This window comes from Sinocyclocheilus grahami, unplaced genomic scaffold, assembly GCF_001515645.1.
Source record: "Sinocyclocheilus grahami isolate Dianchi unplaced genomic scaffold, SAMN03320097.WGS_v1.1 scaffold107.1, whole genome shotgun sequence".
Taxonomy (NCBI): domain Eukaryota; kingdom Metazoa; phylum Chordata; class Actinopteri; order Cypriniformes; family Cyprinidae; genus Sinocyclocheilus; species Sinocyclocheilus grahami.
Window position 1 is genome coordinate 958,036 of NW_015505286.1, and position 63,751 is coordinate 1,021,786.

Here is a 63,751-nt window from a genome sequence, read left to right on the forward strand (position 1 = left end):
TGATGAGTTAGTAATAATGTGCCCCCACAAGTAAAGTCATGACATAATGATACATTAACAAGTCTGGTGATACGATACCTATCACGATAAAGGGGTTGTGATACATTGCAATACTGTAAGCAAGGCGATATATTGGGATACTTCTTATTTTAGGAATAGGATATGTTTTTAGGAAAGCTGTCATAAAGAACACACCACCATATGCAAACCTTAGCAATAAATAAATCAAATAAATACAAATTATTTAACCAGAACACAATGGGATCTGCATTTGCAAGAATCAGTCCCTGTAACATTCAACGTTATTAAACCACTTTTTGTGCAGTACGAGTCAAGGGGGAAAATTAAAGTGCTTGCAGGATCCTTTAGTTAAATGTATAATATTTTATAAAAAAAAAGACCATATATATTTTTAGACCCTGCTTTAAAGGCTCATATTTTAAGTTTACAATTAAGAAACGAAGAAAACTATTTTAAAACAATAAAATAAATACATATGTTAAACATTCCCAGAACCTTTCCACTTGGATCTCACAGGTTTTTCAGTTTGTATTTATGCTCCGCGTGGAATCGCCGAGACCGCGACGCGACTGCACAAAACGCCCCCACCACGAGAGAAAGCTGCAGCCGCACGGCGACCCTACCGCCTATGGGAAGCGAAACAACCCAAATGTGGGACGAAACGGCACGGTATTCAAGTGTTCGCGCCGCGCTGACCTGTCATAGGCGCGGCTCAATGGACCGAGCGGCGCGACCGACTCGACAGCGCAGAGAGAACGTGTTTACTAGCGCCACCGAGCTGACAGCGCGGCGCGGTTCAGTTACAACAGCGCAGCGCGAACATTACTCTTCTTCTTCTTCATGTTTTAAGGCAGGTGGAATCCAACGTTAAGGTGCATTAACGCCACCTAAATAAATAATGAATGATGAGTTAGTAATAATGTGTAGTCATGTAAAGTCAAAAGTCATTATCTAAAATACCAATTAACATCCACCAAGGTGATACTTATTTAGCACCAAGACGATTACTTTAATATACATATTCACCAGCACTTAAAAAAAGCACAGAAATGAAAAGGTAAAACACTTTTATTTAACAAAGCTTTTAAATATCAGTGCATCTTAAACCAAGAGGCATAAGTTGTATATTACTTGTATATTACTTTACATAAAATTCAACATAAAATTAAAGATATTACGTAACAATGTAAAAATAAAATCAATATTTAAAACTGTGTTTGGAGAATGTTCACTAATAACCAACAGTAACATTAACAAAACATTGTTAGATATTAAAGGGATAGTTCACCCAAAATGAAAATTGTTATCATTTACTCACCCTCAAGTAGTTCCAAACCTGTATGAGTTTCTTTCCTCTGCTGTACACAAAGGAAGCTATTTGGAAGAATGTTTGCAACCAAGCAGATCTCGGCCCCCATTGACTACCATAGTATGTTTTTTCCTACTATGGCAGTCAGTTTATAATTTAGGCTGATTGGCTGAACTAACTCTACGAACACGGAAAACAGTGATAGATGGACCTCTCAACCTTACACTAAGGTTAAAATCCAATGCAAGTTTGAGGCGACCGAACGAAACATGATTATCTATTTCTGCTCAGCTAGCGACATTGGACATCAACCACACGGCAAACACTAATACTTTTTCATATACTGATTACTTTCTGATTACTTTCTTTGTATAACAGTTCTATCAAATAGCATATTAGACAGGACTGTTAAACAGATCGTAAACTAATAAATATTTAAATATTCATAGCGCTGTCAAAATAAGTCACAACAACAAGCATGGCTTGTGTCACTTCAGCGTTCCTACTGGCGGTGCGAATGCAACTAGGAAAATGGCCCTAGGGCAGTGGTTCTCAAGCCTGTCTTGGAGTACCCCCTTCCCTGCACATTTTGTATGTCTCCCTCATCTATCACACCTGATTCAACTCATCAGCTCATTAGTGGAGACTGCAAGACCTGAAGTGGGTGTGTCAGATATAGGGAGACATACAAAATGTGCAGGGAAGGGGGTACTCCAAGACAGGCTTGAGAACCACTGCCCTAGGGGAACATTTAGTTCTCTGGGAACCACCCTGGTGGCTAGTTCCTAAAACCAAATTCCTATAACTACCCAGTGCGACAGGGGCTAATGTCACCCTCAGGGTCCACAGTCCATAGTCCGCCCGCACTCGCCCACCAAGAGCACCCTGTTGCATTGGGTCCCGCGGTACTCCAGCGGGCGGCGGGAGTGCAGGTCTCTAGTCCACAGCCTTTCTTGTCTGATGAAAGTATTTCTAATTAAACATAGCAACATACTGACTGGCAGAATTGTTCTTAAAGCAAGTTCATGACCCTATTACATACCATCCTCCAATCTTAATTTGAAAAATGTTTTGTCATCTGTTAGAGAGTCAACTTTTTCCTGAAGATGAAGAATCTTCTGCTTTTGTATCTCTATTGTCTGTTTTACTGTGTCAAGAGCAATTTGTAAAGGGGTTACACCATATAAAAAAGAAAAAAAATTTTTTTAACTTGGCTGAAAGCAAAATAAAAACAAATGTGTCTCACTTGAATTTAGCCTAATTCAGTTAATTATTTATAAAGTAACATGAATTCATGACTTGCTAATGTATCATTATGTCATGACTTGTCTTGGAGGGGCACATCTTTAAAGGTTATCAATTACACATGTTCTATACATATTCAGCTCATCTAAATCAGATATTTGGTGCTTTTTGGTGGTTTGTAAAGAAGTGGAAGAGCAGAGGTCCTGTGGCTGCATTTGGATGGAAAAGGAACTGAACAGTAGGAGGATAGTTGACATTTTGAAGGGGCAATAGTGACCCAAAAGAAGAGCAAAAACACAAGACAAACGTCTGACTGCAGTGCATTATTATGATATAAATATAGTAAACCAATCCATAACATAACCAAAGCGATAACCATCATCTCTATGCTAACACTGATTTTAATTTGGAAAATTGCACCTACTTAATGAATACGTTATTGTTGGACGGCAGCAGTGGAATCACTCAAAACCGAATGAGATTAAATTGTTTTTAATTATGAATGCATCATTGCGTGTTGGATGAGTTAGGTTAAACGTAAATATTGCAAGAAATCCACTGTCGTTCACTGATGTTTGTGACAACTGCAGGTGGCAAATTTATAAACAATTTTACATTGTGCCATTTTCATACATCTTGCTTCTAGAGCATGTTTGATTTAGTTTACCCCAAAGTGTTAATTAATACATTAACTAACATGCAGGAACTAACATGTAATTAAGGTAGTGTTATTCATGCAGTAGTTCATATGACTCATGTCGTAGTTAAGTTAGTTCTTCATTAGTTCTTGATTAATACATATCTTAACTCATCATTAGTTCATAGTCAAGTAATTATTAATTCAGGTATTAGTACATGATAATTCATGTACTGTTATTGTAAAGTGTTACCAAGAAACCCTTCGTTCTCTTTATCAGTTCTGTACATTTGAGATAAAGAAATAAGCTCTCTAATCCATAAGTGATTATACTTTTTTTGTTTAGCTTTATTCCTTCCACTCCCACCTTTCTAAGTTCCTTCTTCATTGTTTATTTTTCATTAAAATACTGTTGACAAACACATAGATGTTCCACTGACTCCTCTTGTGGCAAACATAGAAATCATGATTATAACTTGTGTACCCCCCCCCCTAAAAAAAGGAAGAGATGCATGTCAGGGTTTGTTTTATTATTGTTGTATTTACTGTTATTTTATGTACAACTATTCATTTATTTTGATTCAAGGGCATTGTGAAAGACACATAGCACTATCAGGCGCAAGTGGGGCAGCTAGAAAAAGTTTTGGGGTCCTGAACATTCTGCGGTGAGCAAGAAAGAGAGATGTGCCATGTTTGTGCTCCGTTTTGTTTTAGCTTGTTTTGTTTATTAAAGATGAACCTGATCTTCATTTCATTACACTTGTCTATAGTCTCGTATTTCAAGTGTGCAACACTGCTCACATAATCCTGTTGGATGTTTATTTATTCATTTTAAAGTTTTATTCAACATGTGACCAACCCTTAAACTTGATAAAATTTTGATATCCTCACTACTCCTACTTCTCGCTGTATTTTATAAAGATGACATCCTGTGTTTCCCGTATCATCCTTTCTGTAGAGAGATCTAAATTAATACTATAGTTTATTGTATATGCAAATTATATTTTAAGTTGTTACACCAAATCAAGCAGTTTATAAGGTTTATCTCTCTATATACTTTAGGCATGTAGAACATATCTGCATTTCTGCATCAATGGATGTAATGTGTGCTGTAGGTGCTAAACTTTTAGTAATCTTAACCAAGATGTAGATGATCTTATCCCCGGTGACTAATATTTTAACTGCCTTCTCTCAACCTGCTCAAAATTTGAAACTCACAATGAGCTCACATACCACTCACACTGTGAGGATTGCAGTATGAGGATCGTGTGAACTCACAATGATTTTATTTACTACTCACACTGTGAGGATCACAGTATGAGGATCGTTTGAGTTCACAATGAACTCACCTATTACTCACACCGTGAGGATCACAGTATGAGGATCGTGTGAACTCACAATGATTTCACCTATTACTCACACCGTGAGGATCACAGTATGAGGATTGTGTGATGTCACTGTGATCATCGCATGATCTCACGTGTTGACTGGGCAGCAATCAGTCGCTGCGTCTGAAATCACATACTGTATAGTAGGAAGTACACATGGTTTGAAATTTACTTCACGACAGTTAAAAAAAAGTATGTTCTATATAGTATTAATAAAAGCAGCTGCCTCACTTTACTGCCATTCACAACTTCTCTCTCGAGGCCTCATGGGATATTAAAGTAGGTCATCCGCCTTTTTTGCCTACTATATAGTACAAAAGTAGGCATTTGTGGACACAGAGTGTGATTTGAAAGTTTTTCTCAATCACCTGAAGTCTGCTTCTGTCACACCCCTGTGGACTGTGGATTGTGGTTTCTCCCTCTGTGTCCTTATTTGGTTGTTCCTGTTCTCGTTAGTAGTTATCACCTCATTGTGCTCACCTGTCTGCCCCTGGTTATCTGCTCTATGTTAGTTCCTGTCTCTTGTATTGTAGTTGGTCGGTTATTGTGAATGTTACCCTGAATGTGGATGTCTACCCAGTCTTAATTCCCTGTTGTCAAGTCATTAAATAGCCGTTTATTTGTCATCTTCGTCTTCCTGCCTGGTCTCTGGAACACCCTGCCCGTGACACCTAAATGTTGTGGCTTTTCAAACTGAAAATTTGTGATATTAAAGAAATGCAATTGGTAGTGTGGCAAGTGTTTAGAAGCTGGAGTTTGCTAAATGAAAACACATTCTAAAAATTATTCTTATGTTTAATAGTATTTATGTATTTCATACGTGTAAAAGAGAAAATGAGACGGGTGAAAATACATCTGAACTTCTCGATGGATGATGTGAGGTACAGTTTCCTAATTAACCTGCAAGTTCCAAATAAATGAATAAATGGCTCCAAAGACAATAATAAAGGCCAAAATAAAAGTCCATTGCACACACAACCGAAAACAAATTATTGAATTCATAATTAAAATAAATAAACAAAAATAATATAAAATTGTTGCATACAAAAAATAAAATAACACATTTTAACAGTTTGTTCTTATTTATGTATGTATGTACAGTATGTATGGGGCAGGAGGGAGGGTCTCCAGTGATAACGGCCAGCAACAACATTGTTACAGGTAAGTGAATCCTTTGGGATTATTACAGCATCACAGCAGCACCTTTGGACTATGTATTTAAAGATGAGGGTTAGTAAATATTTCCTCAGAGTAGAAATGTTATACTTTTTGATTAATTAAGGTTTATATTACTTTGAACATAACTATTTTGTTCCAGAACTCCCGATATCCATGTAGCAATAAATCAATTACACTCATAATAGTGGAAAACTTATAGAGTAAATTTATATTGTTTTATTTGACTGCTACCCGTTTGTGGGATCTTTTTTGTGTGTGTGTGTGTGTTTTTTTTCTTTTTTCTGTTTTGTTTATTTAGGTCTTATGAGAACTTCTAGTAGAAATGCTATTAATGAAATATTAGATCTGGGTTTTTTTTTCTCTCCTCAGGTTTTGTGGAGAGCTGACCATGGACAACCTCACATTCAGACACAGCATTCTCCTCCTGGAGGGACTGAAAGTTTCGCCTCAATCTTCCGATCCAGTTTTCATCCTGCTTCTCTTGGCTTATGTCTTTACAATGATATCCAACATTGGACTTATAGTTCTGATCTCAACAGAGAAGAATCTACATCATCCAATGCATTTTCTGTTCTGTAACTTGCCACTGAATGATATATTAGGGACTACTGTCATTTTGCCACGTTTAATGCAAGACATTTTAAAGGAAACCTCAGAGCGCTATATCACATATGCGGAGTGTGTTACTCAAGCATATTTTGTACATGTATTCATAGCTGCATGTCACTATGTGCTGATAATCATGGCTTTTGACAGATATGTGGCTATATGTAATCCACTTAGATATTCATCTATAATGACCAATAAGATGGTGATTAAATTATCAGCATCAGCCTGGGGGCTGGCAATACTTTTGGTGACAATTATGTTAGGACTCACTGTGCGATTGTCTCACTGCAGATCTAAAATTGAAAACCCTTTCTGTGACAACGCCTCACTGTTTAAATTGTCTTGTGAAAGTGTGGTCATAAATAATGTGTATGGAATTATTTATACTGTGGCTGTACTCTGCTTTTCAGCGGTATCTATATTTTTAACATATGTCAAGATTGCTGCTGTATGCAAAAGTAGCAAAAACCAAGCACTGAACAGCAAAGCTATAAAAACCTGCAGTACACATTTAGCTGTTTATTTAATCATGTTTTTTTCTGGCGCTATCATGACATTTCTCCATCGTTTTCCTGAATACTCTGACAGCAGGAAACTATCTAGTATAATGTTTCACATTGTACCACCAGGATTAAATCCCTTAGTATATGGTTTACAAACCAAAGAGATAAGACAAAAAATGGCTAAACTTTGGTGGAGAAAAAAAGTTAATTCTTTGTAATTTTCTAATAATCTTTTGAATTGGGGGAAAAAATATTTTCATTACAATTTATTGTTTGTTTGTTTTTGTTTTTTTCTCAGAAAGAAAATACAATAACTTTGATTTTTAACTTTAGTTTTTCTATGTGTGATACTGTAAACTATTCTAAAATTATTTGTCTAATTTTACTTTCATACAATTTGTTTAATTCAAAGACTGGCATTTAGTCCGTTTTAATTTTAAATGATTTAATTGTAATTTTCAAATGTATACATTTAAGTACAGAAACATCCATGTAAGCAAAACAGAAAGCTATATATTTATTTATATCTACCTTTTTATCTATTTATGTCTTTTTTAAGCCTTTCTTCAGCCTCTCACAGCAAGGTATTGCAACATCTTTAATGTCCTGTTTCAGGGACTTTGTATGTTCTGAACTTCTCCATTGTCGCCTCATGACAAGTCTCAAAAGTCGGTGAAAAGGTTAGTGGGTGAACAATGTCGATAACAAAGTAATTCCATGAATGTTTCAAATGTAAAATGCTGGAATGATCATTGTAAACAAAAAGGTTAATATAGATTAAAACTACACTATGTAACTTTTGACCCTCTTATGGTTAAAAAATAGAACTGTATGCGTCTTGCGGATGAATGCTGTTTTGGATGTGCATGTTTTGTACTGCTGTGGGAAGAATCTTTATTAAGCAATTTATACCTTGCGTAGAGAGAAAAGTAACATGGCTAACAAGGGTGCACAAGGATAAAACCATAAAGGGAATCACACACACACTGTTAGGGAATCACTCTGTACACACATATTTGTTTGTTTTAGGCCTGTCTGACTCTTGAAGATTTTTTTTTATATTCCTCATATTCTGTGCAGTGAGCAGTTCACAGCAGTGTCAGATATACATAATGGGTCAATATTTGCCCCCCTAAATAATTATAGGTGTACTTTTACTTTTGTATGGGATTTATATATATATTATTTATAAATGTATACATCCATTTTTGTGTCAAATTCATGCATTTATTAATCAAATCATTAATTTAGAATAAGACATAGGCTGTTACCATTCAAATGAATTCAGTATCAACAAAATCCATCTTTGCACTGCACTGGGAAATCACATACTCCTGAATAGGTACTTATTTAATAAGTAATTATTTTGCAACCCCTAAAATGTATGTTCTATATAATATGAATGTGGGTGACCTACCAGTGTTAGTTGCATTGATTTACTGCCTTTCACAACAAATAAAGATATATATACATAGATGCCTCAACAGCAGCTGTTTCTATTGACCATTATACATAAGCCATCCGCTATGTTTTAAGGTTAAAAGCCAGTCTGCAAAAAAAATAAAAATATTTGGCCAAATGAGTAAGTATGAGCAGGTCAGTGACGTCTGAGCCTGTCTCGAACAAAACTCTGCAATATTTTCAAACCTGTTTGATATTATCACCACGTGATCTTGTTGTGTGTTCGATACAACTACAAGGTGGATATAATCCAGCCAATCACAATGCAGATTGTATAAATGGAAACATATTTTAATCACTTGCATGAATTTCATGTATGAATTTGTGTTTTTTTCGCTTTTTTCCACTGCCTCTTCACCAAATGTCTCGTAGTTTGTGCACCTCGTCAGCGTTTAGTTGTGTAGTATGCATGCTGCTATGACAAGATGACAACAGATAGAATATAACTATATATCAACACCTTGGAGTTAGAAGGCTCTATCTGCATTCTGAGCACTTAAACTTTAAAAAAAAAAAAGTCACATAATGTAAATAAGTTGTCACAGAATAAGAATATGTGAATAATTCAATTTTGACAAAAATGGCAGATAGACCCTTATAATCCCAATGTGACAAGACTGAGAGCCTGAAATATACAAGATACACAGCACTGTCAGGTGGGACTGCAACTTTGAGCTGCTTTGCCATGCTCATTTTTCTCATAGCTTTACTAATATAAAATAACTTGTATCCTTGTTACTCAGAAGACAGGATACAGGTTTAACTCATTCGAAATACTTCTGCTTAATGTTACACTGTCAGATATGCAAAATAAATATATAGTATATTTTGCTCTGGCTACTGTGTATAGACCACCAGGGCTGTATACAGATTTTCTAATAGAATTTGCAGATTTCCTCTCAGACCTTTTGGTTACTGTTGATAAAGCGCTAATTGTCACTAATTCATTCACAAATAATCTGCCTGATTTATCTCAACTGCTTTCTATACCCATAAATACACATGAACTAGACAAAATGACTAGCAACATGGGCGCTATCTTCTCTAATACATTAGAAGCTGTTGCCCCCATCAAATTGAAAAAGTTTAGAGAAAAACGTACTGCGCCATGGTACAACAGTAATACCCATTCTCTCAAGAAAGAAACTCGTAGTCTTCAGCACAAATGGAGAAGAAATAACTTGGAAGTTTTTAGAATTGCATGGAAAAACAGTATGTCCAGCTATAGACAGGCTCTAAAAGCTGCCAGGGCCGAGCATATCCACAAACTCATAGAAAATGACCAAAACAATCCAAGGTTTTTATTTAGCACAGTGTCACACTTCTCGGGAGGCAAGGAGCGAGGAACGAGGAAACACGGAGATAACTTCAGTTCACAGTCTTTAATGATCACACGGGGAACGTAGGAGACACTGGAACACAAGGAATGACGTTTGAGGACCGACAAACACTAACTGAAAGGACTGGGGCTTTTAAACACTGGGTGATTGGGAAAACACAGGTGCAAGGAATGACTAATTAAAGGGAACACGGCACACCTGGGGAGGGAAAACACAACACAAAGAGTCCAGGGGCGTGACATTACTCCCCCCTCCCGGAAGGTGCATCCTTGCACCATAGAAACAACATGGGGAGGGGAGTGGGTGGGAACTAGGGAGGAGGCTCAGGTGGAGGACGGACACCCGGGAGGGGGCCAGCAGACAGATTCCAGGGAGGAGACGATGGAGGGAGGAGACAGGAGGGACCCGGAGCAGGAAGAGCACAGCAGGACCCAGGCCACAGCCATAACAGCGGCCCACGGTGGAGCCGACGGAGGGAGGAGCCATGGAGGAGGAATGGCCACCGACCCCAGGGGGCCCGACCAACGGCGGTGGAGCAGGTGGTGGAGGAGCCCGAGGCAGAGACGGAGAGCCAACGAGCCAGGGGGATGCCGTGGATCCGGGGGGGCCAGGGTGGAGCCGAGGGCTCTGGTAACCAAGGCGGAGGCAGAGATCCGGAGATCCGCGGTGGAGCCGGAGCAACTGAGGACCAAGGTGGAGCTGGCGGGAGGAAGGAGCCCAATGGAGCTGGCGGGACAGAGCGACGAGGCACAGCCAGAGGAGTGGAGTCCAGAGGCGATGGCGGGTCGACGCCCGACCAAGGCGGAGCCAGAGGGACGAGGGAGCCTGGTGGAGCTGATGGATCGATGGGTGACGGTGGAGACGAGGGAGCTAGGAGCCGAGGTGGAGCCACTGGGTCTACGGGCCGAGGCGGAGTCCGGGCCTCAGAGGCTGGAGGCGGAGGTGAGGGAGACTCCAACCACGGTGACGCTGGAGGATGGCAGGTGCTCGCACCGCAATGAGGGTGGGCTGAGGGCGAGCAGAGGAGCTGCCAGCTGACAGCGGTGGAGGAGGCTGGAGCGGGTGGGAGAGCGGGCATTTTTGAGGAGCGGGCACTGGAGGGCGCTCTTGGGCTGGAGCCCTTCTTGGGCGAAACTGGGGATCAGGAGCCCTTCCTGGGCTGAATTGGAGATCAGGAGCCCTTCCTGGGCTGAATTAGGGATCAGGAGCCCTTCCTGGGCTGAACTGGGGATCAGGACCCCTTGCCCCTTTGTTCTGGTACTTATGTCCCGCCATAGTCAGCTCATCCTCAGCCATGATGCAGGGGGCGGAGCTCCTCTCCGCGCTCACACCATCCACGGCGTGCTCCCTCGTAGTGGGCACTGTCACCGGCTCTCGCACCAGGTCTGACGGGTTGTGCTCAACTTCCAAGGCGATCCTCTGCTCAGTCGCTTGGCTTTGCTCTGGCTCGCGGATCGCGGCGGGAATCGGTGGGCTCAGACTGATGCTCCATACCGTGGGGAGATGGTGGGCTGGGCTCTGTGTCTGGAGTGGATCCGGCGAGATCCTCCACGGGGCAGATGGTGAGTGGCGACCCGTTTCTCGCCAGAGTCCACTCCACGAAGGCTGCGAATTCCTCCCGAGGACCATCTTCAGATGACAACGCTCTGCACTCAGCGTTCAGGCTTGCATCATAGAAAGAGCAGAGCGCGTCGTCCGGATAGCTGGTGATGTTCGCGACCAACAGGAACAGTTTGGTATGGTCCTCGAGAGCTTTGTCTCCCTGCTCCAGCAGGAGGAGGAGGAATTCGGGGCAAGTGAAGGGATCCATGGGGACACAACAGAAAGAAAACTGCAGTGCTTTACAACTATAGGACAGGAAGAGCTAAATAAACGTATCACTGCATCTAAACCAACAACATGCCTGTTAGATCCTGCACCCACTAAATGACTGAAAGAGTTGTTACCTGTAGCAAAAGAACCGCTTCTCAATATTGTTAACTCATCATTGTCTTTAGGTCACGTCCCAAAAGCATTCAAGCTGGCGGTTATTGAGCCTCTTATTAAGAAACCACAACTAGATCCTAGTGAACTGGCAAATTACAGACCCATTTCAAATCTTCCGTTTATGTCTAAAATTTTAGAAAAAGTTGTGTCTGCTCAATTGTGCTCCTTTCTGCAAAAAAAAAAAAAGATCTCTATGAAGAATTTCAGTCAGGTTTCAGGCCCACCCATAGCACAGAAACTGCACTTGAAAAAATTACAAATGACTTGCTTCTTGCATCAGACCAAGGCTGCATCTCATTGCTAGTTTTACTTGATCTTAGTGCTGCGTTCGACACTATAGATCATGACATACTCATAGATCGATTACAAAACTATACAGGTATTCAAGGGCAGGCTTTAAGATAGTTTAGATCCTACCTGTCCGATCGCTACCACTTTGTTCATTTAAATGGGGAGTCATCTCAATTATCACCAATAAAATATGGAGTGCCACAAGGATCTGTCCTTGATCCTCTGCTATTTTCAATATGCATGTTGCCCCTTGGTAATATTATTAGAAAATACGAGATTAGTTTCCACTATTATGCTGGTGATACTAAACTATATATCTCAACAAGACCAGATGAAACTTCTTAATTATCTAAGCTAACGGAGTGTGTTAAAAATGTAAAAGATTGGATGACCAATAATTTTCTCCTATTAAATACGGATAAGACAGAGATATTACTTATTGGACCAAAAGACAATTTGCAACTAGACGGATGTACGGTTACTTCCTCTACAGTCAAAAATCTGGGTATTATATTTGATAGCAACTTGTCTTTTGAAAATCATATTTCCCATGTTACAAAAACATGACCTCTAGCCTGGACTATTGTAATGCACTGCTAGGTGGTTGTCCTGCATCTTTAATAAACAAGCTACAGGTAGTCCAAAATGCAGCGGCTAGAGTCCTTACCAGGTCAAGAAAATATGATCATATTACCCCAATTTTACAATCACTGCAGTGGCTACCAATTAACTTCCGTATCAGTTACAAAATACTCTTACTTACCTATAAGGCCCTTAATGGGTTAGCTCCTGCATAACTAGGTAACTAGGATTTACGCAAGCTTCAGTCTGGATCCAGAACACCTGAGAAGAGATGATGCCAACCCCTCAGAGGACCTCAGATGATGCCAACCCTGAAACAACATACAGAACTACCAAATTTTGTATCATGATTTGTATCATGAAAAGCGCTATACAAATAAACTTGAATTGAATTGAACTGAATATAGACATATGAATATAAGATGTGAAGGAACATATTAAGAATTGCAATGAGGGCATTTGTTAAGGACAAAATGCCATTCCTTGCAGTATCGATACAGGCAGGGCTCACTACAGAGGAGTGACCACACAACATGTGCCTAACAATATTAGGCCCACAATAAGGCCCCCCTAAAAAGGGCCTAGTAAGTCTGATATAAATCATCATTATAGCTAAACTCAACTCAATTTTATTTATAAAACACTTTCAAAACCATAAAAAGGGACAAAAGTGCTGTACACAAGAAGCATAAAATCTAAAACACAAGAAAAACATAGAACATTGAAAATTGGGATCCCTACCAAAGCACCATGGATGCTGCCCCCTCCAGTGTCCTGTGCGAGCCGCCTGCACCCCTTTGTGGTGTAGGCCAGGGCTCTCAACAAGAAGACCAGTCACTGTTGTCATAGCACTACCCACTCAGTGAGATTGGATAACACTGTGAAAATGTACCCGTTCCACTTGGAACAGGACGTTGCGGAAGCCCCATACTTCCCGAAGGAGGTTTCGGAAGCACTTACACATATGAACATCCGTTTAGGTGCATATGGAAGATTAGAGGCGATTGTAACTCTTGGAAATGGCAGAAGTCTGCCGGGGAAACACGGGCTATGAGGCTATACCGTGGACTTTAGTCAAGTCAAGTCACTTTTATTTATATAGCGCTTTTAACAATACAGATTGTGTCAAAGCAACTGTACAGCATTAATTAGGAAAATAGTGTGCCAATGATGCAAAGTGACAATAATAAACATTCATTTTTCAGTTAAAGGCAGTTCTTTATTGAATTCAGTGATGTCATCATCCAGCTCAGTTCAGTTTAAATAGTATCTGTGCAATCAAGTCAACAATATTGCTGGAAATGAAGTGTCCCCAACTAAGCAAGCCAGAGGCGACAGCGGCAAGGAACCAAAACTCCATCGGTGACACAATGGAGAAAAAACCTTGGGAGAAACCAGACTCAGTCGGGGGGCCAGTTCTCCTCTGGCCAGACAAAACCAGCAGTTCAATTCCAGGCTGCAGCAAAGTCACATTGTGCAGAGGACTCAACTGGCTCCTGTGGCCGTCTGAGACAAGGTCTTTACTGGGGATCTGTATCTGGGGCTCATCTAGTTGTCCTGGTCTCTGCTGACTTTCAGGGCTGTAGAGGTCCTCTCTAGGTGCTGATCCACCATCTGGTCTGGATACGTACTGGATCCGGGTGACTGCAGTGACCATCTGATCTGGATACAGACTGGATCTGGTGGCTACGGTGACCTCGGAATAAGAGAGAAACAGACTAATATTAGCGTAGATGCCATTCTTCTAGCGATGTAGCAAGTACATCGGGTGTTATGGAAAGTGTTCCCGGTTCCGGTTGACCTAATTAATGCAGCCTAAAAATCCTTTAACGATTTGAATATTAGAAATGTGTTAGTGTGTTACGTATGCCAGGTTAAAGAGATGGGTCTTTAATCTAGATTTAAACTGCAAGAGTGTGTCTGCCTACCGAACAATGTTAGGTAGGTTATTCCAAGTTTGGGCGCTAAATAGGAAATTTACACATATGGGAACCACTTAGGCCTCTACATATGGAACCCAGCCCTCTACCGGTTCTCACGGATTCATCGAGTGAGGGCCTGGTGCCGGACTTTCCACCACGTCTGGCTGCCGAGGGGATGGAGGAGCTCAACAGGGTCTACAGTACGGACACTCTGGAGCAGCTTTAGCAAGCCGACACTAAACCGGGGCTTCTCAGTGCCTCTGGATTGAGGTGAGAACACAGGAGGATACTGGCTCCACACGAAGGCTATAGAATCTAGCGAACGTGTCGGGGGTCGCCCAGCCCGCAGCTCTACAAATATCTGTCAGCGAGGCGCCACGAGCCAGCGCCCAGGAGGATGCAACACTCCTAGTAGAGTGAGCTCACAACCTGAGCGGGCAGGGCACACCCTGTGCCTGATAAGCCAGGGTGATGGCATCCACTATCCAGTGGGCCATCCTCTGCTTAGAGATGGCATTCCCCTTCTGCCGGCCTCCGTAGCAAACAAAGAGCTGGTCTGAGGTCCTAAAGCTTTGTGTCTGATCTACGTAGCACCTCAATGCTCAGACGGGACAAAGAAAAGCTAGGGCTTGGTCTGTCTCCTCCAGGGGCAGCGCTTGCAGGTTCACTACCTGATCCCTGAAGGGGATAGTAGGAACCTTGGGCACGTAGCCGGGCCGGGGCCTCAGGATTACCTGGGAGTCAGCCGGCCCAAACTCTAAGCACGAATTGTCGACCGAAAATGCGTGCAGGTCCCCTACCCTCTTGATGGAGGCCAGTGCAAGCAGGAGCAGAATTTTCATTGAAAGAAACCTTAGCTCGACTGACTGCAAAGGTTCAAATGGGCCCTGCTGTAGTGCTTTAAGCACTAGAGACAGGTCCCAAGAGGGTATAGAGGAGGGCCGGGCAGGATTTAACCTTCCCGCCCCCCTAAGGAACCTGATGACCAGATCATGCTTCCCTACCGACTTCCATTCTACAGGGTCATGGTTAGCAGCAATCGCAGCGACATAGACCTTAAAGGTGGAGGGAGACAGCCTTCACTCCAACCCTTGCTGCAAAAAGGAAAGCACGACCCTGATTGGGCATCTCCGGGGGTCTTCTCGGTGAGAAGAACACCACTCAATGAACAGGTTCCACTTCAAGGCATAAGCGTTTCTCGTAGACGGTGCTCTCGTCGAAATGATGGTGTCAACTACCTCTTGGGGTAGGTCACCTAGAACCTCCGCGTCCCGTCCAGGGACCAGACATGAAGTTTCCAGAGGTCTGGATGCGGGTGCCACAGTGTCCCCCGTTTTTAAGTCAGTGGATCCTTCCTCAGAGGGGCTGTCGCAAGGATCATTAGTTCAGGGAACCAGGTCAGAGTGGGCCAATACGGCACCACAAGCAGGACCTGCTCCTCGTCCTCCCTGACCTTGCACAGCATCTGTGCGAGAAGGCTCACCGGGGGAAATGCATACTTGTGCAGGCCCCGCACTGGCCAGCTGTGTGCCAATGCATCCGTGCCGAGTGTTCCCTCAGTCAGGAAGTAGAACAACTGGCAGTGAAAGGTTTCTGGAGAGGCAAGCAGCTCCAATACGTCTCCAAATCAGCTGGACCATCTGGGGATGGAGTCTCCATTCTCCCGGGAGCGCAGCTCGTGACAGCTCGTCGGCCTACAGTTGAGCAGACCCGGAATGCGAATGGCACGAAGTGACCTCAGACCCTTCCGACTCCAAAGGAGGAGGTGGCAGGCGAGTTGCGACATGCTACGAGAGCGCAGACCACCTTGCCGGTTGACATACGCAACGGTCACCGTGTTGTCCGTTCGGAACAGCACGTGCTTGCCTCGAAAGCACCCTTTGAGACGGTTCAAGGCAAGGCGCACCGCTAACAACTCCAGTCAATTCATCTGCCTGTGCAGTTGAGGGCCCGTCCACACCCCCGACACTGCATGCCCGTTGTACGTGGCCCCCTAGCCAGTGGTGGAGGCATCCGTGTGACCTGTTCTATGGGCACTCCTGCCCGGAGGAACGCAAGATCTGACCATGGGGTGAAGGTTTGGAGACAGGCCGGTGTAACTTGAACCTGGTGAGTGCCGCATTGCCATGCCCACCTCTGGACTCAGCCATGAAGCCAGTGCTGAAGTGGTCTCATATGAAGGAGCCTCTGAAATAGTTTCAGTGGGACCGCTGTCCTGTCCTTGAATTAATTCAAGCAGTTCAGCACCGACCGCGCACGTTCCTCTGTGAGGCGTGCTGTCTGTTTGACCGAATCCAACTCCATACCGTACCGAGAAGAGAGATCCTCTCCCAGGAGAGTTTGCCCTTTTCCCAGTTGACCTGAAGGCCCAACCGGCTGAGGTGCAAAAACACCAAGTCCCTGTGTGCACACAACTGATGCTGAAACTGAGCTAGTATGAGCCAGGTAGTTGGGAATGCGAACGCGCTGTTCTCTCAGGGGAACAAGGGCTGCCTCCGCAACTTAGGTGAAGACCCGGGGCGACAGGGACAGCTCGGAGGGCAGGACCTCGTACTGATATGCTCGTCCTTTGAACGCGAACTGCAGAAATGGTCTGTGGCGCGGAATGATCGACACATGAAAGTACGCATCCTTCAGGTCGATCGCTGCAAACCAATCTCAGGGATGGATGCACCCGAAGATTTCGAGTGTTTCTGCGTCAACATCTTGAACGGTAACCGGCGAAGGGCCCGGTTCAAGACACGCAGATCCAAGATTGGTCGTAAGTAACCCATCGCCTTTCTTGGTGACAATGAAGTAAGGGCTGTAAAACCCTGTATTCATATCGGCTGGAGGGACCAGCTCTATCGCATCCTTCGCCAGTAGGATTGCGACCTCCGCACGCAAGACAGGAGCATCGGCCGCCTTCACAGTCATGAAGCGGATGCTACTGAACTTGGGGGGATGCTGGGTGAACTGAATCGCATAGCCGAGGCTGATTGTCCACAGAAGCCAATGAGACGGGTTGGGCAGCGCTAGCCAGGCACCCAGATACCGTGCAAGCAGGACCAGCGGAACCACTGCCATATCCGCAGTGGGGCAGCGAGGTGGAATGCAGGGACCCAACTCGGGCGGCTTGTGAGCGGACCGAAGAGGGGTCTGAGTGTGCGGTGCAATGCTTACCTGGTTCAACAGTTTGGCAGAAGGTGCGTGAGTAGGGCCTTTGTTGACGCTCTCGAACTGCTGCCTGCAGTTTTTTCTTAATGTGAATAACCATTTAATAATCTAAAGAACCTTCTTCCTGTATATATATACATATACATATATAAACATATATACATATATAAAACTATTATATATTTGAAAGATTCTTTGGATGTTAAATGTTCTTCATAGAAGTGTCAATGCCAATAAAGAGCCTTTATAATGAAGAGTTTACATTGCATATTATTATGTTATAAATAGCTAATAATAAGTAATATTAAGCTTTAGATGTTCCAGAAGTTCAGATTCTTCACTGCATTAAAAAAGTGAAAAAGTATTTAAATATAAACATTTTCTGACAGTTTTTAGGTATGTTGAGAAATGCAACTAACCTTGCAATAAAATATGAAGTGAAATGAAGTCAGTACTACACATAATTATCATTCATAACACAATTAAATTCTGCAGTTTAGTTGAGTCAGAAGCACCTGAGAGTCAGAAGGTCAGTGTTGTCAATCTGGTGTCTTCCTGTTGCAAACATTAAACAGAAGGGGCTTTAAATGCAGTCAGTTTCAAGAAGGAAAAATTGATGTTTTTTTAATTATTATAATTATTATTATTTTAATTAGCCACTTTCAATGCCTAGATGATGTTGTGCATTCTATATCCTTGGCATCTCTCATGGTGCATCATTAAGAGTAGCACCTAACAGTTAGATTTGTTTTGTTGGATTCATGACTATATATTCAGATTATCTGTTATCTGTTAGAAAAATCTTTTCATATTTTTGGATATATTTATTTATATATTTATTTATTTATTTATGAATTGTTATAAACATAATGTTTTTTTTTTCAGAGTATATTTACATATAAATGAAGATTATCCTACACATAAGCAAAGAATATTTTGTGTAATATATTCAATGGGGGATTCAGTTTCAGGCCTAATTTATATCTTGATCTAGTCCTTTTATTTTCTGTGTATCTGGCCGATGTAAATGATAATGGCAAGTAGGACATTTACTATGACTCTAGCTCCATCTAGTGTTAAAGAAGGAAAGTAACTTAACTGGAAACACTACATTAACAAGACTTTCAATTTATTCAATACACTAAATGAATGTGTGCAGGTTGTTGTAAAGTACTTCACACATGATTACAAACTGAGGACCATTCTGATTAAAAGCCATTTTAATTAGCATGATTAAACATCATGAGGTAATTAGCTGTAATTAATTACTTGTATCAGTTGAATAATAAAATGTAAATCCATCCACTGCCATGTAAATAAAGTTAATTTGGTGGCACTGCTACCACAGCATTTGGAGAATGGCATACTGCTGAACCTGAAAGAAAGTGCTTTTGAACAATAGATGTGAGCAGTGATTTATACTTCACCCCAGGTTTGGCCTTTTGAGTGGCATATTGTAAATACACCTGTCAGTTTGACTGCCTGTTTGAGAAGGATCCTCTATCTGACCTTCCTCCAAACTATCCTGCCATGACATGCATGAGCACTCTTGATTACTGGAATCAAAGCTTCTCCTGCGTCAGCATGAAATGTGGCACCGCAATCAAGTCAAAACTGCAAGGCCAGAAACCACCTCCCTTAGCAAAGTGCAGTCTTGGTGACGAGGAAACTCTCAAGCTGAACTTTTAGTATTAGCATTTAAATTAGAATTTAAGCTTGAAAGCACAGCTAGCATACCTGCATAACTATTAGATTAATATTCTTCATGAGAAAACATCTTTCAGTTCAAGGAATGTCATTATATACATTACCTTTCAAAAGCTTTGGGTCAGTAGGATTTTGTAATATTTGTCTCTCTCTCTCTCTCTCTCTCTCTCTCTCTCTCTAAGTCTCTTATGCTCACCAATGCTGCATTTATTTAATTAAAAATAAAGTAAAAATAGTAATATTGTGAAATATTATAACAATTTAAAATAACTTTTTTCTATTTCATCATTTACTCATCCTCCACTTGTTCTAAACCTGTATGAGTTTTGAAGAATGTTTGTAGCAAATAGTTGATGTCAATGGCTACCATCAACTGTCTGATTAACAAAATCCTTCAAAATATTTTATTTTTTGTTCAACAAAATATAGAAACTCATACAGGTTTGGAGCAACATGAGGGCAAGTAAATGATGAAAGAATTTTCACTTTTGGGTGAACTATAGCCTACCTTTAATATAAATTATTAAGGCATAATTAGAAAGTTTCAGGAAGACTCTGTTATCTGAGAAGTTGTTCGATAAGCCTCAATTTGTGTGATTAATGTAATTTTTATAGCTCTACCATCCCTCCTGAGGTCTCTATTAAAGTCATGAGCTAATTAACCTTACCATTGCTATGAAAGCACACAGAGCAAAAGGTTAAATGGGGTGTAAGAAATAATGAATATTTAATATTATGATTTGATCATTTATGGTAAACTTGGCCCCTATCCTCCTTATTCCTGACGAGCCTACTGCGTTTTGAATCATGGCTGGCACCTCCGGTTTGGGTAACTTCCATTCAAAAAGACTGAAATTAATCATTTAAAATCATAAGGTTGCCCTACAAATAAAGCTTATCTGTCTGTTTGACTGAATGAGCTGTCAATTTCCTTCATGTTTTATTTTCAGACATCATGAGAATAACGTAACGCTTGGTATTTTAACGTGACATGTTTTAACAAGAATATCTATGGCAAGAGCTCTCAGTCGTTGCATTCTCCTTATTTTCTTTTTCCCTTTGCATTCCGCTGTAATAGTATGAAAAGGGACAGCATGTACTGCACATTTGTGGTCTGTTCTCCCGACTTAATTTACAGTATATTTAGTATATATATATAGTAAATACAATTTATTATCTGTCTAAATCACTTTGAAATTGTATCACGCAATGCTGAAGTTAATGAACATTTTTGATTAAGGCAACGTATATATAATACAGATATATATTACAGTGATATTTCACCCGTCCATTATTGAAGAAGACCATGATGAAGAATATCCACATAAAAAAGCGATCCATGACTTTGGCAACTTTCCGCCACTCCTCATTTCGTCTCTGTGCGGCCTTCTGTTCTTGATAAAAGTTAGTGATGTACTCAATATTTCTCAGGATGTTTTGCTGATGGAATAAACACTGACTTTCAACAAGTATCTCCCTCTTCTTTGCTGATTCTTTCCCAGTTGCTCCACTCTCAATCACTGTCTCTGCTGTAGCTCCTGCAACCTCTCCATGGTCAATATCCACACAGGTACCATCTATCCAGCCAGAATGGCTCTCTTTTCCTTGTCATGGTGATAAGGTTGGACTGATATCTTCATTTAATTTATCTTTTATCTTCTGTGAACACCCTTCACCAGCTGAAATGCCTCGTACCCTCAGAGCGAAGTCGTGTAAAATTGCCCGTTGTGGTAAGATAAACTCAAAAAAGCTCTTCCAAAAATTTAAGAACCAAAAAAGTAAAGGGTTTAAATTCAGAATTAACTGTAGGCTGTCATGGTGCATGTAAATGGTTGTTGTTAACTGTTACTAAATATTGTAGAAACTTAATTTTCTGTAAAGGTGCTTTGCAACGATTTGAATCGTGAAAAGCGCTATACAAATAAACTTGAATTGAATTAACTGCATCTGAAGATTGAAATAGTTGCAGTACAGTTTTGTAGTAGGATATGACAGCAAGGAACTAAAAACCTTGGAAGATGGTTTTAGTTTAGTAGCTTTGGTAAAAACCTGGAAGATAGTTTTAGTTTAGTAGCTTTGGTAAAAACCTGGAAGATGGTTTTATATTAGTAGCTTTGGTAAAAACCTGGAAGATGGTTTTAGATTAGTAGTTTTAGTAAAAACCTGGAAGATGGTTTTATATTAGTAGCTTTGGTAAAAACCTGGAAGATGGTTTTAGATTAGTAGTTTTGGTAAAAACCTGGAAGATGGTTTTAGATTAGTAGTTTTGGTAAAAACCTGGAAGATGGTTTTAGATTAGTAGTTTTAGTAAAAACCTGGAAGATGGTTTAGTTTTATTTTATAATAGTTGTGTTTGTGTTTAGAGAAAAAAGTAAACAGAGACTGAAGCAGAAGATTGACAGGTGTTGATATTTCACACCAGAGAGCGAGACTAGATAGATATATGTTGTTTGTGTGTGCGCAATTGTTTGAGTGATCTGGTAGAGGAGACACCTTGAGATCGTAAACTCTTTCTGTCTGGCATACTGAAGTGGTGTCGTCTGACTCTTTGCTTAGACATATCTTAATAAGGACACATTGCTGGTATGCTTGAGAGAAAGTTAATGATATATTTATTGATAGACTATTAGATTTGAGAAAAAATAGGAATAATATATGTTATTTATTAATTTGATATTTAAAATATATATAAGTAATATAGTAATATATAATTTAGAAAAAAAACAATATATTAATAAAAATTAGTAATAAAGTATAATCATTAAGATTAATCTCTTTTGAAAATGTATATTGATTAATCATAAATCTAAAAGTCCAAAGAAAGAAAGAAAGAATAAAAATCAAGACCAATTATGGCGACTACTCCAGTAGAAATATTAAGGTTAAAATATCCATTGTGTAAAGAATTGATAGAAGAAATTGCAAACAAATGGCAAAATAGAACTAAGGAATTGATGACTAAATGGCCAAAGGAAGGAACATTTGATGTATCATTGTGTGAGGAAATGGAAACCTTGATAAAAAAAAAATCATAAGAGAAAAGCACTAAGTACGAAACGAAAAAAAGAGAAATAAAAAGAGAAAGAGAAAACGAAGTACTGGCACTATTTAAAAAAGAAGGAGAAGATATGCTAAAAAATATCAAACAGGCAAGGAAAATATTGAAAGAAGCAGATGTTAGTTAAAATACCACCACCACCTTACAGATCCACTGAAGGTCAGTTACCCATGCTAAAAGGGACTGTAGAAGTAATAGGAGAAATGCAAATGGAGGGCAAATTACTGAAGGTGATGAGCATTTAGTTCAGTCCTTTTTGTGGGAAGTATGAGATTATATTTTCCACATTTTTACCTGGTGGTGTCTTCTGTTGTCACTTTAATAAGAATTTTGATGGATTTACACTCTATGAAGGTTCTTTTTTGCAGATTTATTACAGATTCATAAAAAACCCAACATTTGATTCATTCAAATATCTCAGTAATCACCCTCTGCCTGACACAAAGACACTGGCTAAGCGTAACTAAACAATTAAATACTGTAAGCATTTAATAATATTGTGCATAGAGTAGTGCATACAGTAGGCCTATACTATTTAAATATTATTTATATATTATAGATTACATTTAGATATTATACGATATAATATGCTTATATACATTATATTTAGATATTATATGATATAATATGCTTATATACATTATATTTATATATTTACACAAATCAGGTAGTAGTATATGATTCACATGCACTAACAGACAAAACCATATAGGATAGGCCAATATCTGAAACAGTCAGTGTTGTTGTGTATTTGGCTCCATTTGTCATACTGATCTGAATTCAACAGCTTTCCATTCATCTTTTCCCCATATACTGCAGGTATCACCTCTCTACTGTCTTTTTTTACATTGCAAACATCATGTTTAATACTGAAATATTCCTGTTTTAAACTATTGACAGCAGTAACGACATTAGTAAGGACTTTTAACAAAATCTGAGCGTATCCATGTCATAAAATCCTGGTTGGCTGTTTGCTTGGCTTAGGTCTATTTTTCCTACAGTCAGTAGGCTAAACACAATGTGGTACATTAGTTTGATGCTATTGATACTTTGAAAAATCATTTACCTAACATTAATGTAAATACATACATACATACATACATACAGAAAAGTTTTATTTTTGTGACCTTGTGACCTGACTGATCAGTCCAGGGGCCTCATGAACAAATGTCCTGCACAGGCCTAAAAGAGTCTTCAAATGCAAATAAATAAATACTGTAGCGAGCTAGTCTGTAAAGACTTTAAACTTTTACCATTATGCTTTAGAATTTTTCCAGTTTGGCATACAATGTGTCTGATGCCCTAACTAAACTTCAATTTATTCTAGATTTAGGATAAAAAGAAAAAAAAACATTTCTAGTGGCCTTATAAAGCTAAAATAAGCTAATATACAGTATTAAGATAAAATCATTATTTATATACATTAATTATTAGTAGTAATTGGATTGACCTTACAATACATCTCACTTGCAGAGTAGCAAAAATGTTGTGTATTATAGACTCTGCATTCAGCTGATCATGCAGGCCTATATAAAAGCTTAATATTGCATTCAGCTGGGTTTGAGAATGACAGAGATGTATTAATATTAATTGCAAATTACTGTCCCACACTCCCTCATTTAGAATAATCTGGATTCATGAACAATACAATAATAAAAGAATGGATGAGACACAGTATGTATGTCTGGCCTGTGTCATCACCATCAGTGTCAATGACGTATTATGCCTATTTATTTCCATTTTTTCTTATGTAAATCATTAGTATGAGAACTGCACAGACGTTTATGCACAAGGGCCCTGGTGTCTTTCATATCAAATATTCAGACAGCTTTCCCTATAATAAGCAAACTCATGAAGAAGACCATGATGAAGAATATCCACATAAAAAAGCGATCCATGACTTTGGCAACTTTCCGCCACTCCCCATTTCGTCTCTGTGTGGCCTTCTGTTCTTGATAAAAGTTAGTGATGTACTCAATATTTCTCAGGATGTTTTGCTGATGGAATAAACACTGACTTTCAACAAGTATCTCCCTCTTCTTTGCTGATTCTTTCCCAGTTGCTCCGCTCTCACTCACTGTCTCTGCTGTAGCTCCTGCAACCTCTCCATGGTCAATATCCACACAGGTACCATCTATCCAGCCAGAATGGCTCTCTTTTCCTTGCCATGGTGATAAGGTTGGACTGACATCTTCATTTAATTGATCTTTTATCTTCTGTGAACACCCTTCACCAGCTGAAACGCCTCGTACCCTCAGAGTGAAGTCTTCGCCCTCAGCCTGGCCATTTAAAGTGTAGTTGCTTCCCTTCTGCGCAGGTTTGTCTGTGTGCACAGACAGGCAGCTCTCACCCATGTCATAGACAAAGCAAATTCGAGCCAAGTACTGCAGGATAAAGCGACGTGCCCATGCAGGAACAGGTTGAGCCTCTGGTCCACAGTGGTGGATGTTCATAATGAAGATGGTCAGGGCTGTAGAAGCTGTAATCATGGTCATTGTAGCGATGTAATATTTCCCTGTGGAAACATTGGGATTGATGAACACAGACAGCAGAATTAATTCCCAAAGCTATCAGCAATAATTAGATATTTAAAACTGCATGTAACTTGAGAATCATTGATTATTTGACCTCAAGATCAAAGTTTCTGTAAAGTATTCCAGTGTTAAACACTGGCTGGGCTACAACTTCAATAGTGAGTTTGCTAATAAACAGCACAGTTGCAGGCGGCCCCAGTTTCATTAGGAAGGCTCATTAAAACTCATGGCAGGTGCATTGTTTATTCCTTTTTCTACAAAAGCTCCAGCAGCTTGTTTGCATCTCATACAATTTAATAATTATTTATTTCAGGCCTTGTGGGTGGGGGTGTTTTTTTTTTGGTGAACCACTTAATTGCACACCAAAGGAATCCAAGGGGGTGTTGTGCTGAATAAAGATTAAACATTTATACAACATGTGTCCAATTTTATGGGTAGGAAATAAAAGTACCAGAACTGATTTAGTCAGATTTAGAAAAATATGGTTATAATTGTCTATTATATGATGTTAATTGAGATCAAATTGGCTTTAGTTTATGTTCCTGCAGCACAATTTGTAGAGCATGGTGCTAGCAACACCAAGGTAATGGGTTCCATTAATCCACATAGCGTTGGCATCTGTGTTCTGTTGCTATGACTCGTCATTATTGTTGACCGTTCGCATTGGTTTGTTGGCCTGTGGGTGATTTCATGTGCATAGAAAGCTGTCCGAGAATCACTCGCCCAAGCGGAAAAATTTTATGTTGCTCCCAGATCTCGATAACCAAAAATCACATTTTATATGATGCAAAACTTACTTAACTAATCTGAAAATTTGTTGGTGTTTTTTTAAGACTCTCAGTCTTTTTGACATGGACAAAGTATGTTGAAGGTACACATTATTTGGCAACGAGCTTGAGTAAATTAATTAAAAGGAAACTTTTGGAGGATTTTTGTTGTTCCAAATCTTGCGTGTGATGTGTGTATATGTGTGTGTAAGCATGTGGAAAGACACTGGCACCTAATGGCTATTCCTGATAACAGCCCTACTTAAATTGACACCTGCAATTGTGTTTCTTATTTAAATAAATCATGGTCAAAACCATGGTCTTATTGTACTAATTTGTTCCATCGTTTTAGTAATAATACATTGTGGGAGTAATGAAAAGAGTGAACAAATTCTTAATTCATGGCCAAAATATCTAATTCCCCAGAGGCATGTCATCTTCAGGTCTCCATATTTTAATAACAAACCTTGTTAGATTTTGTTAGATTGTGCTTACTTCAACTTAGTTCAAGAAATAAACAATTATGTTACTATCCACAGCTGTCATTATAAAATGCTTAATGATCATAAATAGAATAAAATATAAGTATATAATTGTACGTAGAATAAAAGCTACTGATCTCACCAATGAGTGGCACATTCTCTGAAGGAGGCATGCTCTCAGCAACCAGAAGCTGGAAGACAGTAAGGGCTAGCAACACTGTGACCCCTAAAGATACTTTCTCTCCAGAGTCGGCTGGAAGGTAGAAGCCTAGCGGAGCCAAGAAGGAGATCATCATACAGGGAATGAGCAGATTAAATATGTAAAAGGAAGCTCTTCTCTTCAGGTGAAGTGTGTAAGTGATATCTGGATAGGGGTCCGAGCAGCATCCATAGAGAATAATGTTCTTCTTTGCAGGCATTCCCTGAACCTCCCACTCTACGTTCTCCACAAAGTCAGCCAGATCAGCACTGTCCAGAGCATTATGAAGATCCATTTGGTTGCCATTGTGGGTCCAAGAGCCAAAGGTGAGGCGGCACTGCTGTGCATCAAAAGGGAAGTAAGACACATCTACTTTGCAGGAGCTCTTGGTTATTGCCGGCTTGTCCCACATAATCTGGCCATCATGGCGGATCACCACATTGGTCTCCATAGAGCTGGAGAAATGGTCATCTGCACTGGAGGACAGAAGGTAAAAAAATCAATAAAATCACTGACATAGTCATCAATATTCTGCATTTCATAACCTGGTTTACCAAACGTTAAAGCATTAATAATATTTGATAATCATATTCTTAATCAGCATTATTTAATCTCTAGATTAACCATTTTATAATATTATTATTAATAATAATAATTTTCTGCTTTTTGTCTTGGTTTTCCAGTTAAAATATGTAAAACTCATTAAAACAAAATTAATTTAGGTAATACAAGAAATATTGGCTTTAGACTCATTTTGAGAGTTCTTTTCTTTTGTCATTTTATAATGTTAGTAAACTTTGTTAGATGTATGATAAAAACAAACAAAAAAAAGTGTTGCTAGTTGGATAAAAATTATTTCATTCAAGATGATTTTTGCAAACACATATTGAAGTTATACTGATCTTATTTAGGGATATTTAAATATTTTTACAAGAAAACAAACAAGATTGATTTAAAATATTACTTTTTGCAGTACAGACAAACACAGTAAATACACAAAATAAAATATAAAATACACAATTATGTAAGACAAACAGGTCAATATAACCACTATACATATACAGTGGAGATCGATCGAAATTAGAGAACAACCTACAATTTCCTAAATTTCAATATCACTGCTTAGTCCTATTTGAAGTTATCCTTACAGGTGTAGAAGGGCAGTTTTTTAAGCATATTTCATAAATTAATTGGATTCTGAAGCACAGCAAAAAAAAACTCAAATGAATTATTTGAAAAAGAACTCTGATCAAAATTAGAGAACACTTACAGATACAGTGGGTAGAGAAAATAATCACCCCCCTTTAAAATAATCACATTTTGTTGTTTGGCTGCCTGAAATGAAGACAGACACAGATTTTGTTTTATCCAGCAGTATTTACTCAAATACTAAAAAATCACCCACTTGTGTCAGTATTTTGTTGAACCCCTTTTGCTTTAATTGCAGCCTTTAGTCTGTTGGTATGTCTCTACTAACTTTGTACATCTAGACTTTGCAATATTTGCCCACTCTTCTTTGCAGAACTGCTCAAGTTCAGTTAAATTTGATGGTGACCATTTGTGGACTGCAATCTTCAAGTCATTCCACAGATTTTCAATGGGGTTTAAGTCTGGGCTCTGACTAGGCCATGCAAGGACATTCACCCTTTTCTCCTTTAACCACTGTGTGATCAGTTTTGCTGTATGCTTTGGGTCATTGTCATGTTGGAAGGTAAATCTTCTTCCCGTTGACATCTTTCTGGCAGAGGGCAGAGGACAAGAATTAGAATTTTTTTCTTCCATTTTTCCTTCTATCCTGACAAGTGCTCCAGTCCCTGCTGTAGAGAAACACCCCATAACAGGATATTACCACCTCCATGCTTTAGGAATGGTGTTATTTGGATGGTGGGCTATATTGGATTTCAAAGCTCACCAGTCATTCAAAGTGAGGGCCTCTACAATTTCTAAAACATTTTGACAGCTGAACCCCTATACAAATTTTAATTGTAATCTTCTTTTGTGCTACAGTACTCTAATGTTCTCTAATTTTGATCACTGTGTTTTCCTCAAAATAAAGGTTTTTGTTGAAATTCTTTGGTTATTTCGTCAAACATGTTAGTATAACAGAGGTATATAGTAATTTAATCAATGAAGATTAACAAAATTTCAGAAAAAAAAAATCAAGTATTTATAAATTGTTCTCTAATTTTGATCTCCGCTGTAAAACAATAAAGGAATAGTTCACCCAAAAATGAAAATTTCCTAAAACTTTACTAACCCTCAGTCCATCCATGGCGTAGATAAATTTGTTTCTTCATCAGAACAGATTTGGAGAAATTTAGCACAAGTAATCCACATGACTCCAGTCTATCAAATAAAGTCTTGTGAAATAAAAAAATGTGGGTTTTACTGGAGAATAGATGCCTCAAACAAATGGATAGAGGCCTCAAACATCTCAGTGACGGATTTGTTTCTTACAAACACTCAGTTTTTTGCTTCACAAGATGTTAATTGATGGAATGGAGTTGTTTGGATTACTTGTGGATTATTGTGATGTTTTTATCCGCTGCTCATTCTCTCAGCACCTATCCACTGAAGAGTATTCACTGGTGAGCAAGTGATGTAAAGCTACATTTCTGTAAATCGGTTCTGATTATGAAAAAAAACACTCATCTACATCTTGGATGACCTGAGGGTGACTAAATTATCAAGACATTTTCATTCTGGGGTGATAATTCGTGGTTAATTTATCATATTTTGCCCCCTCCAATCCTGAATATGTACAGTGGGGAAAAAAAGTATTTAGTCAGCCACCAATTGTGCAAGTTCTCCCACTTAAAAAGATGAGAGGAAAGCAACCACGTCACAGAGTGATGTCGAGGTAATCATGTGAATCAGATTAATTTGTTATTATTTGCTTTGTAACACACAAAACTGCCCAAAAGCATTGAAGGGTCAGAATCTAAACTTGCTGTATAAATTAATTACTATTTGTAGCATGTTTTGCTATGATGAGCTTTCTGGACATGAAAAATAATGAGTGGAGAGCTCAGACCCATATAAACACTGCTCATATATACACTGTAAAGATAGATAGATAGATAGATAGATAGATAGATAGATAGATAGATAGATAGATAGATAGATAGATAGATAGATAGATAGATAGATAGATAGATAGATAGATAGGTAGATTATGATTAACACAGAGTAATTTAATTTTAAAACTTTTTTGCTATTAAATTAACTGATAACATTGCAATCATGATTTTATGAGAAGAAGAAAGAACAAATTGACTGGACCCTCCCATGAACAAGCAGTTCATGAGAATGTACAGCCTGTGTCCTTGGCAACAACAAACTGATGGACTGGACATGACATTCAGTTGGTGGCTGAATCGATGACAGCCAATACCAATCCGACCTACTTGTTATATAGGACAATATCGGGTCTCCATACATAACTACTAGGTATACGGATGGTATCAATCCCATCGTAGTCTGTCTTATTCCAGGTGAGGTAGGCATCAAACCACACCTGACGAATCCACAAGTATGTTGTGAGGATCTGGTTTCTTTCATCCTAGGAAAAAAGGTTGGAGCTTTATATGGGTTTAGAGCCTATATTAATAAATATATTCCAGTCAGCAAAATAAACATCAAAATCACTGATCAGTTAAAAATCAGTTGAAATGTTAATTGATGTGACACTAATTTAGTCAGGAATTGATTGAAAAATACATTGTATATGTATATGTATATAGTACATCAATGTACAAAATACCACAAACTGTCAAAAACATCTTACCAGCAAACATACACTCGTTTTCATCCTTCTATCCACTCTCTGATGCAGAAGTCTCTAAACTCATCCTTTCCAATCATACGTGTAGCGTGTAGCATTAGGCTAACCGAGACTTGTCATTTGCACTTATATATTGTTGCTCTTTTGTTAGCTTTGACTGCTTTTATTGTCCTCATTTGTAAGTCGCTTTGGATAAAAGCGTCTGCTAAATGACTAAATGTAAATGTAAATGTAATTCATACAGATAATAGTTGAATGATGAACATGCTTGAATTACAAATAATTTTTATATTTTTTGTGAGGCATGTTAAAAATAAATATAATATAATAATATGTGTTATAACTGTCTAGAGATTGTATAAAGGCAAAAAAGTCTTATTAAAAGTCGTCGTGTCTTGAGTTCATTAAATTTAGCGTAATCTTTTATTTATTTATTTTTTTTTAATAAACAGTTTGTGTTAAAATGGCAACATGTCACAGTAAAAATGATGTCAGTAAGTTTCTGGAACATATAAGATAATCTGACCTTTTAATCAATGTTATGTCAAGTTTGCAATGATGGACTATACATTATGTCTAAGTTTAATATATGTCGCACTAAATCTCTAAATTTAGTTTAGGTTCATGATTCAGAAATTCTTAGCATGTGTGTTTTAAGATATTTAAGGCTAGCCACTACAGGCAAAACCATAGTTCCCTATCGATACTATACCATAGTTACCTATTGTACTGCGTCTGCTAGGACGCTATGGGGAAAACTCCTTTTTCTCCGATGGCTGTAGCCTTTTTTAATAACGCAGTGTAACTGCCCAGTCATTGGTCCGTGCAGTGAATTAAAAACGAACCAATGGCTCGGCAGCTACCAATGAAGCTTCGCCGTAGAAACTCCTCTCAGCGGATCAACACCTCGGCTGACTTCACCCACAGCAGCACCAGTCTTCCGGATCTCCTGCCGCAATCCGGCGATTTATAAAAGAGCAAATTTAACACGGCGTTGTTGCAAATGCCGCCATTTCTGTCGCTCACGTGCAGGGCTCCCCTGCACGCCGCTGATGGTCACGGCGAGTGCATCCCATGCTTGGGGAAATCCCACGCTGAGGATGCACTCAAGGAGACGGAATGTCCTCACTGCGAGGATATGAGTCTCTCCTCTCTGCGCTTGTGGGTAGCTTTCTTTTTAGAAAGCGACCCCACCCCTCGCGCCCTCCCATTTTCCTCCCCACCCCTCGCGCCCTCCCGGAGCCTGCGAGGAAAAAACAGTGGGCTCTTCCACCAGAAGAGGATGAATGGTTCTTGCTTAGGTGCCGTCAAGCCCCTCGTCAACGAGCTTCACCATTCTTTCCGGAAGTTCATGATGAACTCACCAGGTCGTGTTATGAAACGGATGTTCAGGATGACTACTTTGAAACAGATTCTTTCACAGATGTCCCCAGGGGACTGGTTCTTTCCCTGGATCTGAAAGACACGTACTTTCACATCCAGATATCCCCTCATCACAGACGATTCTTGAGATTCGCCTTTGAGGGAGTGGCATATCAATACACAGTCCTTCCATTTGGACTGTCCCTGGCTCCCCGCACTTTTACAAAATAAAACTATCTCACAGATCCTTTCTCCTCAGCCACTTAGAATGCCTGGGTCTCAGGGTCGATTTTGCCAAGAGCACTCTGTCTCCCAGCCAACGGATATCATTCCTGGGAGCAGTTTTTGACTCGGCCCAAATGAGGGCCAGAACATGCACTGGCTATACAGCAGCTCGCAACCTCTTTCAAAATAAGAGTCTCTCACCCCCTCAAGACTTTTCAGAAGATGATGGGTCTCATGGCCTCCACATCTCCGGTGCTACAGCTGGTCCTGCTTTGCATGTGGCCCCTTCAGTACTGGCTGAATCCGCTAGTTCCGTCCCACGCCTGGCATCTCGGACGCCTTCATGTCAAGCTGGACCAGGCCTGTGTGGCAGCTTTGGCCCCTTGGAAAGACTCTCAGTGGATGGAACGGGGTGTGCCCCTGCGAATGGTCTGCAGAAGGAAGGTAGTCTCGACAGACTCTTCCAACATGGGTTGGGGAGCACTGTGCGATGGCAAACTGGCTTTTGGCCTCTGGTCGAAAGAGGCAGGTCGGCTGCACATTAACTGCCTGGAAATGCTGGCAGTGTGTTTGGGGCTTCGCACCTTCTTGCCAGACCTAAGGGGACACCACGTCCTAGTCTGATTGGACAGCATGATGGTAGTGTCCTACATAAATCGCCAGGGAGGACTCTCCTCGAAGCGCCTCTTTACTCTAATAGAGCGCCTCTTGGAATGAGCTCAGTTTAACTTGTTTTTGCTGAGAGCAACACATGTACTGGGCAGGTTGAACCAAGGAGCAGACATGCTGTATCGGAGCAATGTCCCCTTGGAAGAGTGGATGCTCCACCCACAAACGATTCAGAAAATCTGGGAGATCTTTGGCAAGGCAGAGGTCGACCTCTTTGCCTCAAAAGACAACTCTCATTGCCCAACTTATTTCTATAGGGACGTGAACGCATTAGCCCACAATTGGCCCAACTGCCTCCTTTACGCTTTTCCCCTTTTAATCAGGGAGCATGGGCACAAGGTTCTGTTAGCAGCCCCACTCTGGGGGAACCAACACTGGTTCGCAGAGCTGTCTCAGCTGCTTGTAGCAGCTCAATGGCCCATTCCCCTGAGACGAGACCTCCTTTCTCAGGCGAACAGAATGATATGACACCCCCAGCCCGAACTGTGGGCTCTGCACCTATGGCCTCTCGATGGGAGCCTGCGGACCTCCCCGAGAGCGTATTAATAACGCAGTGTAACTGCACGGTCATTGGTTCATGCAGTGAATTAAAAACGGGCCAATGGCTCGGCAGAGGAGCTGCATGAGCCTATGGCGACAAAGCCCGCCAGAGCCCGCCAGAATGGGTGGGGCCATCTGGCAATATAAGCAGGCATGTCGCCATAGGATCCTCAGGTTACTTTCGACTGAAGCGACGTCATGCAGCTACATAGCACAGCCAGTTACACAGTACTCATTCCGGTATCTCAGGGAACCGAGGTTACGTTAGTAACCGAGTACATTTCCTATCGATACTTCATTCATACTGCATCTACTAAGACGCTATGGGGAACCAGTACAATCCCGCCGTGCTATGCTAGAGGAACGACTCATATTTGAACCTGCCTTAAGCACCAAAATGGGCCCAGAGGGGCCAAGTAATTTGCAGGGAAGCCCCACAGGAGGCAGCAGGGCTAAACTCACAGAGGTCAGCTTAGCCATGAGTAATTGTTCCAAGAAAAACTCCTACAGCTTCAGCACTCAGTGAGGGCCAAGAGCTTAAGAAGGAAGGCAAAGCCTAAGCACTGGCTGCCCTAAGACAAGAATGAGCCCATTACGCAGAAAGGACCCGGGCCTGTAAGGCCTGGACGTCCAGATTATAGAACCTGGCAAATGTGGACGGCGAGGCCCAGCCGGCCGCTGCACAGATCTCTGCAATGGACACACCGCTAGACCACGCCCAAGACGAGGCCATACCTCTAGTCGAATGGGCTCTTACTCCCATGGGGCCGTTTAGGTCCAAAGAGGAGTACGTTAGCGCAATAGCGTCAACTATCCACCTGGAGAGTCTCTACTTAGTGACCGGAAGCCCTTTGGTGCGGCCACCAAACCAAATAAAGAGTTGTTCCGACTGCCTGATCGGGGCAGAATGCTCAATATAAATCCTCAATGCCCTGACGGGGCAGAGTAAATTCAACTCCTGGTCATCCTCCGAGGGAGTGCCGATAGAGTTATAACCCGTGCTCTGAACAGAGTGGAGAGCACCTTAGGTATGTACCTGTGCCTTGGTTTCAGGATGACCTTAGAGTCGTTGGGCCCGAATTTAAGGCAGAAGGGGCTCACAGAGAGCACCTGCAGACCTCCCATCCGCTTTACCGATGCTAACGCCAGTAGCAGAACAGTTTTTAGCGTCAGGGAACGAAGGTCAATGGATTGTAGCAGCTCAAAGGGAGGGCACTTTAGAGCCCTAAGCACCGTTGACAGATTCCTTGTAGGTACAATGGCGGGGCAAGGAGGGTTAAGCATCCTAGACTTTTTCAAAACACGAACAACCAGGTTGTTCCTGCCCACCGACTGGCCGGTGTGATAGGCTTCTCTGGCTGCTACATAGACCTTGAGCGTGGAAGGGGAACAGCCCTTGTCCAACAGATCTTGCAGGAACAATATCAGAGATATGTCACAGGAAGTTGGATCTTCGCCGCGGGTCGTGCACCAGGTGGAGAAGACCGGCCATTTAATGGCATAGATGTGTCTCGTAGACGTTTCTCTAGCCTGAGAGATTGTTTTTAAAAAAGACTTCAGTCATCGGAGAAAAAGGAGTTTTCCCCATTGCGTCTTTGCAAATGCAGTACTCGTTCCCGTATCTCAGGGAACCGAGGTTACGTTAGTAAGCAAGTACGTTTTTTGGTAACAATTTTTTTAAGGACCAATTCTCACTATTAACTAGTTGCTTATTAACATGCATATTATTAGCATATTGGCTGTTTATTAGTACTTATAAAGCACATATTAATGCCTTATTCTGTATGAGCATATTTTACATCCCTTAATCCAGCCGTATACCTAAATTTAACAACCTTACTAAGTATTAATAAGCAGCAGATTAAAAGTTTATTGAGGGAAAACTTTTAATTAATAGTGAATATGTGTTTGTTTATTTATTTATTTATTTTTTCATGCACTGGTCATTTTTGAGATTTTGGATTAATATGCTTTCAGACTCTTTCAGACTAGTCAAAATAAAATTTAATTACATAAATAATTTTCATATTTAAGCAACATTTTAGAAAATGTGTAAAACAAAACAACTGTTGAAGCACTGTAATTAATCAGCTGGGGAATATATGGTGATATGGTTACAAATGTTTCATCTGTAGAGTCTTGCCAAAGCACAACTCAAAAGGGCAAAGTTAGGAAAAAATCATCAGAGAGAAAGAGACTGAGAAAGAATGTGTGATTGACTGCAAGTCATTACCATGTCGATGATCTGGGAGAGAGTGATCTGTAAGGTGACGTTAATGATATTGTCCGTGTTCTCCACAGGCCTCAATGCATTGGTGTAATTCACAAATAAATCATTCAGCAGCTTGAATGCATATCTCCCTTGGGCACACAAACAGACTGTCGAAAAGGAAGAGAAAAATGAGAGAGTGAATTTACATTTGGCTGATTTGTTTTATTTACATTGATTAATCCATTGAGACACAAAGTCAGCTGGTGGTTCCTTGAGTATGTTGAGTAAAACTGCTATTCTCATGTCCTTAATAAGATTGGTGGCTTCTGATTGAATAGATTAGTGTGTCCAGAGCTGATGAAAAATGAGCACTTGAAGCATTTGTTCATTTTTCTATGGCAATAAACCCATCAGACCTTCAGCACTCTATGGAGTCAGTAATGGTTCCCCTCTGAAAAATAATAATTCTGAACAATTACAGTCAAACCACAAACAATTTTACTTGCTTAATTATCTTTGTTTGATGTAGAAGAAAGTGAAATTATTCCCTGTTCTGATTTCTCAAATCCCCAGATTATTTATGACAATTGGATTTGACTAGGACAAATAAACAAGAATAATATAATTCAGCAAAGCATTAGACAAAACAATTTGCTACACATATTTTCCTTCTTTATAAATGGGGGAAAACAATTATATTTTCAATAAAAATATTCAGGGTATGAAAAAAACATTCTCCAGTAAAAAAGTAGTCTTGTATGAACTAGGAGAGAAACATGCAACAGATCAAGCACTGTTTACAAGTGAAAACAGTTCTAAACAAATGTTAGTGTTGAGTTTATATATATACTGTGTATATATACTGTATATATATATTTAGCTCAAGTATGCAAACCTCTTTGCCACATGCAGTGGAATGTGTATTATAGTGAAAGTTACATTTTCAAATAAAAATGGCAACATGATCGTTTTATAAAATATGCGTTCATATGTGCTTCATTTTCAAGTAGTTTGAAGAAACAAACTAATCTAAAATCATAATTTTGGAGGGCCTGAGGGTGTGTACATTTGCAGCCAATTAAAATTTTTGGGTGAGCTATTCCTTTAAACTGTAGTTCCAAATTATAAACGCTATATTGTGTACTCTGTATATTGGATTTGTCTGCCAGCTCAGGGCAGATTGATGCCTCAGTTATGAGGAATGAGAGTGCTGCTAAGGGACTCAGCAAGTGCCAGAAACAGGAGAGCTACAATAATCTTTCAAACTTCAGCCCATGGGCGTCGCTAGGCTATAGCCCCCCTAAAATGACTACTCAGCCCCCCTAAAATTTTGCGAATATTTCGCCTCAGTTCCCTTTACATTTCATATGAAAACGGCGGCAGACTTCGATCGGCTCCTCCCCGTTTTTGCTTTCTTTTTCAATGCATCAATACTGCGGCGGCGCAGAGCGAGATTATCGATAGATTATTATAATATCTGCATCTGTGCAGTTCTTTGCCATAAATCCAGTTTACAAATTATAATGGGGGGGGGGGGGGGGGGAGGGGGTCCCCATCTACTGTAGCCTAAGTTTTCTCTGCGTTCACCCCTCATCACACCACAGCTGTTTCCTCCAGTGAAAATGAAGCACATATGAACGCATATTTTATAAAACGATCATGTTGCCATTTTTATTTGAAAATGTAACTTTCACTATAATACACATTCCACTGCATGTGGCAAAGAGGTTTGCATAATTGAGCTAAGGAAAGTTGTACTAGAAAGGCAAACTGTAAAATGTTGTGTTTGTACAGTAAACAAGTTGTGTGTGTGAGATCATGAAGACTTGAATGTGGCTTATTCAGTTCTCAAATGTTACACCTATCTATGCAATACAGTGGAATACTGCAATAAGTTTATTATACGACCCCTATTAATCAAACTGTTTTTTTATTATTTATATATATTTTTTATTATTAGGCTATTATTATTATCCTCACCGGGGGTTGAGCCAAACCCCCCCCCCCCCCCCCCCCCCCCCCATTATTGAAAAAATACAGCATATGCTGGTTGAAGCTGGGATGCTCGTTTGAGCTGGTTTAAACTGGTCCTTAGCTGGTTTAAGCTGGTCCTTAGCTGGTCATGTGCTGGTCCGACCAGTTATTATGAGAAACTAAGTCATTATTACGAGAAAGTTTCTCATTATTATGAGAAAATAAGTCATTATTACGAGAAAGTTTCTCATTATTATGACTTACGGAATTATATTTTTTTATTTAGTGGCGGAAACGGGCTTCCATAGATAGCAGTTAATAACGGCAGTTTGTTTGTTTTAATTTAAAATTCCATTAGGCTACTTGCTGGAGCCCTTTTGTGGTCACTCAAATGGAAACTGTAACGAGTGAAATACAACAAAAGAGTACCATTGTTGCAGTTTAGTAAGGCTACACTGAATCAGAATTAGTCGCAAGTGAAACCTTTAATCACAGGTTAATGTTTTAATCGCAGATTTGTTCATCTGTGTTTAAAATTAAGTGTGCAGTCCATATATTTAGTTGAACTATGGCCACACCAAGTGCAGCAGAGGAACTCTAGTGAGCAAGCACGTTTACTCAATTACTTTCTCCAGTTCCCTGAGGATGAGTGGTCAGCGCTTTCACCAGCGAATCAATTCAGTCCAAGTGCCAGACAAAATAGCGCTCTAATGAAAGATAAAATGGAGGCTGTGGTGTGAAAAGGATCTGTGAGATCCAGCTGGCAGCGCTCCTGTCCTGCAGCATGAACTGAGCAAATGTGCAGAAAGTATCAAATTCTTATAAGCAAAAACACTGGTATTAAAGATGCTTCTTTAGACAAAATGCAAAAATGCATATGGAATTTGTGGGTCATATACACAGGTGCATCTCAATAAATTAGAATGTCGTGGAAAAGTTCATTTCAGTAATTAAACTCAAATTGTGAAACTCGTGTATTAAATAAATTCAATGCACACAGACTGAAATAGTTGGTCTTTGGTTCTTTTAATTGTGATGATCTTTAAACTGTGTTTTCTGAAGTCCACAGTCAACGCAGCCATCTACCAGGAAATTTTAGAGCACTTCATGCTTCCTTCTGCTGACAAGCTTTATGGAGATGCTGATTTCATTTTCCAGCAGGACTTGGCACCTGCCCACACTGCCAAAAGCACCAAAAGCTGGTTCAATGACCATGGTGTTACTGTGCTTGATTGGCCAGCAAACTCGCCTGACCTGAACCCCATAGAGAATCTATGGGGTATTGTCAAGAGGAAGATGAGAGACACCAGACCCAACAATGCAGATGACCTGAAGACCGTTATCAAAGCAACCTGGGCTTCCATACCACCTCAGCAGTGCCACAGGCTGATTGTCTCCATGCCACGCCGCACTGATGCAGTAATTCATGCAAAAGGAGGCCCTACCAAGTATTGAGTACATGTACAGTAAATGAACATACTTTCCAGAAGGCCAACAATTCACTAAAAATGTTTTTTTTATTGGTCTTATGAAGTATTCTAATTTGTTGAGATAGTGAATTGGTGGGTTTTTGTTCAATGTGAGCCAAAATCATCACAATTAAAAGAACCAAAGTCTTAAACTACTTCAGTCTGTGTGCATTGAATTTATTTAATACACGAGTTTCACAATTTGAGTTGAATTACTGAAATAAATTAACTTTTCCACGACATTCTAATTTATTGAGATGCACCTGTAGTTACTATTTTCCACAGATTTTTTTTTAAGATAGCAAATGTAATAATACATTCATTATATTAAAAAAAAGAAAGAAAATGTGTGGACTTGAGAATAAGAAAAATTGCTCAAAGTCAAGTGTGTAAATTACAAATTCTTCATAAATTCAGACACTAATACACACAAACCACTCACATGATTCCCATTGCTGCATAATTAATAATAATTGGGGAAAATAAATAAACAAACTCCAAAGGGAATTAAATAAATTCTGGATATTTCTGGGACTGCTGGTCTTTGTCTACATGCCTCTATGGTATTGTAAACATGAATTATTTGGGTCAATTCTCTTGAACAACATATCAGGTTGATACAAAATTGTAAGTTATAGATCAGTGCTGTCATCTCACTGTTGTCATTAGAATTGAATTCACAGATGTTCCAGATTAGTGCAGGACATGTCCATCTCAGAATCTCTTGGAGTGATGTTCATGTGAAAACTGATGCTTAATTTAGAATTTTCATCTTCATCTTCAAGTGTAATATTTAAGAATTCACATTAATATGTCTATATCTACCAAATAACCAAACAGACACACCAAAACATACAAAAACTTAATTCTGGGGCCAAAATCTGCAATTAAAAAAAACAAGAATACACAGAAACACAACCGGTATAAGGAGTATAAAACACTAATGTTAGTTCTATTAATAAATGTAAGTAATTTCAATCTTTTTGTCAAATTAAGGTATAGTCGACATATAAATGCGAAAAATACGCTGGAAGTGAGCGCAGTCTTACCTGGAATAAAACCACTGGTGATAAACAAATGAAGAGAAGCCAGAATGACACTTGGGTTCATTTTGTGGCGTGAAAGAGGAATAAAATCTCTTCTGTGGTCTCACAAAGGCAGATGCAGCATTTCTCAGGTATTCCCATAGTTCAGTACGGTTTTGTTTTCAGGCAGCGCAAGATCCACGCGCAGCTCGTTAAGCGATAGAAGTGTCGCGTGCTAGTTACAGTAGTGATGACGAAGAATGTCAGTACTAGATATAGAGTACTGTTACTCGAGCTCAGCAGAAAGATGTGTCGTATCGTATGGTAAAGTGAGAGCGTTGCTGAAGTTGAGACAAGAGTACTTAGAAAACACTACGAAAACGACTTTTGAGGTATAGTATTATAGTGTCGAGTGTGCGAACACCGGCATGTCAGCTCGTGTGTTTGTCATTAAATGACATATCAAATATTAAGAAATTAAGCATTTTTACATTGGTCTCAAAGTTTTGGACCTCACTATAAGCAGAATATATATACACAGATTCTTATTAAATGAAAATTATTTTATTCATAGTTTTATAAAAGAATTAAGCACATTAATGCAAAGCAACAATCAGACAGCCACAAACACCCATTCAAAGAATCTTAATTACCAGAAACATAATCTGCTTAATGTTTAGAGAAAATAAACATTACGGGAAACAAGCACATTACTAGTGGCTGATGCATTTGTAGCATTAAAAAAAAAAAACCCTGAGGATGAAGGGTTCACATAATGCTGTAATTACATCAGCAAAACCCTATCCTAGTCAGACGAGATGTCAGGTTGACTTTGATTAAAGTTTTATAAGAATCACCAGTCACATACTGTTGAACACTTTAGAAACAAAATATATTTCTATCAACCTCTTAGATCAATAGCACTGAATTTATTTCGTTTTCCATTAGGCAAACCTTTAACAATAAGGTCTTTCAAATTAACATCTTGAAAATCCTACAAAAATAGATATGCCCACACTTTTACATTTTTAAACGTTGCCGTATATTTTGGTGTCAAGAGAGATTATTTTAAATAAAAAATGCTTAACCTCCTCAAAAAAGACCAAATTACAAGCCAGGTTGAGTAACCTTTATCATTTACACCCACAGAAGCATGCTTGCAACTTATAGACTAAGGCAGTCCATGGGAACAATAAAAATACTGTACTTACAAAGGTATACACACAGTTACACTAAGATTTAAAAACACTGACTGAAAAAGAACGGTCAAAAGAAAATTTTTACATTTTGAAGTCTTTATGAATTGTTTGGTGGCCAGAGTACACTGTAGGCTAAAAACACACAACACAATATTACATTTTAGCTTTGAATGGACCAGATGATACTTCACAATATAACTTTTTAACTTAATAGACAAATGTAAAAGTTCTCAAATCTGGCATTTTCCCTCCAAGTATCTTGGGCAGATGAAATCGACAGGTGCATTCAAAGAGATACTTTAATAATTAAAGACACCCACATTCATTTCTAGAACTACAAAACAGGATTTGAAAGGGGAAAAAAGCTCCTACACAAACACACAAGGGAATGCTTTAATTCACAAATATTGTGCCTAAATATGCATCGAAAATTCAACCACGGCCTGAAACAGCCATTTAATTGGAGTGCTGAAGGTCAATCCAATCAAGACTCACGTTATTTCTGCAGAAACTGATTGAGAATAATTTATTCAGTGACTGATAACATACTCTTGCAGGTACGACTGAGTAAGGCTGCGGAGTTCCTCTAAAGCATAGTCCTCTGGCATGGGTAGACGTCCAATGTGTGGAGCAAGCTGGCAAAGAGGGATGTGTCGGGGATCTGGGGTGCCTTCACCACCTTGCTGGAGACTCAAGACCACCCGAAGGATGTTAGCCACACGTTTGGCCATCTCTATAAGGCAAGAGAGATGCAGGGTTACAATTCTACAGCAATTATGTGGATTCAAATTGCAAATCAAACAAGGTTTTAAACTTCAGGCACTGAGGAACATAATTTCTAGTCAGTTCCATAAATTAATGAGAAAAGAAGTTGAAATTAACTTATTGCAGTATAAAGTTCCCACAAAACATTGAATGATTTTCAGACCTGATTGCGCAAGTCGGTCTTTAGCTTTGGAGCAGGGGAGGCGCTCTATTCTGCTGCAGAGAGACGTCACCTCTGTATGCAGTCGCTCCAGCTCATAACCTGGGCTTTCCGTCTAGAGATAAAAGTAGAAGACAATCACATTAGTAGTTCCTTAAATTTTTGTTACAGTTGAGCAACATACTATCCTGAACAGCAGGATACCTGTTGGATGTCCTGCAGTGTCTGAATGACATGGATATAATCAAGAAAGATTCGTCCAGACGTGTCCCAGTCCTGAATCTGAACACTGCGCTCTGGCACTGCTAACCCCTCTAGGAATTCCAGAAGGTACTTATGATTATCGTTAATGATGCAGTCTGAGGAAAAAAGACAGGAGGATGGAATTAGTACAGTTAGTACCATCATACAGAATTCATCAGCAGCTGCTAAAGAACAGAGCGTTCCAATCATAAAATATGGATTTACGTTTTTCCTTCGACAAAACCTATAAATTACTAAAAGTATAGCATCTAATTTTCATAATCTGGGGGACCAAATTTAATTTAAGTTACTACCCAAACTCCAAAACATAGCTAGAAAATGCTTAAATCATGCAGCTTCAGTCAGATTTACTGAATAGAAACTGTTTTGAGTTTAACAATTGTCAAGTAGTTACTTTTTTTGATTCATAAGTCTATACTGCAAATTATTATACATTACAGAGCATTTTACAGTTATTTTCCTGATGACTTCAGTGTCTGATACAGCAAAGAAAGGCTCAGAGTTGAAACCACTTGCAGTTCTGCTTGTGTGTACAATGTAAATATGTTGTCTAGAACTGGGCAGCAAAATGAATGTGTAGCTTTGCATTGCTGCAGACATAAATTTTTTTTAAGAGGCATTAAAAGTGTGTTTGTGTGCTTTTGGCTTATTCAAACCTGAGGCCAGGTGCTGGATGACCAGCCGATGGCAGTGATTCCAATGGCCGGCCTTGTAAAGGTGCAAAGCCTCACTACGTTTGTCTCCCTCTCTACAAGCACGAATGGCCTTGGCCTGATGGATCCACTGGATGGGGATCAGCAACTTTTCCGTGAGAGTTTTCAGTTTGGTTCTGATGGTTTGGCACAGAGTTTTTTTTAGCGATTTTAAATGCAATTAAAAAATATATATATATCCAGTACATTGTTGTACACTGTAGAAAAACATGGATTATCACATGTCTACCTTAAATTTATTTTGAGAGAAGTATTATTTTTATAGATTGGCCATTATTTAGTGCTATGAACACATGTAATATCTGTTTCATTCATACTGGATACTAGACGGCGCCCCTGTGCAGAAAGTCCACATATGCATCACCGAAGAAATAGAGCTCACGACTCCAGGAAATACCATACACGTGTTTCCTCAATTTAAGCATGCTTCACTTTGTCAGACTTGTTCTATTTAAGTGATTTCTTGATTCAACAGGTCTGGCAGTAATCAGGCCTGGGTGTGGCTAGTGAAATTTAACTCGGCTTTCTAAAATAATGTGGTTAATTGCAGTTCTTTCATGATTAAACAGGAGGGGGCAATTAATTTTTCACGTAGGGCCACGTAGGTTTGGACAGCTTTTTTCCCTTAATAAATGAAATCATCATTTAAAAACTGCATTTTGTATTTGCTTGCATTATCGTTGTGTAATATTTACATTTGTTTGATGATCTGAAACATTAAAGTGAGACACACATGCAAAAAAATAAGAAATCAGGAAGGGGGCCAACACTTTTTCACACCATTGTATGTTGTACAGCATGCAACTTGACATTAAGCTTTTAGGAACAAAAAAATGTGCACACTCACCACTCTTCTGGGACAGTTTGCAGGCTTTGCTCATGCAGTGGCCAGTAAGGTAACTGAATATGGCCTCAGCATGGTTGCGCTGAAGGGCTCGGCCCACCTCCTCCTCAATGCACTCGGCCGCACACTCAGAGAGCCAGTGGGAGAAGCTCCTTCGCCTCTCAAGCTGCAGCTGGTAGTCCGAGTATTGCTCAGTCTCCACATCCCGGTCACCCAGACGACCAAAAAGAGCAGCACACAAAGTCCAAACTTGCCGCCAATGGGCCAGACCAGCTAATGTGGAAAATAAAAATTATTTAATATATAATAAGCATATGTATTTTTTTTTTTATTTAATTAAATTATTCAGTTCATTAAAACTTTTATATATACACAAACACTACTGTCTAAACTTAAAGTTGGTAAGATTTAAAAAGCGCACAAAGTTAAAGAACAGCATTTAGAATGTATTAATTTAGAAATTGAAATTGTAGCATTGTAGCGGTTGAGATGTTAAATGAATCGCGATACAATTGGGGGTAGGAGTTTAAATGAATGCATCTCTGAGGGGCACTGTCTTTAGAAAAGATTAGATGGTATTTTCTTCTCATCTCGCCTCTGTATAAAACATTAAAGTAGTGTTCATAAGTTCAGTGCTGCTTTGTTTACAGCTGTAAACAAGGAAAAGCTATATTGCTGCCGTTCTATAAGCACCACCTGCTATCAGAGAGTGAATTAGAATTTTCTTTCAGCCCATGTGCTGTTTCTGTTTCGAGCTATGCTTTATGTAGTATAGTATCACAAATCTAAAGTCAGACCATTCTGTTTTTGCTTCAAATTTCGAAATTGTATAATCTAATTAAGATTAAAACCTGCTCATCTTTGTTTGTTAAAAAAAAATAGTGGTTGCCTCGAATTTTAAAATGGAAAGAGCACAGGCAAAGCCTTAGCTTGTTTACATGAAGAGATTTATATGATGTATTATTTATTTGATTTGTTTTAAAATTTAAATTTAGTTTTGTTATTTGACATTTGTTTTGAATATCATTTTGTAAAAAAATTAATAATAATAAAAAAAAGTATTATGAATCGTATCGCATTGTGAGTTAAGTGTATCGTTACATCCCTACAATGGTGTCCATTAACTACTTGAGCAGTCGTGGCCTAATTGGAGCACGGGTCTTCAACTAAAATTGCTTGAGGTCCAGTAATGAACCCTCCTCAGCAGCCGAGTGCCGGACAATTATATAGAAAAACATGAATTGGTGTTTTTTGCCAGACCAGGGTATCTGCAGAATATTTAAACTCAAATTTAAGACTTTAAGACCTGCACAAATAAAATAAAAATGACTGGTCTGATTGGTCTGAACAAAAACAGCAGACAGGTTTCTTAAAAATGCAAGTCATTCTCTGCCAGCAAGAGGCACTTTCTACCAGCAGTTTCCCCGGTAATGGCAGTACACAAAGCATGCAGCAGCTGACTGAAACATGCAGCGCTCATATGTATTCAATGAAATCACTGCCTTTCGAAGTTTAATCGTCACGTTAAGCCGTATCACAATTCTTGCCTTTCGGTCCCCAAATTTAAAAACTCCTAAAATCATAATTAAAGGCACAATATGTAATTTTCGCTGCTAGAGGGTGCGTATTTAAAATAAACAAAGAAACAAAGGCATATTTTGATGATGCCATGACTGAGTGTGGAATCATGGGAGTTGTCGTCTTAATCACCACATACAATCCGACGGGACTCGGGCAGAAATCATGTTCATGGGTGAGTTAATGATTTATTAACGTAGTAGAATGAAGCAGGGTGAGGCTGAAAGCCGTCAAAGCGAAACGAGGCCGCTGAACGAGCGTGACACACGGCTCGAAAGCAGCGGAGCTTTTATTATGCAACTGTAGACCTCCTTCCGCTCGTGCGTATGTGGGGGGAAAAAAGCAGCGCTGTTTTATCATACTAGATACATTTGAAAGTTCTGTTATAATGCTACTCTGTGCGGTCGTCACCGGTCTATTAAAATGCACAAAATATTAAAGCGTCTTTGGTGTTTCCATGTTTTCTACAAAACAGAACCGGAAATCGAGGGGTTATGACATCATTAGCCGGTTGACACAATGACACTATGGAAACGGTCCGTGTCACTAGTTAAAATAGCTTATTTCTCTGGATTTAAACATTCTTTGAAACATTTGGGATAGTGTAAGTACACAAGTCAGCAAAATATATAACACTGTTCTAGTGGTTTTTGGATATTTTAATAAAAACATTTGACAGTGCTTTTCAAGACTTTCTTGTACCATTTCTAAAGCATACCACTAAATAGAAGACTTTAAGGACCCGCCAACTTTCCAAATTTTTGAGAATTAAATTTTTTCACTCCCTGAAAGTTTCACCTGTCTGCGTGCCGCTTTCTGCTCTCTTCACTGCACACACGACTGCATGTCTGAATGTTACGCAACAGTTAACTTAAAAGTAGTAGCAACCTGTGGTACTGTAGGATCCAAACTTTACTGAGCTGACCTTGATATGCTTGATAAAAATGTGATTTTATTAGAAAACAGCGTTTGCCATTTATTTATTTCATAATGTCAAAAGGCTTAACGGTCCGGATTCGGACCTGGAGTCTGCCAGTTGGCGACCCCTGGGTTAGAGAGTCAGACTTGTAATCCAAAGGTTAGGTGTTCGAGTCTCGGTACCACAGGGATTGTAGGTGGGGTGAGTCAATGAACGGAGCTCTCTTCCACCTTGAACACCACGACTGAGGTGAGACCCTTGAGCAAGGCACTTAACCCCCAATTGCTCCTCGGGCACCGGAGCAAAAATGGCTCTCCACTACTCCACGGTGTGTGTGTGCGCACTTGGATGGGTTAAATGCAGAGCACAAATTCCAAGTATGGGACACCATACTTGGCTAAACGTCACTTCACTTTCACAATCTTCAAAATATCTTCTAGGTGATATCTAGGTTTGGAACAACTTAAGAGCGAGTAAATGACAGAATTTTTATTTTGGGGGAAAACTATTCCTTTAAGATTTAAAAACAGCATTTATAAAACTGCATACCATCCCCTCCTCCTATATCTGTGTTGGCCTCCACAATCCATTCTGCATAGCCATGCAGAGCATCCACTCCTTTTGCAGGCTGGATGAAGGGACAGGAATGCTCGGTGTTGATTGTGCTGTGTTTTAGACCAATCTCCAGTGGTCTGTGATACAAAGTAAGGCTCTCTGCTGACTGTTTGGGCTCCAGGCCGACCACCTGCTCCATTCGCACTTTAAATGGACTTTCAGTGATCCTAGTATGATGCAACAACAGAAAAAAAATGTGAGAAATTCTGCTGCACTATAGTTGTGCGTTGTTTGCACTGATAAGATACGGAAAGCTAAACTTACGGTTTGCTTTTAGTAGGTTTGGGTAAGAAGCCAAATCCCATGATCTCTGCCGACTGCTCCTTCATTGCCTCTGTGACACTAAGTGGATCTCCACAGTGCACCAGTGTCCAGTTGGGACCCCAGCCCACTCTGAAAGATCGCCCTCTGAACAAAGCAGAGTCCATCAGCAGATGGCCTTTTCCTAGAGTTATGGAGCTCTCCAGAGGTACTGGCCCCCCTAGCCTGCGGGCCCCCACAGTTCGAAGAGTAGGTTCTGGGGGAGGGGCCGGCAACAGAAAGGAAGGACCCAACAAAGGCCATGGAGATTCTGATGCTAGTGACTTGCGAAGCTTCTGAGGTATTCCCCCAAAAGGAGCCTCTGGCAACTGGGAAAAAAGCCCGCCTCCTGAGATGAACTTGGTTTGTAAAAGGGCTCCAACTGTGATAGAAAAGCCATAATATCAGACATGTTTAAAGAAGTATATTTCCCACAAGTATGTAAACCGTTATATGCATTAGGCTGGCATACTTGATGACCGACCAGCCCCAGAAAGCAAAACTTTGGGGGAAGCCACATCCTGTACGAGCTTTGACGAACCATGCTCTTGAAAGAAATCACATTCATCATCCTCTGCAAAGAGAGAGGCCTTCATAATCTGTATAGAAAACAAATCAAAATTGATTAAAACAACAGAATATGACTGGTTTCCAAACAATGACTCAATTACACACGCGCTACCTGTAAGGTATGAGGGTTGATGCCCATTGAGGAAGCAATCTGACTTGATGCAGACACAGGCTCGTGCTCAGCAGGAGTCTCAGATCTCAGCTTGTTCTCCTCCAGAGTTCTCTCTCGATCCTCCTCACCCAAAACACTGTCTGCCAGGTGCTCTTGAGTAATGTCAGCCATGTCACTGTCCAACTCCGACACACGGCTGAGCAGCTCAAGAACTGCTGTACTCTATGCACATGCATACAAAGAGATCAAGTCAAGTCTTTATTCTTGATCCGAGTGCAGAGTACGGTTAAAAATAATTTTTCATCCCTATCAGACCATTTCAGCAATGTTAAAGTTGACAGAAAGCAAACTTTCAAACAGAAATAAATTTTTACCTAAATAATTTGACAGGCATCAAGACTCTAGCTGCTGCCTATTCAAAACATTGCTATGAAAGCATTGTGTAGCCATGAAATGTCCTGACACAAACATGTCATCTTTATTGCACCTTTATTTATCAATAAAATACATGACAAAAATCAAATCAAATTCACACACTGCCACTCATACATTTTTCACTGCTATACTTCCAACTAAAACAATCTTAAACCTCACAAGCTCATATTTGTAGAATCTCTCAGATCAGACACTTTTAATTACTACATGTAATGTTAGTTAAATCACCTGCCAAAAATAAATCTAAAATACAAATGGTCAAACAAACTCTTTGCTTGTGTTCCAAATATCATAACATACACATATACTTCATATTTTGGCAAAGATAAAAGAAACCAAGCATAATGCTTGGCTGCATCTTATTCCACTCAAAACACATTCAGAATTACCCTTGTATTTTCACTCTGTGTAAACAAAGCAATGTTTCATACCAGCTGGGTGAGGAGGTTTCTGAGCCTCCAGCTCCTCATCTCTCTCCTCCTGAATAGAATCCTCTGCCAGAGAGATGTCCTCGCTACTGGCCTCCAGGCCATTGCGATGACTGGCAGTTCCCCGCATGTTGAACTCAGAGATTGTGTCCTGTAGCGAGGGGCTCGGCTGGGCGTGTGGAATTGGTTTGGTGATCAGATTGGTGTAGAACTTGGAGACCTCCAGATCATCCTCCTCACTTCGCTCCACAGTTACTTCTCTGGTCTCTCTTTCATCTATACTCAGACTGAAGTGTGACAGGAAAACGTTAAAATATATGGTGGAATCTCTACTAAATTCAGCAGTTAAGAACTAGTGTAAACTTACCTGAGCCCGTTGTGTGGGTACTCTGAAGGGGAGGCCAAGTCGTCAGCCTCTCTGTTCACAGAGTTGTTATACAGACTGCTGTTATTCAGATTCTTCAAAACAAGCTTCTTTATGCTCTTCCTAAAACAAAACATGCAGACAGAACACTTTAGTTAGTGCACTACAACTTGAGCTACATGTGCACTAAGAGTAGCTGGAGTTATGAAGTCAGGTTCTTACCTAGGCAAGAAGGCTCCATTGTTAAGAGAGGGTTCATCATCATCAAGTCCATCAAAGAGCTGAGATTTGGAGGAGCCTGATGAGGACAGAGCTTTGGGACGAACACGGGTGGCAGGACGAGGAGTCAGTTTGTACTGAGTAGGGGTAGTCAGGGCTTTCTGGGCAGCTGGATTTGTAGGCTTTAGACGCTAATGATGGAGAAGATACGTTAGCAGTGCATGTACTGTGCTAAATGGTAAGAAACAACTAGTCTTTTGAGCCACTCACTAATCTTTTCAAAATACCAATACATTTAAGGACCACGTAAAATGTAAAAGTCAAACCTCTTCCTTCTTCTTAGGGTCTGACAGTGGATTTCTGAAGAGCGGTGAGTCTCCAAAAGGAGAATATGCCAATGCATTGATCTGCTGTTGGAGGACGGCCTGCTGCGCAGCTGATGCATTGGGGTCAGTCAGAGCTGCGAACAAAACATAGTACACCAGTTATTTATTTTACAGAATTTCAAAGAGATCTGTCTCGCATGAAGTACTCAATTTAACATGATTACAACCAGTTATAGGAATGAAATCATTTATGAAGCATTTGCACTGACCCACAGGCTGTTGAGGAGCACCAAAATTCAGAGTGTTGGCTCCGGTGTTAAAGCCTCCAGTCCCAAAAGTGCCCACTGACCCCAGGGTGGAGCCCAGCTTGTTCTGGTTGTTCCCAAACAATGATGTCTGGCCAGTTCCTACAGCTGAAAATACAGACTAATACTTAGAAGCCATGTTTTCATTCTTACAATAACAAATGACAACAAAAATCATGCAGCCCAAAACATACCTCCTCCAAAGCCAGTTCCCAGTCCTGTTCCAAGGCCTGTCATAGCAGTTTTGTTCCCAAAGAGACCCCCACCAGTACCAGTTGCTCCGAATCCTAAAAATACACCAACATTGACATTTGAGAAGAAATATATTGTAATTTCTAGGTCAGATCAAATTGCACACTGGAGAAATGAAGCCCATCACATTCACCACCAAAACGAGAATGAATTTGATTACAGCAAACACTAGTCAGCATTAACAATATTAAACTTTATTGTTAAAGACTTACCAAAGGTTGAGGTGTTCGTGTTAGTCCCTAGAGTGAGTGTAGGCTTATTTGCAAACAGACCAGTGCCTGTTCCAAAGGAGGGTGTGCTAGTGGTGGTGGTGGTGCCAAATCCAGCAGGCTTATTGCCAAAAAGATTCTGTGAAATAAAGAGAACAAGTCAATCATTTAGAAAAACAATGCAAAAAAATTTAATTTACATTTGAACACGTTGAAAATCTAAAAATGGACTTTTGAAAAATACAGAAAAGGGGAAAAAATGAGAGCTAACTGTAGCCTCTCCAGAATTCACCTGTGTACCGACATTCCCAAAGCCGGTGTTAGTTTGGCCGAAAATTCCTGTGCCGAATCCTGTGGCCGTACTTGTGTTAGTGTTTCCAAACAGTCCTCCAGCCTGAGAGGCAGCTGTGTTGCCAAACAGCCCCTTATAAATAAAATATTGGAATAAACACAGAATTAATCTGATGTAAGATTAATAAGATCAGTTAAGCATATTTAGTAAATCAGTGTAGACATTTACTACACCTGCTGGAACTCACCATGCTGTTGCTGTTGCCAAAGGAGAATGTGTTATTTTGGGTGGTGGTAGCTGAGCCAAATGGCTTGAAGAGACTGGAACCTTGCTGCTGCTGCTGTTGCTGTTGCTGCTGCTGTTGCTGTTGCTGTTGCTGTTGCTGCTGCTGCTGCTGCGGCTGGCCAAACAAACTTCCTGTGGTTGTACCAAAGCCCCCAGTGCCTGCAATGCAAACACTTAGCACACTTAAGACAAAAAAAAAATCTAAATAAACAATTAAGGTACAACCACTTACTTGTGCCAAATGAGGTCTTGTTCTGGCCGAAGCTGAAGCCAGTGTTTGGAGTTGAGGCTCCAAAGAGTCCAGTGCCAGTACTGGGAGTAGCTGTGGCTGCCGCTCCAAAGAGACCACCTGTGCCAGCTGCCATGGGGTTGGAAGGACCCTTCCTTCCTGCCTGGTAATCCTCAAGCCTTAATTCCTAAGATCAAGGAAAGAAAGGTACATTTATTTCATCATGGCTTTAAATTCTCAAAACTCCAGACAACAGATGTGTTACATATTTTGTTCTCTGCAGACAGTTTATCAAAGCACCTGACAAACAGTGCTTGACAATTATTTCAGCAGGCTGCCAAGTACTAAAACAACTATCACAACAAGAAAATTCTACCTCTAAGGATTTGTTCTCGTATTCCTTCATGGCAGTGATACACTGGTGTTTGGTGTTGATGCTGGTTGTCACACCTCCTTTTACCATTGTGTCACTCCCAGTTGGTGGCTGCAGCAAAACACAAAAGATTTTAGTTAAAAACCATGCATGAAAAACAGGTAGCTAAATTACCAGTATGAAGAAGAAAAAAGTATAATAATTTCTAAACGAACATTGAATTTGATTGTTGTGCCAGGGGGAGCAGCAGTGAAATTTGATGACCCAAACAAAGAGCCTGATGTTCCTCCAAAAGGGTTGGATGTTGTGTTGGTTGTCCCAAATAATCCACCGCTACTGGTGCTGGTACCGAAAGCTGCAAAGCAATTCAAAGTTACTTAGGTCCATTATGTTTAAGTTATTCTTTTAATCCAAGACACTACTTCTACAACAAATCAAACAATTTATAGCTACACTGGAATGCTGCAGAAAACTTACTGCCAAAAGTGGTTGGTTTGTTGGCAGCAAAGGCATTATTCTGCTGGGAAAACAATCCTCCACCTCCAGTGTTGGTGCTTCCAAAAAGGCTGTTTGGTGTGCCACTGGTGGCACCAAACCCAAACCCAGTACTGGTGGAGGATGTGACAGGCTGACTGAAGGTGCTTGAGCCAAATAGGCCACCTTGAGGACAGACACAAATATTTAAATACAAATCACACACTGTTGACCAAATACAACATTCTTATGGGACCACTCGTTTCTTATGTGATAGCACATCAGTTTGCAATGCAATCTATCCTCAAAACCATCTTCAAATCAATAATATTCAGCTAAGTCTTCTCAGTGAGTCACCACTTGACTGAATTTGACTTGTTCATCATTAGCGAATTCACTTTTGAGATGACTTAGTCAACAGCTATTTTTTTTTGTTCCGTTACAGCTTGAGTCACCACAATCATGCTCTATTTTGCAAATGACTAACATGCAGAGTAAACTAATCTTCTCAACCTGCAGTGCTCAAATCAGTGAGCAAAGCCAACCTGCAGGATTGCATTGTCATGTTACACATACAAATTAAAGCACAATCTTAGATGAGGCTCAGCTACAAGCAAATAACTCTTAATAAAAAAAAAACTGATAGATTTTTATTTTTTTACTGATAGATTATATGAGCATTTAAAGATGGCTGTGAGATTCTGCATACACCTTCTGCTACAGAAAACAGCATACCAGGTTTGTTCTGGGTGGTCCCGAACAGTCCTCCTGTGTTGTTTGTTGTCCCAAATGCTGAAGATCCAAAGCCCCCTGTTGCTCCAAATCCAGCATCTGATGACAAAGGTAACACAAAATTCTTATTTTGTCTCTGTACAATATTAAATTATTGTTTCTCTAATTTTTTTACATATAAAATACCTTAGCATATATATTAACTTACTTTGTTGCCCAAATGTTGAAGTAGTCCCAAATCCTCCTGTCCCTCCCCCAAAAGGAGCACCAAAAGATTTGTTGAACATCTTGCACTGCTATAGAGCCTGCATATGTCTGCACAAAAGACAAAAGCTTTCAGTTCTAGCACAGCAAATACACTTCAGCTGCTTTACTAACAAGCAATCTTTTCAATATCTAAATGGTTATTATTAGGTGTTCCAATATTATTTTGATCACTACCATTGCTGAATTTTTCCTTTAATCTTTAGACTTTGATTTCCTATGGCCTGTGCCAATATTACAATGACTAAATTAGTTTGTTTCCATAAATATCCCTGACTGGTGTTCCTGCTAGGGATAAATGCTGAAAATGATTAGATGAAAAGTGTAAAAAATAAAATAAAATAAAAATCTGTTGTACACAATCTTCCACATGATGTCTGCCCTAATAGTTCTGATTCATACAGTTGGAGTCGGATAAACACTCGTTTAAAACATATGATCTGATATACAGTATGAGACCCTTTTCACAGTGACGTCAGCTAACTTCCGCTTTCCCGCAAAGCAGTGTATCTGTAAGGGGCATCATGTGTTGATTCGCACGGACAACATGTTGGTGGAATTGTACATAAACCGCCAAGGCGGAGTACACTTGAGAGCCCGTTACAGACAGGCAGCACGCCTATTGCTTTGGGCCGATCACCTTCTGCTCTCCATTCGAGCAGCGCATGTTCCGGGCTGCCTGAACAGCGGCGCGAATATGCTATCGAGGGACAGGATCCCTGCCAGCGGTTTCCCCCACTGAAGATTTTGTCACAAGGGCTGCACAAAATCAGAGAGGAGAAGGCGTCAGTGTTATTAGTCGCTCCGTACTGGCCGAACAGGCCTTAGTTTCCCGATCTGTTGGAAATAATAACGGCTCCCCCGTGGCCGATCCCACTGAGATGGGATCTCCTGTCACAGGCAGACGGCTTGGCATGGCACCCCAACCCCGAATGGTGGAAACTTCAGGTGTGCGGGAACAGGTAAAACCGGGCTCATTGTCTCACCGCGTGATGGACACGATTATGGAGGCGCGAGCCCCTTCTACGAGACGCCTGTACGCCTGTAAATGGACAGTGTTTGAGAGATGGTGTGAATCGAATGGTCGGGACTCGGAGAACTGCCCCATGTCTGACATTCTGAATTTTTTGCAACAACGAATGGACGGCGGCAGTATGCCCTCCACTCTTAAGGTTTATGTTGCAGCTATCTCAGCCTTTCACGCTGCAATCGACGGGCGCTCAGTGGAAAAACACGATCTAGTGATCAGATTTTTGAGAGGTGCGAGAAGACTGAGACCCTCTCTGATGGTGGGGGCTCTAGCCCCCCCCCCCTTCGAGCCACTTCAGACTGTCGGCTTGAGGGAGCTCTCGCTTAAAACCGTGCTGCTGCCCGCCCTTGCTTCGGTCAAGCACGTGTGGGATTTGCAAGCGCTCTCTGTGAATGCGGACTGCATGCAGTTTGGACCAGGTGATTGTAACATCATGCTCAAGCCAAGATTGGGCTACGTGCCTAAATCGCTCTCGACACCGTTCAGAGCGCAAGTGGTGGCGCTTTCTGCTTTCACTCCAGAGTTGGAGACTTCATTGGATGCTGCCCCGAATCAGGTGTTGTGTCCGGTGCGGGCTTTGTGAGTTTACATCGACCGCACGGCTCAGTTTCAGCAATCTGAGCTGCTGTTTGTATGCTTCGGAGGCAGCGCTAAAGGGCAGCCTGTCTCCAAACAACGGCTATCACATTGGGTGGTTGATGCTATTGCCTTGGCATATTCCAGCCGGGGAATGGAATGTCCTATTGGTGTCAGAGCCCATTCAATGAGGGCAGTTGCCTCCTCGTGGGCGTGGACTAAGGGTGTTTCTATCAAAGATATTTGTATGGCGGCTGGATGGTCTTCGCGGAATACCTTCACCAGATTCTACAATTTGGACATGTGGTCATTAGCCTTACAGGTCCTGTCGGTGAGTACGACCCATGGTTCTACCTGCAACTACTAGCCGTTTGACTGTGCTGGTGGTTTCGACTAGGTCGTGTAGGGGGATCGGGGGCGGGGCCATCGTCATATTCAGACTGTGGCGCCACGGATGCGGCCGTTCTCTATGTGTGTATATTGTTGTTAGTATTGTGCTGGCCTTGCCACTCACATGCTTCGTTGCACTGTTATATTACATACTTTTATGCGTTTGACATGACTATAATGTTTTAGCCTTGTATGGCGACAGCACTGCATCTCCCTCTCAATATGAGACCTGCCATCGGACATGGATTCTGAGTAACCTGATTGGATCCCTAGTGGGAATCTACATCCAATCCCCTCGAGGCATGTTGCAGGGTCATATTTGATTGGTTGTGGATTATTTTTAGTGTCTTGCAAGAACTGTTCATGTTAGCTCCGCCGAGGCTGAGCCTTTTTATTTCGCTGCTTCCACGGCGTTGTTCTATAAAGTCCCCAAGGCGTTAACGCCATGTCGAGAGACCGTTCTTGAGAGGGAACGTCTCTGGTTACTCTCGTAACCTCGGTTCCCTGAGAGACGGGAATGAGACATGGCGTTGGCCGCCGTGTCCACTGCTCAGGTCTGCTGTGCTGTTGGTTCAGTCGGAAGGGAACTGAGGTTACGACAGTAACCGGAGACGATTTGTATGACAACTTGATTATGTGTCACAAAATACATACTGGCGTGGACTAAGGGTGTTTCTATCAAAGATATTTGTATGGCGGCTGGATGGTCTTCGCGGAATACCTTCACCAGATTCTACAATTTGGACATGTGGTCATTAGCCTTACAGGTCCTGTCGGTGAGTACGACCCATGGTTCTACCTGCAACTACTAGCCGTTTGACTGTGCTGGTGGTTTCGACTAGGTCGTGTAGGGGGATCGGGGGCGGGGCCATCGTCATATTCAGACTGTGGCGCCCCGGATGCGGCCGTTCTCTATGTGTGTATATTGTTGTTAGTATTGTGCTGGCCTTGCCACTCACATGCTTCGTTGCACTGTTATATTACATACTTTTATGCGTTTGACATGACTATAATGTTTTAGCCTTGTATGGCGACAGCACTGCATCTCCCTCTCAATATGAGACCTGCCATCGGACATGGATTCTGAGTAACCTGATTGGATCCCTAGTGGGAATCTACATCCAATCCCCTCGAGGCATGTTGCAGGGTCATATTTGATTGGTTGTGGATTATTTTTAGTGTCTTGCAAGAACTGTTCATGTTAGCTCCGCCGAGGCTGAGCCTTTTTATTTCGCTGCTTCCACGGCGTTGTTCTATAAAGTCCCCAAGGCGTTAACGCCATGTCGAGAGACCGTTCTTGAGAGGGAACGTCTCTGGTTACTCTCGTAACCTCGGTTCCCTGAGAGACGGGAATGAGACATGGCGTTGGCCGCCGTGTCCACTGCTCAGGTCTGCTGTGCTGTTGGTTCAGTCGGAAGGGAACTGAGGTTACGACAGTAACCGGAGACGATTTGTATGACAACTTGATTATGTGTCACAAAATACATACTTGATACCTTTTCACTTGTTATTTCGGTTTGTCATTCCTTGGATAAACTGTGAGTGTGTAAATTAAATTCCCCGTATAATTTGGCAATAAAAAGACAAACAACATGATTTTGTTTTTATTTACTATGAGAAAATGACATAGACACAAATCATATTTTTTATATGAAATCTTTTTACTACATGGCAAGATTCAGATCCATAAAGGCAAGTGGTCTGAAAAGAAACTCAGTATCCAGTTCAAGAATAAAATGTCTTAATATTGAAACAATACAGAAAGGACAGCCACGTGGTTCTACTGAACTTTGGACTTCATTAATTACTTAAATTTCTCCATTCAATTTCGCTTTAATTACATACCGTGTTTTTACTTTGTGAATTATTATTGATTAATATGATCAATCATATTTTATTTTCGTTAGGCTATGGGCAAAGACTGTGATTTAATAGATATTTGTAACATTTCTGTAAAATATAGTGTTACATACTTAGTAATCATTATTGTTAAAGAACAGCTGAAAAGATGTTCTCTCAATTTTAACCCCATAATTGATCAAACTAAAAGAAAATTCAACTTTTGGCTTCAAAGAGATCTCTCCCTAAAGGGAAGAGTTCTCCTTATGACGGCTGAAGATATAGCCTGACTGACATATGCCTCCTTATCTTTGTATCTTGATAACCATACTAGTAAAAATATTGATAAGATGCTATTTGATTTCCTATGGAGAAATCGAACACACTATGTTAAAAAGACTGTGATTATGAATACATACGAGAACGGTGGCCTTAATTTCTTAGATTTCACCACTATGAACCACACCTTTAAGATTAATTGGATTAAGCATCACTTAAAAAACCCCACTCCTGTCTGGAATTGTATCCCTCATTATGTTTTTTCAAATATTGGTGGTCTTTGTTTTGTTTTGATGTGTAATTATAATATAGATAAAATTCCAGCTAAGTTATCTGCCTTCCACAAACAAGTGCTCCCATCTTGGTCATTAATATATAAGCATAATTTTTCTCCGCATCGCTATTTCATCTGGAATAATTGAAACATTCTTTACAAACATAAATCTCTTTTTTTTAAGAACTGGTTTGACAACGATATTAAATTGGTTAGTCAGTTATATAATAAAGAAGGAACACTCTTTTATTATGATGAATTCCTTTCTTATTGTAAAATGCCTGTTACTCAAAAATAATTTGCAATTGTTGTTGGTTCAATCCCTTCAGGTACTCGCATGCTATTTAAAGGTATTGATATAGTCCATTCTCCCGATTCAGTGTCTTTTGATGTTAGTAAATCTTATTTTGATAAAATTTGTTTTTCATTAAATCCCAAAAATAATAATAGAGCTAGCAGTACTCTTTTCCAAAGAGAAATTGTTACTGTACCTTATGTTTTGTCTCATTGGGTCTCTTTATTGAACGGAAAATGTATTTGCTGGAGAAAAGTGTTGTTGTTACCACAGAAATATCATCCTAGAAAGAAGATTAAAAGAAGTTTCTTATAAGCTTATTCATAGATTTTATCCAGCAAATCATTATTTACAACAATTTTAAAAAGGAATAAATGTAAATGGTATTTTTTGTAATGAGTATGAGGAAACTGCCTTGCACTTATTTTGGCATACTTAGTAATCATTATTGTTAAAGAACAGCTGAAAAGATGTTCTCTCAATTTTAACCCCATAATTGATCAAACTAAAAGAAAATTCAACTTTTGGCTTCAAAGAGATCTCTCCCTAAAGGGAAGAGTTCTCCTTATGACGGCTGAAGATATAGCCTGACTGACATATGCCTCCTTATCTTTGTATCTTGATAACCATACTAGTAAAAATATTGATAAGATGCTATTTGATTTCCTATGGAGAAATCGAACACACTATGTTAAAAAGACTGTGATTATGAATACATACGAGAACGGTGGCCTTAATTTCTTAGATTTCACCACTATGAACCACACCTTTAAGATTAATTGGATTAAGCATCACTTAAAAAACCCCACTCCTGTCTGGAATTGTATCCCTCATTATGTTTTTTCAAATATTGGTGGTCTTTGTTTTGTTTTGATGTGTAATTATAATATAGATAAAATTCCAGCTAAGTTATCTGCCTTCCACAAACAAGTGCTCCCATCTTGGTCATTAATATATAAGCATAATTTTTCTCCGCATCGCTATTTCATCTGGAATAATTGAAACATTCTTTACAAACATAAATCTCTTTTTTTTAAGAACTGGTTTGACAACGATATTAAATTGGTTAGTCAGTTATATAATAAAGAAGGAACACTCTTTTATTATGATGAATTCCTTTCTTATTGTAAAATGCCTGTTACTCAAAAATAATTTGCAATTGTTGTTGGTTCAATCCCTTCAGGTACTCGCATGCTATTTAAAGGTATTGATATAGTCCATTCTCCCGATTCAGTGTCTTTTGATGTTAGTAAATCTTATTTTGATAAAATTTGTTTTTCATTAAATCCCAAAAATAATAATAGAGCTAGCAGTACTCTTTTCCAAAGAGAAATTGTTACTGTACCTTATGTTTTGTCTCATTGGGTCTCTTTATTGAACGGAAAATGTATTTGCTGGAGAAAAGTGTTGTTGTTACCACAGAAATATCATCCTAGAAAGAAGATTAAAAGAAGTTTCTTATAAGCTTATTCATAGATTTTATCCAGCAAATCATTATTTACAACAATTTTAAAAAGGAATAAATGTAAATGGTATTTTTTGTAATGAGTATGAGGAAACTGCCTTGCACTTATTTTGGAACTGTACATACTCAGTTACACTATGGTGTAAGATCCAAAAATGTATTAGCGAAAATATTCAGAGTTTAAGACCTTCTTCACTCCTATGGGAAAATGTACTCTTTGGCTTTACTGACTATCATGACCAAGATGAACAGTACTTTTACTGAATTAATTTACTTATTCTATTGACCAAATTTCACATTCATAAGTGTAAATTTACTAATAAAACCCCAATTTTATGGTCTTGTTGACGGAAATATGTATATATATTGACAGTATCAGAGACTCTGTGAATAAGAAAGCTGAAAGAACTTTGAAAGTTTGTGAACGTTACAATATATTTATTTGATTTTATACACTGAACAAAATTATAAACGCAACACTTTTGTTTTTGCCCCCATTTGTCATGAGCTGATTTAGACAGATTTGTGAACAATATTTGAGAGAAATAGGCCTTTTGTGTACATAGAAAAAGTCTTAGATCTTTGAGTTCAGCTCATGACAAATGGGGGCAAAAACAAAAGTGTTGCGTTTTTAATTTTGTTCAGTGTATATACGTACACGTGTATCTTATATATCTTGTATTTTTTGTTTTGAAGTTTTATACTTTCCTCCCCCTGGCGACTATTTTGTTTGTTGTAATTTGTCCTTCTATCTTTTTTCTTTTTCTTTTATTATTTTAATGTTGTTTTCTTGATAACATATTGTGTGTTATTGTTCTTTGAATTAAAAAAAAAAAAAAAAAAAAAAAGTTCTAGGTTTAATGAGTTCTTAGGTTTTTCCAGTAGCTGGCAGAAATGAGTTGACGCGCGTAGGGGAACAGGAAGAAGGAACCGGAAGAACGTCATTGAGCGACTAGTACATATAACACGAGGCGAAAGCGGATAAAGTTCTTTCTGTTCTGAAGTAGCAAAGCGAGAATGTGTGCTCAGACAAAACAACAAAAAAAGATATAAATACGGATATTTTCTGGTGAGAAGTTTCCACTGTTTTACAATCATGTATATATATATTTTTTCTTCTATAATGTGTTGTGATGAAACCTAAACTGAAAATAGCTGGAATTACCGTCAGATGGTTCAGTGGTGATGATCGGTTTTCTGAGCACACTAAATGTAGACGAAGTATTTTAGACTTAAGAGTGTATGAGATGTTCTGTAACAATGTGTATCTTCCTAGGTCTCTTCCGAGGGCTTCACAAATGTATGGTGAGTTCTGCAGAAATGCTATTACTTATTTTAAACCGGCCGAGTTCGTTATGATGAAACCTAAACTGATAATAGCTGGAATTACCGTCAGATTGAACAGTGGTGATGATCGGTTTTCTGATTTGAAACAAAACATGTTTAGCTTCTGTGAAATCTGGCCTGTAAATGACGTAAATTGATTGTTAATTTCCCCAACAGATTTCTTCGGAGGAGATTTGAACCGCTTTATCCTTAATCTTCATCTTCAGACTTAGTTTTTTGTGAACTGCTGTCTGTCCCATGAATTTCATATTTGTATTTATGTATTGTTGCAACTGAATTCCCAATAAAAGTAATTGTTCAAATATTTTGGTTTTCTTCATTTATCATGTTTATGTGGGTGTTACTGACATGTTACAGGGTGCCCACGCTTCTTGAAAGACGGCGTAGCTTGACGTTTGAGTTTGGGGGGGCCAAACCGAACCGGTGGATTTGGTCAGACGTACTTTTAAACACATTTTAGTTTTGCTATAGTAAATCTACATATTCACATTCACAAAGAGCAGTGGCAAGTGCGTGAGGTTGTCATGGTAACCACATACATTGCCCACGAATTACAGCTGCGCTTCTATCTTGCCATTCTAAACTTAGCAATAAACACGTTTAAAATGCACAATAAACATGTCTGTCAAAACCATCTCAAAGGAGGCTTTTATTAAGCAAATCAAGGAGTGAATTACTCATTCACTGTTTTTAGTGGATGAGTAATTGTCCGACCTAGGAAGAACAGACATTTGTTGTGCTTAATTCAAGTTAATGCGCAATAAGGCGCACACTTTTTATTTAGTCTTACTGAATAGACCATAAACTGTTTATATTCTAAAATAACATTTGAATGTAAATGGTCGGCATAAAAGTAGTGTGCGGCTAAACCGGCTGCGTCCTGTGGATCACCTTTATCAGATTGTCCGAGTCCGGAATCATTAAGCACGGCATTAATATCTTCATCGAGTTTTTCGTTTTCTCCAGATTTCTCTGCAGTGTATGATGTTAAAAACACGGAACATTTTATTCCACACAACAGGCAAGCATTATCATTAAGTCTATTATCCACCAAAACGCAGATTCGTCACGTGACAATTCTTACGCAAATGAGATTGAGGGAGGCGTTAAGTTTGTTTTGATTTATTAATTTACTTTAACAATTTAAAATGTATTAACTTTTACATGTTAACTACATTATATGCATTTTTACGTCATAGAAAAAACGTTATAAATATTTAGTAAAATTCTATAATTGCTATGGGGGCCCCCCATAGCAATTATAGAATCGGGATGCCCCAATTATAGAATGGGGGCCCCACCCCCACAAGCTATGGCCGAAAGTACTTGGAAGTACTTGAATTTCAGACATGGATTCAAGGCCTGGAAAGTACTTGAAAACAAACATAGGTCCTTGAAAGTGCTCGAATTAAATTTGAAATAAATTTTATGGCGCTATTTAAAAAATTGTCCTATATGTTCTTTCAAAGACCGAACAAGCAGCACTAATGATTGGGGGTGGAGATGGGGAGCGCGGGAAAAAAAAAACGTGTGTGTTGACACGCAGCCTAGAGCCCTGAGCGGGACAGTTTTCTTAATTCCGCTCCCCCTGAATTTCTGACCATTACCGGCCACTCTCGCAACGTGTGTGTCCCGCTCCCGCAAACATTCTTACTGTCTTTTTGTATGTATTGCTATAACGAAAATAGTTCCAAATATAGTAACAGCTGAGCATCTCTAAAAGAAAACACAGTCGAGTTTCATTCATGAATGAAAGTGCGTTTTTGAACGAATCTAGTGAGTCAGTGATTCATGATTACCCATACATAAAGATTTAATTCCTGAATGAATCAGCTGTTCAAACGAATCAATTGAATGAATGATTCAGTGATAAAATCAGTGACTTACCGCCACCTGCTGGTGGATTTAAATTTTTAGCGTATAATTTCAGTTATTTAAATTTAATATTTCTGTATTAAAATTTTTATATTTAAAACATTAATCTCCACATGAATGTATGAATTTAATTGCACTCATGCCACCTCTGAGCCTCATTAAATGTCTGAAAATGTACCTACAAGCCACTTTTGTGTTCTTCTGTGCCACCTCTGTAGTACAAATTAATTTATTAATACTAATTTCATATGATTGGTAAATTATTTGTCTTATTCTACTTCTTATATTGTTTTAAATTGAAATTTTAAAAAGCTTATAAACATAATTTTTTTAATTTGACATGAAAATGATGCCATTGAAAATGTAAAAAGAAAAAACCCCTGTAAGTCACTTTAAGGAGTCAAATGTCAGCTCGTATTAGGAAGGCTAATTTTTGATCAGAATTTTTGATTATTGATCAGAAGGTGCTCCTATTTTTTTTTTAATTACGAGGACAAGCGCTCCTAAAAAGAAAAGTAAGCATAGAGTGTATCAGAGAAAGCTGAGAGTGTAACAGTATATTAGATCCGTGCATGAGGTCTTAAAGAGACAGCAGTCTAAATTAACCTGCTGCTGCCTTTCATTATACAGTGAAGACTATACAGTGTTATTTTACAGTTGAGTATAGATTATAGTTAGACCTAACTGAAAACATTTCTTCCTCTTGTTTTTGTTTGTGCTATTGATTGTCATTAATTCATTTGTTCTTATTTTATTATTTACTTGTCTTTTTTAGTTAAAATAAGGCCATGTCCACACGTACACGTGTATTTTTATAAACAGAGTTAACGCAGAGAGGAAAACGCAAACGCGTGGTCCATGAGAAATAGTCCTGCCACTACAGCTGGAAAAAATCCTAGAGGAAACACTGCATGCATTTAATAAAATTAAAAAAATGCATTTACAAAGGTAAAAAGAAAATGCCCCTGAAATCACTTTGAGTCAAATGTCAGCTCGTATTATGAAGGCTAATTCTTGATCAGAATGTTTGATTATTGATCAGAAGGTGCTCCTACATTTTTTAAATTAGGAGGAAGAAGCGCTCCTAATTACAAGAAGTAAAACACTGCTCTTAAACTGGGTGTGTGACAGGTATGGCTGTGGAATAGGATTTGGCTGAGGAAAAATTCAGTCAAAATATTTTTTTTGCTTTAACCCCATAATTTTCGCACATCAGGGAGCCGTATCAATATGTGGCATATTGAAATTGCATTTGAATAAGCGCTTGCTGTTCAATTCCACTTTCGATTTTGCAATATAGTGGCACTCTGTGTAAAGGGAGCAGATCTTACAGTGATATTCTGATCATATTTTTTTCCAAACACATTTTACCAATTCCAAACCACATCAATCTTAATAACTACTATAATTTTTGTATTTAATAATTTAGAAATTTAGAAGTATATAATTGTCTATGAAGGCTAGAAATGAAAAACTCCTTAAGGTGTGCAGAATTATTAGGCAGGTTTTTAGGTTTTTT

General features: G+C 39.6%; 3 protein-coding genes and 1 long non-coding RNA gene across 4 annotated transcripts; 2 read left to right on the forward strand and 2 right to left on the reverse strand.

The window, feature by feature from the left end:
- Nucleotides 1-6,167: 6,167 nt before the first annotated feature.
- LOC107588785 (olfactory receptor 8G1-like) lies at nucleotides 6,168-7,109 on the forward strand. Its single transcript, XM_016277020.1, has 2 exons — nucleotides 6,168-6,513; nucleotides 6,643-7,109. The coding sequence occupies exons 1-2, from the start codon at nucleotides 6,168-6,170 to the stop codon at nucleotides 7,107-7,109; spliced, it is 813 nt and encodes a 270-aa protein (XP_016132506.1).
- Nucleotides 7,110-24,214: 17,105 nt separating this feature from the next.
- LOC107588786 (neuronal acetylcholine receptor subunit alpha-9) lies at nucleotides 24,215-39,721 on the reverse strand. The gene is made up of 5 exons (XM_016277023.1): nucleotides 39,661-39,721; nucleotides 35,190-35,335; nucleotides 29,784-29,938; nucleotides 26,320-26,852; nucleotides 24,215-24,909 (listed from the first exon to the last, which is right to left on the reverse strand). Exons 1-5 carry the CDS (start codon nucleotides 39,719-39,721, stop codon nucleotides 24,215-24,217), a joined length of 1,590 nt encoding a protein of 529 aa, XP_016132509.1.
- Nucleotides 39,722-40,256: 535 nt separating this feature from the next.
- LOC107588787 (nuclear pore complex protein Nup98-Nup96-like) lies at nucleotides 40,257-53,082 on the reverse strand. The gene is made up of 24 exons (XM_016277024.1): nucleotides 52,807-53,082; nucleotides 52,602-52,697; nucleotides 51,870-52,052; nucleotides 51,608-51,747; nucleotides 51,396-51,503; nucleotides 51,023-51,206; nucleotides 50,753-50,949; nucleotides 50,506-50,637; nucleotides 50,217-50,352; nucleotides 49,947-50,039; nucleotides 49,717-49,860; nucleotides 49,448-49,581; nucleotides 49,125-49,312; nucleotides 48,906-49,025; nucleotides 48,514-48,825; nucleotides 47,676-47,895; nucleotides 47,466-47,592; nucleotides 46,958-47,375; nucleotides 46,628-46,860; nucleotides 43,581-43,854; nucleotides 42,681-42,853; nucleotides 41,965-42,119; nucleotides 41,764-41,875; nucleotides 40,257-41,568 (listed from the first exon to the last, which is right to left on the reverse strand). Exons 1-24 carry the CDS (start codon nucleotides 52,883-52,885, stop codon nucleotides 41,366-41,368), a joined length of 4,161 nt encoding a protein of 1,386 aa, XP_016132510.1. The 5' UTR covers nucleotides 52,886-53,082; the 3' UTR covers nucleotides 40,257-41,365.
- A 6,894-nt stretch (nucleotides 53,083-59,976) lies between these two features.
- LOC107588756 (uncharacterized) lies at nucleotides 59,977-60,670 on the forward strand. The gene is made up of 3 exons (XR_001609621.1): nucleotides 59,977-60,079; nucleotides 60,287-60,315; nucleotides 60,514-60,670. It is a non-coding gene; the product is annotated as an uncharacterized lncRNA (long non-coding RNA).
- Nucleotides 60,671-63,751: the final 3,081 nt, after the last annotated feature.

What these genes read in the sequence shown, in the direction of transcription:
- LOC107588786 (XM_016277023.1), bottom strand. Translation starts at nt 39,721, where the DNA reads ATGAACCCAAGTGTCATTCTGGCTTCTCTTCATTTGTTTATCACCAGT. An exon ending in CACCAGTGGTTTTATTCCAG is followed by an intron (nt 35,336 to 39,660) that starts GTAAGACTGCGC and finishes CCTTTTCGACAG; the next exon opens with TCTGTTTGTGTGCCCAAGGG. An exon ending in TCTCCCAGATCATCGACATG is followed by an intron (nt 29,939 to 35,189) that starts GTAATGACTTGC and finishes CTTTTTTCCTAG; the next exon opens with GATGAAAGAAACCAGATCCT.
- LOC107588785 (XM_016277020.1), top strand. Translation starts at nt 6,168, where the DNA reads ATGGACAACCTCACATTCAGACACAGCATTCTCCTCCTGGAGGGACTG. An exon ending in AGCTGCATGTCACTATGTGC is followed by an intron (nt 6,514 to 6,642) that starts TGATAATCATGG and finishes TTTTGGTGACAA; the next exon opens with TTATGTTAGGACTCACTGTG.
- LOC107588787 (XM_016277024.1), bottom strand. Translation starts at nt 52,885, where the DNA reads ATGTTCAACAAATCTTTTGGTGCTCCTTTTGGGGGAGGGACAGGAGGA. An exon ending in AATGGAGCCTTCTTGCCTAG is followed by an intron (nt 49,026 to 49,124) that starts GTAAGAACCTGA and finishes GTTTTGTTTTAG; the next exon opens with GAAGAGCATAAAGAAGCTTG. An exon ending in CATTGCTTTGTTTACACAGA is followed by an intron (nt 47,896 to 48,513) that starts GTGAAAATACAA and finishes ATGTGCATAGAG; the next exon opens with TACAGCAGTTCTTGAGCTGC.